Here is a 60948-nt window from a genome sequence, read left to right as displayed (position 1 = left end):
CGCCAACCAATGTGAAGGAGGGCCTCAAACCTTCCGCATCAACCAAAAAGAAAACTCTACCAAGACAGCCAAGATCAAGGTATCTTAATGGTATCAAGATGTGGGTGGAGAAGCAGCTACTTATAGCCCAAGGCTACTACGAAGGTGCCAATCAAATTTGGGTTCCTCGACAATCAAAGCCTCTTCCTCAATGTAGCACGTGCCAAAGAAAAAGAAAAGTACTCCACAACACCATCCACAAAAACCTATGCGAGTTCCTCAAAGAACTCCATCAAGTCAACAAGTAAGGGTACCAAAAAGATTACTACAAGCACAAGGATACTACCAAGATAATACCAAAGCTTGGATTCCCAAGCGCATCACAAAGTCCCCTAAGCTTGCACAAAGAAGGAAACCTCAGCACCAAGCCCATCAGCCCCACCAATTTATAATGTTCATCAAAGATGGGCTCTTGTGCATGTGCTTCAACAACAAGGATACTATGATGATAATCCCATCATATGGTTGCCAAAATCAAACAACGTGAAGAAAACCTCACCACCGACTTCAACCCCAACAGCTTCACCTAAAGTTCAACAGCAGCCCAAGCAACACCAAGCAAGTCACTCAACCACTCTCGTGCATTCAGCACCTACACAAGAGCTTGTGTGTTCAAGCAACCCTAATGGTAACCAACCAGCAGTCTTATCTAGTGCCTCGACATCATCATTTGGGCCAAAAATTCAAGAATCAACTCTTATGTCTATAACAAAGACTTATGAGGGCATCAAGGACAAAATAACAATGCTCTTGTCACCCCTCTGGTGTGAAGCATAAGTGCACAAGAACATGTTGCGCGCATGTCATGCCCTAGCTGACCTATAGAATCATTTCAAATCAAAAAACCATCGGGGGGATAAAAACCTATAACTTCACGGGTTAAAACCTAAAACTTCACCGGGTTAAAACCTGCACTTTCACGAAGACACCATTTAATGGGATTACCTTTCACAGGTTTAGGCCATTTCACGGAATAACCCTTCATGGGCCTAAAAACCTACACTTTCACGGAGATACCATTTTATGGGATTGCCTTTCACGGGTTAGGCCATCTCATGGAATAACCCTTCATGGGTTGAAAACCTGCACTTTCACAGGTTTAGGCCATTTCACGGAATAACCCTTCACACGGCCTAAAAACCTGCACTTTCACAAAGACACCATTTCACGGGCTTAGGCCATTTCGCGGAATAACCCTTCACGGGGCCAAAAAAAACCCTGCAATCTCACGAGTTCAGGTCTTTCACAAATTAATAGCCTCACAGCCTCTATGAACGTAATTCTTTCAACCTCACCAACAAGTGGCTACTTCAACACAGAGCAGTTTAATAAGAGTCTATATGACTCAATTCTTATACTTCGTGTATATCTGCTTCATAAGAGCACTTAAATATATATAAAAACATAAAAAGCACATGGGCAGAAGAAAGCAGGAACAAGTCCTACTCAACAACATTTGACAAGATTCCTGCCACACAAAGGGACATCATCGAAGGCCACTTTCTTCAAATGATGAATGTCGCTTCAATGAATCAAATGAGGAACTGAGAATCACCATCTCGTTCTAATGATTATGTCTACGTTCCTCCGGATCTTTCCCTCTCTTCTCTCCAATTATTAGCATCTCTTAGCATCCCCACTAACACAAATCACATGTACCATTGCTTATGATTGCCAAAAACAAAGTGAGCAAAAAACCCAAAAGAAAACATGCTCACACAAACATAAAAATGCAATCATTCGCAAAAAACCCCACCCCATTAGAAATTCCCAATAAACCACTAACCTTTTCATTCACTAACTAGCTTTTTTTATTCCTTTCGAAGGAACAAAGACCATTGAACATCACTCAACATCAAAGCCATCGACAAAGCTTGTCCATTCTCCCCACACAAAGGTCTTCAATGCGATCACGAGGATGCGATCGCCATCAAGAAGGGGGGGGATGTTAACCCATTCCTAGGGTTAATAAGATCTACCACCATTATCTTGCATCAAGAAGTCAAGGTAGATACACCAAAGGGTCATACATTCAAGATATGAAGTAATGGTGTCCAAAGCTACAACTTGGACGGGCGCCCGTAATGGTGTGACGGAGTATTTATGGTAGTTCCCGCTTTAAGAGCATATGATAGCAAGTTAGGATGAAGTCCTAAGTGATGTACTTCATGGATATATTATGAGAGTAGTCATTGTTAATAGCATTAGGCCTCTTATAAGCTTAAAGTTTTCGGAAGTTTAAGTAAGTGTGAACACTTATGGCCATTTATATAAGTGAATATCTCTCATAATACAAGAGATTCTCCCATTGTACAATTGAGTCTTGCTCTTGCTAATCTCTCTCCCTAATGCATGCTAGAGTGAGTGTGTGTGAGTGAAGTTAGGTGAGAGGAGGGACGAGTACCCGTAGTGCAATGCGGCGGTGTGACAACACTCGTGGAGACGCAATGGAATTGCTTCTCAAGGAGTTGTAGAGCTTGGAGACCTCAAGGGTTACGAGCTCGGCCATTGGAAAGACCCTCACTCATGACACAGTTGCGATTCACCAGGTAATCTCTTTTTGGATGTGTTTCAAGAAGGGTTAGGGTGAGTCTTAACACCTAGCGATGAACTCAGCAAATGCATGGCATGCATCCATAGTAGGTGCTAGCTCGAAAGGATGTGACAAGTGATGGTTCTAAAGCTAGGAAGAGGACTCACTAAGTAGGTGAGTGAAATGAGAGATTATAAGTGACCTTGGTATTTTTATACTTTTAAATTTTTATTTTGAGAAAAAAAAATACTCTTTATATATTTAAAAAACCAAAAATACCAATAATTCCATATATTATTAAACATGATTATAGAACGTCATTATTTGGTAAAATATATTACAAATTAAGATGTAAATATCAAAGCTTTAGGGGGAAGACATTTCATACAATTGAAGGTGCTTTCAAACCTTCTTCCTACAATAATATTCCATCAACTATAAATCTAGAGTTATTTGGCATGCCATCCAAAAATATGGACTCATGGACATCCTTCAACATCCATTTAGGATTGACCAAGAGAACGCTAGAGTTTTTGGAACCCCATTGAATACTAAGTTCAGATTGAATCAAACTCTCCAATGAATCTAATGGTAGCCAACATCCTCTAGCCTTCTTCGATCGCCTATACTCTGGACCCATATATAGGGTTTGTCGAGAGATGTGGTATGACACTACCATTGAGTCAATGCAAGTGTTAACTTCAAGATATCACCTTTATGCATGCCTTCTTTCATTTCCTTCCATTCTACTCCAAGAGCACTATCCAAATCATTCCCAAACATATTCCTACATAACCACAATGTCTTCATTCTGTGCATATTAGCACCTCTAAAACATTCTACAAAGACATGAAGTGGTATAAACCTTAATAGCTTGAGCCTCCTAGAAATCCTTCTAGATTTCATGGATTTCTAAGAGCTTAGAGAGAGAGAGAGAGAGAGAGAGAGAGAGAGAGAGAGGTATAAAGGAGCAACTTACCACATCCATAAAAGCTTAAGAAATGGTGAGGAAGATAATGGAGCAACTTACCATATCCAGAGGCTAGAAGAGCTTAAGAAATGGTGAGGAAGATAATGGAGAGAGAGAGAGAGAGAGAGAGAGAGAGAGAGAGAGAGAGAGGGATAAAGGAGCAACTTACCCTATCCACAGGCTAGAAAAGCTTAAGAAATGGTGAGGAAGATAATGGAGAGAGAGAGGGATAAAGGAGAAACTTACCATATCCACATGCTAGAAGAGCTTAAGAAATGGTGAGGAAGATAATGGGGTGGAGAGAGAGAGAGAGAGAGAGAGAGAGAGAGAGAGAGAGAGAGGTTAAGTGTAGTAGTAGATGATAGAGAGGGGGATAGAGAGAGAGAGAGGTCCAGCAAATGAGAGAGGGGAAGAGATAGAGAGAGAGAAAGAGAGGTCCAGCAGTAAATCAAAGAGAGGAAGAGAGAGCAGAGAGATCTAGCAGTAAATGTGTGTGTGTGTGCGTGTGTGTGTGTGTGTGTGTGTGTGTGTGTGTGTGTGTGTGTGAGAGAGAGAGAGAGAGAGAGAGAGAGAGAGAGCTCAAAATAGTCAAAATGAAAATTTTGGACGTATACATAAAAAGGTGCCTTTTTGCATGAAAACCTACTTTTTGGGAGAAATTTAAAAATTTTGGGTCCCTCATTATGAAAAGATGCAAGGGAGAAGAGAGCTTGAGCTCTTGCAAGCAGACACACACACACACACACACACACACACACACTCTCTCTCTCATAAACCCTAGAAGAGAACACAAGGTGAGAGGCTAAAAATTGTTCTACTTCTTCTTTAACAAAAGAGGTCTCCAAAGGAGATAAAAAGACTAACACACATATTAGAGTATATGCAAGCAATCCATAATGTGAACACACTAAAGTGGGGTGGATAGGTGTGGACTAGTCAGTGTACTCCAGCTACTATAGAAGCTCTGGCAAAGATATGTCGGTGCCAGCTACCAAACCCGCCAGTGATGTAAATGTCGAACGATCACACAAGGACCTCGTGAGAGTGTCAGCTCATGTTGAGCTTGATATCTTAACACTCCCCCTCAAGCTCAACTCCATCTCGTCAACTCCATCTCGTGAACTCCAAGCATATCTCAAAATCTATGGATCTTCTCAGCTCCCAAGGCCTTCGTGAAGATGTCAAGGACTCGATCCTGTGTGTGCTAACGTAGCCCAAGTTGATGTCGCTTGCCAAGACTCTCTCCCTAATGAAGTGGTAGTGTACCTCAATGTGTTTCGTCCGCACATGGAAAAATGGGTTTTTGGCCAACTGTATACTGCTAAGATTGTCACAACATATGACAACCTTTCTCTCCACATGCAACCCCAAATCAGCAAGTAGCTTGCGTAACCAAGCTACCTCACACGTTACCACTACAGCTCCTCCTCTGCCTCTATACTCAGCAAGGCAACTATGGGCTGATTCTTGCTGCTCCATGTCACAACAGCACTCCCCAATGAAAATAGAAATCCACTCTGGTAGATCTCCTATCTGAGATGCTACCTGCCTAATCTGCATATGTGTACCCATATAGCTCCAATGATATAATTGTTGCATAAAACAATGCATAATCAATAGTGGCCCTCAAATACCGAAGTGTGCGTCACACACTATCAAGATGTGGTTTTCCCAAAACCTGCATAAACTAGCTCTCTAAGCCAATAGTGTAACTCAAATCTGGCTTGCTGATCGTAACATAGATAAAACTCCCCACAATCTTCCTGTACATAGTGGGGTCCTCCAACACAACTTGAATCCGCATTGAACTTGCCATTTTGATCTAATAGCACTGAGATTGACTTACAACCAGCCATCTCATACTTGCAAGGACAACATGTCCAATACATACTGTCTCTGTGATAGCCAAATACCATCAGGTGTGCGAATGACCTCAATGCCCAAAAAGTAGCACAAATCTCCCAAATCCTTCATGTCAAACTTCCTTTTGAGAAGACTTTTCAAATACTCAATCTCCTCCAAGTTGTCACTCCCAACAATAAGATCATCTACATAGATGGTGATGATCAGAATACCCTTATCACTCTTGCACACATACAAAGAGTGATCTACATCTGCCATACGAAAACCAATAGTGACAAGATACTCAGCAATCTTGTCATGCCATGCTCGTGGAGCTTGCTTCAACCCATACAAGGCCTTATAAAGCTTACATACATACTTTGGGTGACCTGTATCCTCAAAACCAGGTGGCTAATCCATATACACTTCTTCTTGTAGGTCACCATGCAAGAACGTATTTTTTACATCCATTTGATGTAAAAACCAGTCTTTAGCTACAGCCACCGCAATCACAGCTCTCACAGTTGCCATCTTTGCAACCAAAGCAAACGTCTCCTCATATAATCAATCCCATGTGTGTGTGCATATCCTTTGGCCACCAATCTAACCTTGTACCTACTTATGCTACCATCACTGTTATGTTTCACCTTATACACCTACTTACATCCAATAATAGCTTTCTTGCCTTCAGGCAATGGCACCAAATCCCAAGTCTCATTTCCATACAATGCATCCATCTCCTCATCCATAGCTTTCTCCCAATACACATTTCCAATATCCTCATCAAAACATGTGGGCTCTACAACCTGCACAACTTTTTCCATGTAAACATAGTGATGTACCACATAACCATCGTAAGTCAATCTCTGCACAGGGTTTTTGACTCTTCCCCAGATCTTCGTAACTTTGCATTTATGGCTTCCGGAGTTGGGAATGTTTTCCCGAGTCTGAATAGATGTCTTGAATGCCTTGTATTGTGACCCGAGACTATGTAGACATACTTCCACCTTATCATCATCATCAACAAAAACACCAATAGATGCAAGGGATTCCACAATGCCCTTGATCTTCAAGGCATAATCATTCACAAACATGTTTTTCTTCTCCACACAGTATGAATCTCATTCTTCAATTGAATGTTTCGTGCCTTGGTGTTTGTTTCATTCAGCTTCACCAAGGTGTCCTATGTCTCCTTGGGTGACTTGGCATCCTGTAGTGTCTTTTATATACCCAATCATAGTGTCTTTTATGCTAATAGAAAGCCAATACATGACTTTCCTTGCTCCTTGATTCCAATCCTTGTATTCTTTTACATCTACAATAGTTGGATTAATCTCCGGTATCTCTGGTGACTCCTCATGTTCACCTTCAATGTAGTCCCAATAGCCTTTTTCCATTAGAAAAATTGTCAATCTAGACCTCCAAGCATGGAAGTTGTTCTTGTCAAGATTCTATGCAAAAATCTGGTTAATTCCATCATTTGACATCTTGTCTGCGCAACACAAACTCACCTAAAACAGCACTCTTGTTTGACCTGCACAAACTGTTGTACTCTTTGTAGCGGTACTATGCTACACCTAGATTGTCACAACTAGTGAACTCAACTTGCATACATACACCCAATAGCACCTATAAGACCTCTTTGTAGTACACACAGTGTTTGCACAACCAATCACCCTTCTTGCAGTACCAAAAATAGAATTCTATGGAGAATCGAAACTTACCCGCAGTGCCCGTGAACACCTACCTGCATACTGAAAAACGAAGGTCCAGACGCGCCCGAAACGCATTTTCAACCTGAAAACTTCGTCCGAAGGACATTATAATTACCCTTTCGCTCCACTCCCACGAAGAAAGCCCCAATCGGAGTTCATTTGCCGGTGCCTCCCGAAGAGCTCCTACAAGGGTGTAGTAGCCAACACAAAGGGGGAAGAGTAGATGAAACTCTTACCCTCGTACCGCTTCATGTGCTTCTTTTGCTTGCCACTCAGTTCTTAGCATGAACCAAGCTCTGATACCATGAAAAGATGTAGGGGAGAAGAGAGCTTGAGCTCTTGCAAGCACACACACACTCTCATAAACCCTAGAAGAGAACACACAAGGTGAGAGGCTGAAAATTGTTCTTCTTCTTCTTCAACAAAAGAGGTTTACAAAAAGGAGATAAAGTGACTAACACACATACTAGAGTATATACAAGCGGTCCATAATGTGAACATGCTAAAGTGGAGTGGATAGGTGTGAACTAGTCAATGCAATCCAGCTGTAGAATCTGTGGCGAGAAGATAAGTCGATGCCAGCTACCAAACCCGCCAGTGATTTAAATGTCACGCAAGCGCCTGATGAGTGTGAGCTCATGTTGAGCTGGACATCTCAACACATTACGAATTTTGCAAGTGGGAGGGGGGTAGTAGTCTAGCACACCTTTTTAGGCAAGTACCATATAGGCTGGACCACCTTTTATATAATAGGACCACCAATGGCACGCCTTTTTAGGTAGGTACCCACCTTTCTTAATAGGGACCCCCACCAATGGCACACCTTTTTAGGCAAGTACCATATGGGCGAAACCACCTTTTTTAATAGGGACCCCTAATGGCACACTTTTTTAGGCAGATACCATATAGGCTGGATGACCTTTTTTGATAGGGACCACACTAAGAGTGGGATAACTTTTTAAGGGAAACATAGGGTAACTCCAAAAATAGAAGGGACCATGAATGTCATATCTATGTAAATGGCTTCTTCCTATTATCCCTTACTTAATCCTCCCTAACCAAAGAGATTTAAACCTTGGCCTATATTGAGCCAGTTTTGGCCCTAATGTCTAGGATACGCTCAGGTGGGGTGAGTGGTATGTATTTGACCATTTTCTCAAGAATAAGCTCTTATTTATCCTACACCTTCCTCACAAGCTCTTAGTCTTGTTTCATTTTCTCCTCCTCTAATATGCGGTTAGGGTACTCTAACATGGGGTTAGGGTACTCTTTGAGTTTCTTGGGAAGGTTTGTGTAGTCAATGTAGTCAATCGACTCCTTTTCTTTGGAAAGAGGTGGTTTGAGCGAGAGATCACTCATTGTTTCCACAAGGAATGTAGCTTTGGAGCTCTCATCCGAACCACTTTCAATAGTCACAATATTTTGTCCTTATAACAAGACAATTGATGGTGTGTTACATTTCCACATGTTTTTTTCTTTGGAACTTGGTTTTTGTCCTTTAGTATTTTCAAGGGCAATTGTAGCCCTTGGGTCTTGTGCCTCATGCTCTTTATCTACTTACCTCAAGGTTGAAGCTTGAGCTTTCTGCTTATTAGTAGCCTTGGATTTTCCCTTGGCTACTACCCTTCTCTTGGCTTGGAGCCTTGGGAATGGCATTAAGGGGGACTATATGAATAAGTCCTCCTTGTACACACACTCAACAAGTTAATGTTTATCAAAGTGGTTAATGCTACCACTAGAGTAATTGTCACTCTATTGGGATAATTCTTCAAAGCATGTTTGAATTCACACTTGTACATGTGCCTCCATAAGGAGAATGACATTGGGGTTTGCCACTATATTTGGGGATAGAGTTGGGGTGCATAATCCAAAAGTGAAAGGACTTTATTCTCCCATATGAAAGGGCCTTTTGTAACCTTTTTATCTTCATTGTTCTGTGCAAGCCTCCATGTAGAGACCGTGGCTAGAACTAAGAAAATAACAAAACCCACATAAAAAAATGGGCCTCATATACACCACCATGGGAAGGAGCCCAAATTGTAGTTTTCCTAACAACTCACCCTACTTTAGAGCAAATTGGTGGGAAAAGTCTTCCCAAGAGTTTAGGTCCATTATTATTCATTATGGATCTTGTTGCATGTACATTCAAATCTAGTGCCCTATATTTGGAATCAAGGCCGGCCAGGAAAGTATAGAAGATGATGAGGTGATGATGAGAAAAGGTCATCAAACCATTTATGGGTACTATTGTGGGTACCTACACAAGTGCGTCAAGAAAGAAACTATCATTGAGGCCCTTTAAATCAAACAAAAGATCAAGCTTCTCAAGGTCAAGTTCCACGAAGGATTACATAAAGAGTCCCTCTTAGAGGCATGCACCAAGGAGGAAGGACTACTATTTACAAAGCACTTTCAACTAATCTCTTGATCTATAGAGCCATGTTCCCTTGCACAATCAAGGAGATCCTATGGCCCTACAACATGGGGTTTTGCAAAGCACTTTCAAACTGATCTCTTGATCTACAAAGCCATGTTCGCTTGCACAATCAAGGAGATCCTATGGTCCTACAACATGGGGTTTTACAATCGCCTTAGAATCTATTCTAAGAGTCTATTGAGGCCTACCTTGTGAATATTTTTGAAGATGACAACTTGTATGTTATCCACACCAAATTCATGGATAATACTGACCAAGGATATATAGCTAGCACGTAGGGCTAGATGGATTTGTAAGTAATGACTTATCTTTTTCTCTTAGTGTTGTGTAATGCTCAATCTTGTCTTGTGTTGAATTGTATTCTACTTCCATTTATGTTGTTTTTATGAGTATCGTTAATATTCAAATGTTGCCCTATTTAGTAATTTTTGTACAAAATATTCAAGATTTGAGGAAATCAGCCCAATGAGAATAACATCGGGCATTTTCTCTAACATGGAGCTATGATTTAAGGACCTTCTTGGCACCAAATTCTAAGCTGACATGCAATCTAGTTTTCAAAAAACTAGGCCAAGGCTATGAAGCCCATACATATTTTTTATATGGGCTTCCCACATGCCATAGTTTTTTTCACCGTGGTACTGCATGTGTGATTAGATTTGCATGTGATGCTCAGAATGCCTCAAAATATGTTTGACCTTGGACACTCACAGTACGTACCCTGTTTCAAATTAAGATGTTGTATTAATGGTTATGCTTGATTTTTAAGGAGGGCCTGACACCATGCATAATTGTGGATGAAAGAAATGTAATGCTTCTTATGACAATAATTAAGACTATATTTAATGCACAAAAGTATGCAAATATCATTTTATATATGGTGGTACACACATGAGCATTTAAAAACACAGTACATCGATAGAGCAGGGAGGGGGGTGATCCTAATTCTTAGTGGCCTCTTGATTATGTCACTAGATTTCTTGCATTTGCTCTTTGCCAAAATAAACAACAAACTATGTGCTATAGCTTGGGGGACTACTTATCTCTAGCTTCTCCTATGGCTACAGTAGAGCTAAATTTCATATCTATTCAACTCATTTTTGTTGGTTGCCTTATGCACGTCACGTGTCACTGTGATGGTTTTATAATTTAGGTTTCAATATTTACAATTTTAAAAGTCACCATGTTGGTTTTCTCTTGATGACACATATCACCTTGGTGTAGTTCTATGATTGGTTGTTTTCTTTTTGCATGTTTCTCACTTCCCACTTGTTCTCTTTGCACATTGCAAATTGGGCTAATTTGACAAGAAAAAATTATGAAGTCACCTTGCTAGTCCTCTCTGCATGTGTTCTTGCTAGTCCTCTCTGCATGTGTTGCCTTGATATTGTTATACATAGTATTTAAGAAGTATTCATGCCTAGTTATATTGCCGTTATATATCAGTGTGTCATCTTATGCATGTCCTTGCTAGATTACTATATAGTAAATCATATTGGCAATAGAGTAGTCATGTTTGATATCCTTATTTTATAGTAGTCAAATCAATCCTTTTGCCTACTTTCTACCTCCTTTTTGTTAAATAGTAATCAAGTTGGGTATATCAATCAAAAAGCAATCTTATGACTGCTATTATGTGGCTACTATATGTGACTGCTATATATCAGTCATAATAGCAATCTTATGATAGCTATTATATATGTGATTGCAATATAGCAGCCATGCCTACTTTTATACAGTAGTCATGATTGATTTATGGCTGATAGTAATAAAAAATAGCAATATTATATGCATGGTTTTTGACTTCTCTATAGAGTCAAATATGTTGTTTACTATATTAACAATATTATGTCTACTATATAGTGGTCGTGCTTGCTTTATTGCATTGTACTACTATGTAGTAATCATGTGCATAAAGTATTCATTAATACTGTTGTCACTGTTGTGTGTGATGTATAAGACTAGAAAAATATCTTACTTGTTAAAATTAGAGCAATGTGATGAGCTATGGTGGATCAAATGCTAGAATCAACATCATTAACAAAGAGATTAGATGATAAATAAGACGTGATTAGTGAGCAATTAACTAATAGCTTAATATAGGCATGGATAATCAAAAACCAGCAAATTCTCATTAGGCCAATGCCTCAATTTATAGAGTTTACATCCAAGTATCTAATCCCACTGATTTCTCCTTGATTCACTCCACCTCTTTTGCTTGATTCTCTCCACCTCTCCCAGAATATCTCCACACTTCCTAAATCTTCTCATGCTACCCTTTATTCTCTCCCAGTAGATTCTTCTCACCTTTTCACAGGTTCTCTCACATTTACAGATTCTCTTTTACAGCCTCTAGCCAAGGGCTTGTTCCCGCACACACCCTATTCACTTGTATATTTCAACACCTCCCCTCAAGTGAATACTCCTAGCACACCTGGACCCTATACCAAGTTTCCCTCTTACTTGATAGTCCGCGACCACACCACCAGTGCCTCAAGTCCCTAAACTCATAGTCCTTGACACTCTCTCTCTCTATATGTCTAAGGCTACTACAAGTGCCCACGACCTTAACTAAAGTGCTCACACATACATCTATCTACCACATGGCCTACATCATCGGTGGCTCAGAGGTGGTTTTACTTTGTTGGGGCAGGTTACATTGGGTTGTGGGGTCTCTCTCTCTCTCTCTCTCTCAGAGATTTTCACATGGCTCCTCACTCTTTGGAGCTTCACATCTTCTCTTGTCTTCAATCTTCTTGTCGTGGCAGCTTCTCTTCACGCGTCCATGTCTTCCTCTTCTTTCAGTCTTCTTGTTGTGGCAGCTTCTCTTCTCGTGTCCATGTCTTCCTTCAGCTTTTCTTCTTGGTGTGGATCCTCCTCTTGGAAAGAGATGTTCTTCTTCTTTCATGGCTGGGGCCATGAGCTTGTCCGTCAGTTCTTGCTCCATGTGAGCAACATGTTTAAATGTTTTGTTGACAGTTCCTTTGGGCTTTTGATGTTCATCTTGTGTCATTATGCAATGCAAACCCAAATCTATGTGGGAGGTCTTACCTCTTGCCTTATTCTAGACAAGGGCAGTGTCTGATCCCATTTTTACACTGATGTAATGTGCCCAATACATAATGCATATAGCATTCATTCTCATGCACATTCCAAATGCAACTCTGGCTGTGAATAATCTTGAATTTGAGTGTGATTTACAAGCATTAACCAAGGGTTAAATGTAAAATGATGATTACCATAAATTTATCAGTATAATTTTACCAAAAATTACATTAAATCAAGGGTAACCAATTTGTACGGAATGGTTGGAGTATCAAATCAACTCCGAATTTCAATCTCAAGTTATAGGGATCTGTATCAGATACCTAATGGTTAATTTGAACCCTCAATTACACCAAAATATAGTGATTAGTATTGATTAATCACTGATTAGCAAATTAATCCTCTGTTTTGTGTGCAAAAAACAGAGTATGTGGGGAGCCCAGATCTGAGGCCTTAGAGTTCAAATGAACTCAAATCCTTTCAAGGCCATCAATAGCAATTAGTCTAGTAGAGGATTAAGCCAAGAAACACAAGATTTGACCAAACATTGAATGCTTAATCTCTGTTTTACCAAAGTCACCTGCAGATTTGATGAAGAGCTCTGATACCATGTTAAAATTAGAGCAATGTGATGAGCTATGGTGGATCAAATGCTAGAATCAATATCATTAACAAAGAGATTAGATAATAATTAAGACGTGATTAGTGAGCAATCAACTAATAGCTTAATGTAGGCATGGATAATCAAAAACCAGCAAATTCTCATTAGGCCAATGCCTCAATTTATAGAGTTTACATCCAAGCATCTAATCCCACTGATTTCTCCTTGATTCACTCCACCTCTTTTGCTTGATTCTCTCCACCTCTCCCAGAATATCTCCACACTTCCTAAATCTTCTCATGCTACCCTTTATTCTCTCCCAATAGATTCTTCTCACCTTTTCACAGGTTCTCTCACATTTACAGATTCTCTTTTACAGCCTCTAGCCAAGGGCTTGTTCGCGCACACACCCTATTCACTTGTATATTTCAACATTACTGCTATATATATATTGGTCTTATTATTGTGTACAGTAATCATATTACTGTTAATTTGACTACTCAAAGTTTTCATCATCTAATCACTCAATTTAATAACTAAAATCTAAAATTTACACGACTAAAAATGTCACCGTGGTACTGCATGTGTGATTAGATTTGCATGTGATGCTCAGAATGCCTCAAAATATGTTTGACCTTGGACACTCGCAGTACGTACCCTGTTTCAAATTAAGATGTATTAAATTAAGATTTTTAATAACTAAAATCTAAAATTTATCATATCACTGTTGTGTGTGATGTATAAGACTAGAAAAATATCTTACTGCTATATATATATTGGTCTTATTGTTGTGTACAATAATCATATTACTGTTAATTTGACTAAGTTTTCATCGTCTAATCACTCAATTTAATAACTAAAATTTAAAATTTACACGACTAAAAAAATCATTATTTTATCATAGCAAAAATAGCTCTAAAAATTTTATAGATTCGTTTTAAAATTACTACTTATACAAATGTCGAGTAAAATCTCATTGTAAGCTCACTGTAAGTAGCAATGGTTCATTTTAAGATCTACAAAAATTACACCCAAAAAAAAAAGCATAAGAGCACTCAAGGGTGAAGGCACCCATCGTAACAAAAACATTTTATACAAGGCTAGGAGGGTGAAGGCAGCTAGAAAGATCTCATGTCATCCTCATAAATGTGTATAACACATGCTCTCTATGGTATCGAGCTGTCTAAAAGAATAGCTATCCAAAAGTAAAGCATTATATGTGCCTTGTTGAATGAACCATAGTGACGAAGTAGCTTGAAGGTGGTAAATGGGATGGATGGAAGAGAAGGTTGGAGCTTAGAGACACTTTTATACATATTTTGGATTCATTTGTAATGTTTTTCATGGCATCCAATCTTAAAGATTATGAGGATAATTTTAGTTTTAGAGTTTAGAAAGTATATTCATATTAAACTATTCTGTTGGCAACAAAAGATAAAACCAACGTAGTGTCTAAGTCATCCCAAGTTTTAAGGCCATCCATATACATCATGCTAGCTCTAGGACTAGTTAGCTAACCACTTTGTGCAACCATCCATATCTAGCATGCTAGCTCTAGGACTAGCTAGTTAGCCACATTATGCAACCATATTTAGAACTAACTACCATCACCAATGCCAATGGCCATCACAAAAATGATGGAAATAAATTGGGAATCCCTTTCGTATCTATATGGTTTATTTATATAGATTATTCTTATTAGTACATATGCAAACACAAGGCCATGGGGCTAGTTTGAATTACCACAAGGTTGATTGAAAATACCACGGGGTTGGTTTGGAGCTAGTATGAATTGCCACACTACCAAAAAGAGATCCTTTATTTTTCTAATTTGTGATGTCCATTTTGCAACCATTTCCAATTCTACATATGGTAGATCACTCAGCATAAAAGACCACATGGTTGGGAAATGTATGCTTAGCTTTCTTTTCAAATTTTCAAGCTTCACATACATGAAGCACACCATCAACCTTAAACTCAGGAAAGCCATCAACAATCCTCTTGGTTTACATCGTTTTTAGCCTTCTTTTATTCTCATGCCCTATTCTCTTGTGCCACATGTCCACATCGGCAATCACACCTAAACCATTAGAGAACATGTCTACATTCACCTCAGGCATACTCATATCAAGAGTGAACAATATGTCATTCCTCTTTCCTTTGGTGATCAATCCATATTTATCTTTGAACTCTTTAACAAAAGCCCCATCTTGATTGAATCGAACCTCCTTGATCCACCATTCAGCCAATTGATACTAAGTCCTTTGTTATGGTGGGAACATGCAATACATCACTAAGCATCTTGAAGGTCATCACTTATAGACATAGGACTCAAATCTTGAAACCACTCACCATGACATGCATATGATTTGATGCATTTGAATCGATATACCATACATCATCATAACATGCATGTATCATGGCTAATCTTCATAGCTAATAAGTGTTTCTATTGGTCCTTTTTCCCACTAGTAGATGCATAATTGCCTTGTAATTTGCCATTCTTCTTATCTTTCATCTTCCTTCTTCTTCCAACAACCGTTTGCATAATACCCTTGCTTCCCATAATAGAAGCATCCAATTCCCTAGTCTTTTTGTCGACCATGCCATGATCTCTACCTCTAGGGTTCTCCCTACCTCTAGAGCCATATGCACCTATGCTTTCACTAAAACATGTTTGTTGTTAATGTTATTGTTGGTAACTTTTCCATTGGCCATTAACTCTATCTGTGCCTCTTCCTCTCGTGCGTCAAGCTTTCTCTACCTGCTCATTGCCACTACCACTTGATGATGTACCACCACCACCAAGTCTAATCTCCTCGCTAATGAGTAGCGATAGCAACTCTGAAATATCACGGAGGTTTTTTCCCAAGTGAGATTTTTGTCGCAAATGTCTTGTACTCTTTTGGTCATCATGTAGGTGACATGATCTTGACAAGGAATAATGCAAATATGTACATTCTAAGTATATTTATTTATTCATCTATATTTGCATTATTATTCCTTGTGACATGATCACAAAGAATATTGCAAAAATATCTATTTAATAAGCGTTACCATTGGTCCTCTTTCCCATTAGTAGATGTGTAATTTACCATTGTTCTTATCTTCCTTCTCCTTCCAACAATATATGCACCTATGCTTTCACCAAAACCTGTTTGTTGTTAATGTTATTGTTGGTGACTTTGCCATTGGCCACTAATTCTGTATGCTCCTCTTCCTCTCAGCATCGAGCTTCCTCTACCCCTTTGTGAGTAGAAGACAAGTGCTCATTGCCTACCACTCGATGATGTACCACCACCACCAAGTCTATCTCCTTGTCTCTAATGAGTAGTGATACCAACTCTAAAAAATCACAGAGGTTTTCCCTAACTAAGATTTTTGTTGCAAATGGCTTATACTCTTTTGGTCATCATGTTGCTTTATGTAGGGGAGGGTGTGTGCGTGCGCACGCATTATTCCTCATGACATGATTTTTTTTTTTACATATACATATATATATATTGCATACACACACACACATACATACATATGTATGTATGTATGTATGTATGTATGTGTGTGTGTGTGTGTGTGTACATACATACATGTGTGTATATATAAAGCAATATGATGACCAAAAGACCATAAGCTAAGGTTGAAGTGGAGACAGCTTTTGAGATGTAAGATATTGATATCTTGCATTATTATTTGGACATAGAGTTTGTGAAGAAAGAGCATGGCATCATAATGTCTTGAACAAGGTAAACGAATGAGATTCCCAAGCAATTTGATATAGCAAAGTGAAAACCAAATTGCAAATCCCTTTGAGACAAGCCTCAAGTTCAATAGCTTTCATGCCAAGATATTTATGGATGCTACTCTCTTAAGGTAAGCTGTTAATTCATGATTTATCCATGCAACACTAGACCAAACATATCTTATGGTGTTTCCTTGTTAAAAGCAAATTTCAATACAACCTGTACATACTTCACATTAGAAAGCTCTAAAGATGGTCTATAAGTACCTCCCAAGACACACACACTCGATTGTCTTGCTTCAAAAAGATGACATTCACTTGTATAGCTTCAATGATTCAAATTGAGTTGGTGATTATGATACATGACAATCCACAAGAGGAAATTGTTTTTTGTTGGAAAACTCATCGATTTCTTAACTTAGCAAGAAGCAACCAACAATGGCGACAATTCTCATGTGTTAACATCAATCTTCGACAACCATGGCAGAGTGCATATGGCATAGAAGATTGTTGGCAAACATTAAAATGCACACAGAGTGCTACAATTGCTAATCTCACAAATAGTTAAATGTATTGCCATTGTAAAAAAGATCTGATTTTTTATGCACAAACAAAGCACATTGAGGTTCATTATCATTATGTAATAAAAACTTCATGCAAGCAATATCTATTGTCTGACTCAAGATGTGGCAAACATCTTCACGAAAAGGCTTTCCAAAGATGCATTTGAAGCCTTGTGCGAAGGAGCTCCACATAGTTGTCTCTCCATACATCCACATTTCAATAGATATGCTACAACATCTTCACGAAAAGCCTTTCCAAAGATGCATTTGAAGCCTTTCGCGAAGGAGCTCCACATAGTTGTCTCTCCATACATCCACATTTCAATAGATATGCTACAGAGTATGTGTATGTGTGTTAGGCATTAGTATTAGTTTGGTGACAACTCCCCTTGCATCAAGTGTCACATATAGATTATAGTTAGCAGTTTATAAAGTGACTGGGATGTTTTTAAAATTCTGATGCTAGTTGGGCTACAACCTTATAGGCCCTTAGTGTTTATGTAATGAGAGGGCTTTTTATCGAATCAACAAGATAGTCGTGGATTTGTGGACATGTGCGTGTGCTTCTTTCATCACGTGCACATTCATTGATGCACATAAAACTTGACTCACTGCTTTAATTGTCTTCAGTATAATGTACACTTCCGATTTAAAAACCTGCAGCATATCAGATTAAGGCTCTTGATGTTGCCTTCGTTCTGACTTGACTAGAAGCTTAGCTCACATGAAATTTGCATGATCGGCTTGCATCAAACACAAGCTTTCTAACAATAATCACCACCTCCAGTACATGCGCAGATATATGTTGCACTATTTCTCACGTGTCAGCCATGGGAAACAAACCTTGCAAACTGAGCATTATACACTTCTCAGCCCATCAACAGTGCCGCTTTTTCATTCTAAAAGCTATGGTTCTACTCGCAATATGTTATTATGAAGATTGTTCCGCATCACCACCTCCCTTCTTTGATCAATTTGCCAATTTCCATCCACAATAAACTTGATCTGTCAAATTGAGAGTTCATTAAACCAAGTCTACACCCCGGAAAAAAAAAAGAAAAAAAAGCAAACAAACAAACAATTTTTTAAACAAAACCTTGATGGTCAGCTTGTTTATGGCACTGAGCAAAAAAAAAAATCATTCTTGGAAAATTTCTGCTCACCTCATAAAAGCCCGGATACAACCAAAGTTCAGTTTGCCACATCAGTGGCCCCCTGCCATAACAGACAATAAGGCACAAAAACCCTGCTTCAAACAGTGGAAATGCTAATTTATAACAAAGACTAAAAACCTCACATATCCAAATCTCCTTTAGAGGATCATCCTTAAATTCTTGTACATCATCCTCAATTCTATCACAATACTTCAGCTTGGAACCTTCTTGTACAGCAGGAAGAGAGAGAGCTGAATTGGATCTAATAACGGCCCAACTGTGGTGCACTTGGGTCATTTCCATATTTCCTCTCAAAGTTTCCCTTGCAAATTTTTCCATGTAAGTTTTGATATTTTCTAGCCATATCCTCTAAAGTATGATCCACCCTCACTTCTCGTTTATTTTTCTCAACATTTTTCCTCATTTGTATTTGATTTTACAATATTACCTTTCATGTATATATATACCTAAATGAATCCAAGAACATGCCCAAATTCACCTTTTAGGAACGTGCATGTTATATACTCATGGTAGTCAACTCACAAGACTATATAACTATCAACTCCATTATGCATAGTATGGACTAGATACTATGACATCCCCACTAACATCATCAGTGCCCAATAGTGGGTGTAGAACTCTGTATCAAGATGTGATCTCACACACACACACACACACACACACACACATAAGAGCATATATTCACGCAAAGCCCTTCGTACTGAGTTTCTATCAAACCTCCGAAGATGCAGGGCAGACTCAGCCATAATGAAGCCTAGCACTAAGGGAAGTAGCAAATAGAAAGAATTAGTACAACAAATAAGTAGTTGATAGGGCAAATGCACCACTAAAGATAGAAAGAATTAGCACAATATCAACTGGCCGCAACTCGAACGAAAACTTCACAATGTGAAATCTGCATATCCGCTAATATGGCTGAATTATATACCTAAATGAATCCAGGAACATGCCCAAATTCACCTTTTAGGAACGTGCATGTTATATACTCATGGTAGTCAACCCACAAGACTATATAACTATCAACTCCATTATGCATAGTATGGACTAGATTCTATGACATCCCACTAACGTTATCAGTGCCCAATAGTGGGTGTAGAACTCTATATCATGTATACTTTATATTGTTAAAGACCTACCGTTTCCCTAGCCGTTCCCATTTCCTAGTTACAGGCCACTTCTCACCCAATCACTGACCATTTATGACACTGACTCGTGTAACCCAAAATGGAAAGTGAGTCTTTCTCACAATGTACACCCTCTTATCTGGGGGGCTAATACTGAAATGCCTGTCAAGAAAACCTTGACCAATACACTAAAAGCTAGACCTTTCCATGCAAATCCGTCCCTGGAAAAGGGTGAAACTCACCAGCATGCAGTCTCTCATGAAACCTGCTCCCACCCAATCACAGTACGCTGCTCATGTATAACACTGACGAACCTGCCCTATTATTCTTGTAACCTAAACCTTCTCTGCCCTAAACATAATGTTGAGCTTTTATGGCATAAAACTGAGAAATATGTTTATCTTCTCCACACACATGCCTTAATTCAACCGCCTGGAAATTACCAGTTTACATATAAATTAGGGTTATAGTCCAACTCAGGCATGCCCCTAACCAAAAAAACTCCTGCAACTGTGACCTTAGGTGATGGTTTTGACAAAAGGACTACATTTCAACAGCCTTTGCTATGAATAGTTGGCTCGTTTGTTGAGTTACATGCCTAAAGGACATACGCAGGCTTGTTAGGCTTAAAATTATTGGGCTCAATGTAAATGTCACGTGGGAGGATTCCCAGGAGATCAGGACCCAGATCAGTTAATGATTGCACTCAAGCCAAACACTTGAATAGTGGTCTGTGTATCGCTCCTGATGAGCCATGCCATGGTTGGGTGGTGAGCTTGCCATAAACCCCGTCGATTGGCCTTTATGTGTTTGTTTGTGCAAGATGGTGTTGGGCTTTCAGTGGACTCAGGCAAGCCCTACTGATGTAGCTACCTGTTTCATTCAGCTTATTCTTTGGTGGTCCATGTAGTTTTGTAAGCCTGAGCTGCTGTTACATCCCTCCACCCCTTCTAAATCCCCTCACTTTTGTCTAGCCAGGAAAAAAGCTGTTAGTTATCAAAATTTTACCTTGATCCATCAGGTCTGCTGATTTCTGAGGTTGGGTCTGCCTCCATAGATATGAAGTGTTTCCATCCGTTGAAGCTGCCTGCAAGCTCTACCCTTCCACCCTCACCCCAGTACTCAACTTGGACCTGAAGAGACCAAAGTATTCAAGAAAAAAAAACTGGAGGATGCAAGTTTCTTGGATAACTGAACAAATAATATTCCTCCCATTCTCAAATATCTTCTATATCTTCGACTAACCGTACATAACTACATCTAGTCTCAAATGGGAGGAGGTAGAAGGTCAAACTTGTTTCAAATTTGCCAAAGCTTGGTCTGCAGATTTCAGGCAAATATCTTTCTCTAAAGCAATTTGTTTTGCCTGTGCCACTTCTGCTGTAGCCTTCGCTCGGATCAGAGCTAACTGAGCCTGCAAAGCATGAGTCCAATGAGACAAACCACAGCAGTTGATGATATACCCATGCATAGCATTCAAACTATAGTTTAAAAAGAAAAAGGGAAGTGATTGGATCCTAACTTCAGCATCTTATAAGAAAATGATGGTCCATGACAAGCTTACGCCTTCGGACCTTTTTGTTGGTAAAAGTTACAGAACACCAAGGCATGGTTTAAAATGGAGAGACTACATCAAAAGAAGGAATAAAACACCTTGAACTATTAGATGTATGCCATAGGGGTTTTGTGCAGATCCAATATTTACTATGCTCAGCTCCAACCTTTCATCTCTTGCACAAGTTCTGACAGGTAAGGAACGTACATTACTGGTGCATTTGCAAAACTGCACTACTTTACCATATTGTGTTATTGAAAAGGCCGACAAGCAGCAGGAGAGGGTGGGCAAGACACAGATGCAGCCAGGTGCGAAGGGACCAGGGCTATGGCAGTTGCACGGACGAAGGGGGAGAGGGCAATAGCGAGGCCTGAGGGCAGTGTCGGAGACGGATGGGGTCTTGGGGGGTCCTACGGGCATGCAGGGGCAATGGGGGTAGCTACGGTTTATATATATATATATAAATCACGTGCTTGAAGGTGAGTGTGTGCACGTGCGGATGGAAATGCGTGTGCATATGGTGCTGCAGGTAGGTGCGTGGTAGTGCGCGTGCGGATGGAAATGTGTATGTATGGTGGTCCAGGTAGGTGTGTGGTAGTGCACGTGTAGATGGGAATGTGCAGTGCATGTGTGTGCATAAATGTTGGTGCACATGCGCATGTGTGCTTGTATGCACGTGAGCCGGCGGGTGCAAATGCAGGTGAATGCGTGTCTGTGGAAATGGGAAAAGTGCACTTGCACAAGTGTGTGCACATGTAAATGTGCGCATGTGCGCAATGTGCAATGTGCACATGTAAATGTGCACGTACACGATATGTAAATGTGCATGTGCACGATGTGCAAGAGTGTGCGCATGTGTGAATGCAATGTGTGTAAACAGGTGTGCGCGCACAGTGCAAATGTGTGCACGTGGTGTAAATGTGCGTGCTTTTAGGTGTTTTTTGACTTTATCTGTTTGCCTCTTCTGGATCTAGTCCTGGAAATGTCCATGGCATCGGTGATGCACATGACATCCCCCTCTGCTAAACTTGATGACGGGAATCCAACCTTCTCTTGGATGACTGTCATCATCCCAATCCTGTCCCGAAGTCCCTCTGTCATCATCCATCCCTGGCAAACCTTTTTCTCTGAAATCCCGGCGTGTTCTCCAAACCACTCTGTCTCTGATGAAGATCTATGCATCTGGTTTCCTCTAGTCCACCATCCATTCCTGCCCTGACTCTGAACACCGTCTTGGTCTTCATTCCTGGAACTGAGTCTGGCACTCTCACATCACCCTTGGAGGATAAACCTCCCTTGGGACCGTTACCTGAGAACCTATCTGGCTCACGGAACTGCCATCCCCATCTGGCACTGTGGAACACCACCAACAAACCTCCTGGGAGTTCTTTCCGATCTGTGTTCCCGCCTTGGGCTTCGAATCCGTGTACTTTCTTGTACCTTGGACCTGTACACCATCATCTAGGACTGATTCGGTGTTTAGCTTTGCTGAGCCTGAGGCTCTGATACCAATGTAACGCGCGGAAGCTCTGGGTAGTCTTCTTTCAGCCCTAAACACTCTTGGAAACCTTCTGATGCAAAAACGCACCATCTGATGCAAAAACGCAGGTAGAGAGAGAGTGAGAAGTGCTGGAAATTCAGTATATACTATGGTACAAAAAGGTACATATCTTGCAGCCCTTGGCTGCCTTCTTGAAAAGGTGGTAAAACACCAAAACCTGTCCCCTATGGGACCTCTAGTGATCCCAACCCCTAGTGGGTTTGAATGAATAAAACAAGGAGCAAGGAGCCCTATTTATAGCCCTTGGAGTATGTGGGAAATTGGCCGACTGCTGGTCGGCCAGTTACTAATTCATTAAAATCCATTTAATGCAGCCGACTGGATCTCATCCATGTCTTTGATGCGCTTGCTGCTGCCCACTCTGCTGACGTCAGCCGACAGCTATTCAGGCAACCAGCATCCTCTTTTCTTGCAGCCGACAGCCCTCTGATCCATGTTTTGCTCCACGTCCTGCTCCATGTCCATCTTCTACTGGTTCATGGTCTTTATCTGTTTGCCTCTTCTGGATCTAGCCCTGAGAATTTCCATGGCATCTGTGATGCACATCCTCTTCTGGATCTAGCCCTGGAAATGTCCATGGCATCTGATGTCATGTGCATCACAGATGCCATGGACATTCTCAGGGCTAGATCCAGAAGAGGCAAACAGATAAAGACCATGAACCAGTAGAAGATGGACTTGGAGCAAAGCATGGATCAGAGGGCTGTCGGCTGCAAGAAAGAGGATGTTGGTTGCCGGTAGTCTTCTTTCAGCCCTAAACACTCTTGGAAACCTTCTGATGCAAAAACGCACCATCTGATGCAAAAACGCAGGTAGAGAGAGAGTAGAGAGAGAGAGAGAGAGAGAGAAGTGCTGGAAATTCAGTATATTCTATAGTACAAAAAGGTACCTAAATCTGCAGCCATGGGCTGCCTTACATAAAAGGTGGTAACACACCAAAATCTGTCCCCTATGGGACTCCTACTGACTCAAACCCCTAGAGGGAGAGAATGAATAAATCATAGAGCAAGGGGGGCTATTTATAGCCCCTTGGACTACATGGGGAACTGGCCGACTGCTGGTCGGCCAGTTAATAGTTCATTAAAATCCATTTAATGCAGCCGACTGGATCTCATCCATGTCCTTGATGCGCCTGCTGCTGCCCACTCTGCTGACGTCAGCCGACAGCTATTCAGGCAACCAGCATCCTCTTTTCTTGCAGCCGACAGCCCTCTGATCCATGTTTTGCTCCAAGTCCTGCTCCATGTCCATCTTCTACTGGTTCATGGTCTTTATCTGTTTGCCTCTTCTGGATCTAGTCCTGGAAATGTCCATGGCATCTGTGATGCACATGACAACAAAAAGAGTAGTGCAACAAAGAAGTAAGAGAAGACCATTCAAAGCAGAGGAAACAAAGCTCTTGCCTTCCGTCCAATGAGAAAATGGATTGTAATTTTCAAGAAAAAAAAGTGCTTCGAATGCAGACAAACTTCCCTCAGCTTCAAGAGAGCAAGCAGAAAGGCCAAACTTCCCAAGCTCTTGTCAATACTAGAAGAGTTGTTTGAACACGAGCACAAGAACTCTAAGAAGACCAAGCGGTTCATAGTTTGAGCCTGGCAGCACAGAAGACCTTGACTCACTACCAGTGGTAAAGTGAATGAGATTGCACATGACTTCCAAGGTGACACCTCAGGGCCCTTCTGTAAGGTTCCCCCCTTCTAAAATAAGGAAAACACTTAAGATAGTCCACTAAGTCTTAACTTGGAGAAAATTTCCTATTCATCGACACCTTGACCATGTAGAGATTCAAGGATACGATTCATAGGTAAGACCTAGTCCTATCCCGCAGGGGGAGCGAGATCTTCTTGATCATAAATCGGACAACTACTAGACTTGATTTCTAAAGGCAAACGCTTTTTTCCTCATCCATACAAGGCATAGCCGCTGGCCTAGTCTTCTAGAATAGAGTTGCCCATAGAGTTGCCCGATTTATGATCAATTACCCTATGGGTGATTTGGTTTTTAGAAGATCACGCTCCCCCTGCGGGATAGGACTAGGTCTTACCTATGAATCGTATCCTTGAATCTCTACATGGTCAAGGTGTCGATGAATAGAAAATTTTCTCCAAGTTAAGACTTAGTGAACTATCTTAAGTGTTTTCCCTATTTTAGAAGGGGAGAACCTTACAATTGGTATCAGAGCCAATCTTAGCTCCTAGGAATTGCCATTTAAGGACTGTTTTGCAATGAATGTTTTACCTAACATAATGCTAATTAATAAAAACATCCTACTAAAAAAACAAGTTGAATTGATGTTTGAATGATTGTAGGAAGAGGAAGATGCCTACTCGAAGTTTCTCGTTTTCCAATGCATCTTCGAGACTGCTAGTCACTCCTTCAAGTTCCGTGACACCATGGTGCAAATACTAGAGAAGATGTCCCTCCCTCATTTCTCTCGTATTGAAAGAGGATGGGGTAGAGATTTCTGGAGTCGTGGGCCGAGATATTTCTTCATCCGCACAGATCGAATTGGGAACCTTACCACTGACCTAAAGCGGATTCGTTGGGTTGAAAAGTTGAAGATGATCCGTTTATTTTGGTTCGTCGGTACCCCCAGGGCCGACACCTCTGTGACTATAGATGGGATTCGCATACCTCAGGATCGGTGGGTGTATGACCAAGTGATGCAGATCTTACCTGCTGATAGAGTAGCTGTGTTGAGACCTACCCCAATCCAGAGTCTACCACCCTTACCATCAGTTTTTAGAGTCTTAGAAACTATAGCGGAACCCCCATATTTCAATTTTCACCTATGTGGACCGCTCTACCCTTATGTCATAGTCAAGCTTAGAAATTTCCCTTGATGGCAAATAAGACTAATTATATTAGTCTCAGATCTTTGTAATAAAACTCATCCTTGTAAATATTTGAAAATAAAATGATTTCAGTGTTTTACCCTCCAAAATAAGCGTTGTGCAAGTACGAATCTTGTAATCTTAAAATTGTTTTCACAATGATGGCCAGGACGATCACCCTCCACTTCCCAATGTGCTTTACACTGATATCCAGGAGAAGAAGCTTCTTCTCAAGCAAATGCAACCTCCCTCCTTTAAAGGAGAAGGTTCAAAGATTGAGAAGGATGTTGAAGTCTGGATTGAAGCGATGGACGATTATTTCTCTACCGCCGGTACTGGAGTAGCAAATCAGTCTATGCTTGCACGGTTTTGCCTCATCGGAGATGCTAAACTCTGGTGGAAATAGTGGTGCCGTGATAAGGAAGTCACCGAGCATTCTCAAACGTGGGAAGACATCAAAGCAGGCCGTGAAGGAAAGATATCTTCCCCCATCCCATGAATCCATAAAGATGAATGAGTTTTTTAGTCTTAGGCAGTGCAGCTTAACTCTTGAGGACTACTATTCCAAATTTATCACTCTTCGGAAGTATGCCCCAGCTATGACTACTTCCCAGCAAGTGGCTCGTTTCTGCCAAGGGTTAAATGAACTCTTAGATTCCCGCCTTGAAGCAATGAGGCCAAGCACATTACAGGATGCTCTCATACGAGCAAAGCCCCTTGTGAAAGAAATGAGGACTGACAAACCTAAGCCTCAAAAGAGATCTTACCCTGAGGCAAATCCTAAAGATCAACCCTACAAGAAACCCCAACAGAATTTTCCCTACTACAACACAGGGCGACAAAGCAACTCTTTTGTCCCCGCTCGTATGCTGCTTCCTCCAAAGAAGGCCCTCTGTGTTTTGAGTGCAATGAGCCAGGACACTTTAGGGCCAACTGTCCCAAGATGGCAACATCATTTCCCCAAAGTGGCAGAGGAAATCAAGGCCATGGAACCCCTATCCACCAAGGTGCAAGAGGCGGTGGGCGTGGCAAAGGCCGCGGAGGAGTAGTTGCTAGGACCGCCTGTATTATAAGTGAAAAACCGACCTTGGAAATGGCAAAAGAAGAGCGCGCCACCGTCCATGCCGCAGTAGAACACCAAGGTCCGAAGAAACAATTTGGTGTAATCCAAACCCCAGCCACTCATCACGGTAAGCCATTCCAGCTTTTGATTGATTGTGGCAGTACCCATTCATTTCTCTCTCCTAGGTGTTTGCAAAAATTAAACTTGGGTCAAAAAACAGCTAGAAGAATGACTGTAGAGTTAGCTAGTGGGAAAGAAGTAGTATCTCGCCACTCTATAGGAAACCTTGATTTTGAGCTGGGTAATGAGCAAACTCATGGCCACTTTAGAGTCTTGCCATTAGGAATTTATGATGGAATCCTTGGGATGGATTGGTTAATTGCAAACAAAGCTAGCATTCATTGTAACCAGGGGAGTATCACTCTTGAAAATGAGCATGGCCAAGTAATATCTGTTCAGAGGATAACAAGAAAACCTAAATCTAGGATAGTCAAGGCAAAACATTTTCTCAAGGGAACACGTAAGGGTCAGCAAGTTTTCTTAGTCAAGCTCAACAAAGCCATTGAACCTAGTAAGAAGACAGAACCCTCTTGGCTCCAAGAATTCTCTGACATCTTCCCTGACGAGCTTACAGGGCTACCGCCTCCTCGAGAAGTCGATCATGAAATCGAGGTGATCCCTGGAGCTCAACCCGTCTCAAAAACGCCCTATAAAATGTCCCTTCCTGAAGCCATTGAACTTAAAGAGCAACTTTCCCAACTCATTGAGCAAGGATTCGTACACCCCAGTAGCTCTCCTTGGGGGGGCACCTGTTCTTTTCCAAAAAAAGAAGGACGGAACTCTCCGCCTCTGCATAGATTATCGAGGACTAAATCAAGTCAATGTCAAGAATAAGTATCCTATCCCTCGCATCGACGAACTTCTTGACAGGCTTCATGGGACCAAAGTCTTCTCAAAAAGAGATTTGAGGTCTGGTTACTATCAGATCAAAGTCAAGGAAGCAGATATACCCAAGACAGCCTTCAATACCCGTTATGGCCACTATGAGTTTACTGTAATGTCATTCGGGTTAACCAATGCTCCTGCAACCTTCAACCGCCTAATGCAAGATATATTCTGTCCTTACTTGGATGAATTTGTGCTTGTTTTTTTTTATGACATCTTAATCTACTCCAAATTAATGGAAGAGCATGAGGAGCATGTACGTAGAGTTCTGCAATTGTTGCGCAGACACAAACTCTATGCTAAGAAGAGCAAATGTACCTTCTTTACTCATCAAATTGAGTATCTTGGGTTCATCGTTTCCAAAGATGGCATTTCAGTAGACCCCGCCAAGGTCAAAGATATTCTGGAGTGGCCACCCCCTAAATCAGTTCGTGTCACGTGAAGTTCGTGGGTTTTTAGGAATCACGGGATGGTATAGGATTTTTATCAAAGATTATGCCTTGGTAGCTGCACCTTTGACGGATCTTCTTAAGAAGGATTGCAAAATAGTGTGGCTGTCAATCCATCAAAGCAGTTTTGATCAGCTCAAGGTCATTATTACTTCTGCCCCAGTCCTGAAACTTCCTGATTTCACCAAGAAATTTGAAGTGGTTACTGATGCCAGTAGTCTAGCACTTGGTGGTGTCTTAGGCCAAGAAGGAAGACCAGTCGCTTATACTTCCCGCAAACTAAAGCAATATGAAGCAAATTATGCCACCCATGATTTGGAGCTCTTAGCAGTTGTTCATTGCCTCAAATTATGGAGACATTATCTCTTGCGGGGTAAATTCCAGCTTGTAACTGACCACAAAAGTCTGAAGTGGATCTTCACCCAACCTAACCTCAACATGCGACAAAAGGAGATGGATTAAAATTCTACAAGAATATGACTTCGACATCAAATTCCGCCCTGAGAAAGATAATGTGGTAGCAGATGCACTTAGCCACAAATCTTTCTTGAGTGCAATTTCAATGCCAAATAATCCCATACTGGTCAAGGTGGAAGAAGTCTCATCTCATGATCCAGATTATCAGAGGATGATGAAGTTAGTAGAAGAAGGGAAAAATTCAGAGAAAGAGAAGAATCTAATCAAGGGATACTCCACTCATGAAGGAAGCATCTACTTCAATCACAGGCTATGTATCCCTAAGGATTCTGCTTTAAAGAAACTAATCCTCCATGAAGCTCATGATAGTCTTGCTCTGCAGGACACCCAGGCTATGCAAAAACATTAAATGCCGTAAGAAGAAGCTTTCATTGGGCAGGCTTGAAAAATGATGTCCTTCGGTACTTGAAGCAATGTCTCTCATGCCAAAGGATCAAAGCTAAAAGGGTCAAGATGCCTGGGAAACTTCAACCCTTGGATATTCCCCAAATGAAGTGGGAAAGCATTAGTATGGATTTTGTCACAAGTCTCCCCACTGTTCAAGGAGGATATGACTCCATTCTGGTAGTAGTGGACTTACTTACCAAAGTAGCTCACCTTATACCACCAAAGAAGACCTTCAAAGCTTCTGATGTTCCTCGAATATTCATCAAGGAAGTCCTCAAACTTCATGGTCTCCCAAAAAGGATAGTAAGTGACCGGGATTCTGACTTCACTTCAAAGTTCTGGCAGTCCTTATTTCAAGCCCTGGGAACTCAACTTTGCTTTAGCACAGCTTATCATCCAGAGACCGATGGCCAGACTGAGAGAGTCAATCGAGTAATTGAAGACATTCTCAAAGCATATTGTGGACGGGAACCAAGAAGGTGGATTCAATACCTTCCTCTTGTAGAATTTGCCTACAATGCATCTTATCATCAGAGCATAGAAATGTCACCATTCAAAGCACTCTATGGGCAAGAATGCTTGTCTCCTCTAAATTTCTTTGATCTGACCATAAGAGTTGAGGCATCCAGGAAAATGCTCGAAGAGATGGAGGAACAAACAAAGGCAATCCAAAAGGATATTAAAGCTGCCCAAGATCGACAAAAGCATTATACTGACACCAAGAGGTCTGAAAGGATCTTCAAGCAAGGAGACAAAGTTCTTCTACGAGTGTGACCCAAACGAAGTTCTCTATCACTTGGGAAATATAAGAAGCTCAGCCCTAGGTATTGTGGTCCCTATACAGTTATCGAGTGTCTAGGTAAAAGTGCCTATAAACTCCAACTCCCAGCCCATATCAAAGTCCACAATGTATTTCATGTAAGTTTGTTAAAACCTTATGTACCCAGTCTCAATCATATTCTTGATGATGAACAAGTTGTAATCCCTACTCAAGGAGTCCTTGAATTACAGCCCAATAGCATCATAGATTCTAGGGAAAGGCAACTCCGAAATAGAACTCTTGTAGAACATCTAGTACAGTGGAAAGATTACCTTGAAGAGGATGCAACTTGGGAAGACGAAGCTACACTCTTAAAGGATTATCCCCAATTCATGACGAGATGAGGACATCTCGATTTCTTTAAGGGGGGAAGGATGTAACATACCCATCTTCACTAATAAAGAAATGTCCATGTAATAGATAAATTTATGAGTTTTTATGGTATAAAAATCAATGATTTTATTAAATGAGTCATTTCTACTTAGAATCTTCAAATTCTGAGCCCAAATTTGGAATCTGTGCACGATTTTACCCTAATATAGGATTTTACAACATCCGCCGGATCAAGCTTATACGCAAATTTCAGTCATTTTTAGTTAAAAAGCGACGACCTTTAAACCTTAATAAATGCACGATCGGACGTCCGATTGACAAACGGTCTGCACCCCAACGACCAGGAGAACATCTCGGACCCCCAAAAAAAAAAATTTTACCCCCGGGGACAGTTTGGCACGCAAATCAAGGCCGACGTCCCAAATTTAGGAACCCCGTCCCAAAATTTGGACCGTACACACTTACCAGGGTGCCCGTACGATGGCCGCATAAGAACCAAAGGATGGCCGCCCACTGTGTGGTCCACACGTACCGCTACGTGGACACCCATGCTACCCCTGACGAGATAAGGTACATACGTACCACTCCTTTCCCTGTTAACCAACACCGTACCTTTCTCCCAGAGCCATGCAAGCCACTGATCTACAACCTTTGCTGGTACACCGTCCTTTCGTCCTTGCTTTGCACAGCGTCCATACCCGTACCCCACAGTTATATAAACCCCCGAGGTGCTCCATGGACAACACGCATTTCTGCGTAGCCTATGCTCTGCTGTGCCGTCGTCCGTACCGCCGTCTGTCCCTGTGCAGTGTGCTTGCTGTAGTACAGCCGCCCCTTACAGCCACCCCTCTCCACACCCCCTCATTTGCCACTTTTCAGATAAGGCAATTTTCCTCTATCCCCCTCTTGCTAGGAGGCAGTGTCCTTAACGCTTCTCCCTCCCCCTCCCTCTCCCGTGTGAAGAGACTTACAGCAGCCTTCTCCCCTTCAGCAAAACGTTTTTGTCTTAAGGACATTTCACAATTCCCCCCCCCATTTTGCGTGGACTTCAGTAAGAGGTTTTAGCCTTAAGAGAGGGTTCATGCGCTGTGGTCTTTTGCTCATACGGTGAGCAAACGATCTCAGAATTGAGATCTGACTGGAGCGTTTCGATCGCGACAACGAGCCCTACAAGACGATGTCCAAGATGGCCCCTTCCCGAAAACGTAAGAATATTGCCTCCAAAGGAGCACGCAACAACGAGATTAGAGAAGATGCTCCCGATGCAGCTCCAACCCTCCCTTTACAAGCTCCTCAAGGAAATGGTGGCCAGGTTAGCTTGGTTATCTTTTAAAGAAGAGTTTTTTTTTTAAATATTAGTGTTAATAAATGTGTATCTTTTTCTTTTAAAATAATGACATAAATTTGTATGAAGTTACGAATTAAGTGATGATGTATTCAATGAATTGCATTGAAATTGTTATCTTAAAGAGTGCAAGTTTTTCCTGGCTAGTACAGTGAATAAGCCCACCCTAGTATGCAGACATCCCTCTGAGGGGCGAGAGGATCGAGCGATGGAGCCTGAGAGGGCGACAGGCCGCCTTGAGTCCTCGCCAGCGGTCGACGATGAGATGTATGGTCCCGTAGGGTTTTGCCCAGCATGTAGAGGCTAGAAGGCCGAATTCTAGATCATTGGCAGTATAAAGGAAAAGAATAAGAGAGCCGGTTTGGCTTGTGTGGAATTGATTCATGTTTACTTTCTATATATATCTTGTCTTTGGCATTATTGTATTGTGGAAAAAGACTGTTTTAACAAACCTTGTGAAAAGGGCCTTAATTAAAGAACATGTTTATTTATGTCAAACAGTATGGCAGGATTAATTAAAAAACAAATTGACGCGTAAGTAGGGTGAAAAGTGGGAGGATGGAATGCCCTGATGGCACCATCCTACGGACGGATGGACCCGATTAGTCGGGTAGCTTTCCAACAGATTAAGAGAAAGCCCTACGCTAGATAAATAGATTCTTGGGCAACTCTATTCTAGAAGACTAGGCCAGCAGCTGTGCCTTGCATGGATAAGGAAAAAAGCATTTGCCTCTAGAAATCAAGTCTAGTAGTTGCCCGATTTATAATCAATTACCCTATGGGTGATTTGATTTTTAGAAGATCACGCTCCCCCTGCGGGATAGCACTAGGTCTTACCTATGAATCGTATCCTTGAATCTCTACATGGTCAAGGTGTCGATGAATAGAAAATTTTCTCCAAGTTAAGACTTAGTGGACTATCTTAAGTGTTTTTCCTATTTTAGAAGGGAGAAACCTTACACCTTCACAAAAAATTATAACATGGAATTGGAGTTGCAAGGTTAAAGGGTGTTGGACTTTCACCATTGCATAACCAGGGAAAGGTGTCATCATGTTCCGACCTTGTGGAGAGAAGGTACAGAGCGATCGGTCAGTCATGGTAATCATGGGTTTCCCAGTGCTTCAATAATGTCGTCCTCACTGGCACACCAAGATTATCCACACTCCTGATAAGAAATATTAGAAAAGCAGTTCAGATTCCAAAACGGAGCCCTTGCTTGCCGATTTTGTAGACATTTTCTTGAACCACAGTGCCTCCACCTAACCCCCAATGAAGCCAGATAATACCACCATAGAGTTGGTACCAAATGCTCAACTTCCATGTAAGATTCCAAAACACAATTGAGCAAGATGATGGAGGGGGATTCACTTAGCACAGTCACTTCTTGCCTTGATTCTGTTTTTCAGGAACAAAGATGGATCTGCCAGGTTATTTCTTTGCGCCAGCTTCAAGCCCAGAATCAGTCCCCATCGCAGTCCAAAAGTGCACAGTCAGGTTTACTATGCAATATACTTCAGCCTTTCCTGTCTTTTTCTCTCCTGCCAGTAGCACAGATACTCCACACCAGAGGAGTATTATAACATCCCATAAAGAAAGTGATACGACCTTATAAAATCTTCCCATACTGAAAATATTATATCCAGAACAACATTATCTCAAATCTTTCAATGCATATCTCCATCACACAATGCTGAAAATTACAATGGTAGGACACCTCATACACAACCATAAGTCCCTGATTTTAAAAAACTGCAAAAGCTAAATTTTAAGAACAGCTCTAGCACTTTGCCTATGAGGTGATAGCTCAAGTGGTAAAGGTGTTTATCTAGGACCAGGAGGTCAACACCTCATACACAACCATAAGTCCCTGATTTTAAAAAACTGCAAAAGCTAAATTTTAAGAACAGCTCTAGCACTTTGCCTATGAGGTGATAGCTCAAGTGGTAAAGGTGTTTATCTAGGACCAGGAGGTCATGGGTTCAAAACCCCACGAGGCATAGTTGAGAGAAACTTGGAAACAGTAACAGATACGGAAACGGAAATTTCCAGGAGGGCTGAAACGAAAACAGAAACGCCACATCAGCAAGGAGGGCTGAGGAAGGGAAGGGGCTGAAAGTTCATGGTTATTTGCACACACGTGTCATCACATTATGACATGAATTTTCAGGTTTAAGAGAATAGAGGGGGAATAAAAGGGATATCAGTTTATGTAATGGAATTTTTCTTATACACTCATGTTGATTTGGGTGAAAAGAACTCTGAAACGCCTGGTGTAGTGGGAAACAGCAGCCTAAAACGTTTCCCTTGATGGCTGCAACGTTTCAGCCAGCCGTTTCAGATTTACCAAAACAATTCTGCGACAAAAACGCGTCCCCCCACCTATCCCGAAATGCGTTTCAGCCCTCTAGATTAGCATGTTTATGCCTGTCTCCCATAACAATGTCACAAGGTGCTTCCTCAGTGGCATCGCCTATGGGTGGATAAAAACAATATCTACGGGAGGATCTTGAACGTAAGGCTCGTTGGGGGGAAAAAAGGTATGCACATTTGCCATGGGCTTTAAATGCATAATACTAAAGAAATGTCTCTGGAATCTCACCTTTGTTTCCTCCAGCTCCCGTGACATTTCAACCAATTCTCTCTCTTTGCTGCTCTGTAGCACAGTACAACAAATATTCATGTTAAAGAAACCAAGTACTCATAGTTTTAAAAGAGCAGCGTATAGAAATTGATGCAAACCAGGTTAGATTTGATGATGTGAAGCTCCAACTCAGTCTCTAATGTAGAAGCCAACCCCGTTTGAGTGTTTTCCTTACAAAACAGCAATGTCTAAGTCAGAAGAGGTTATCTGATTTTACAATCATCCTAAATGTACTCTAAGACTAACGCAAAACAACACAATGGTCATTTGATTCAATCGATAAACGACTCCACACAGTAGCTCAATAGTCATGCCCCTCCAACATATGCTATGAGGTGTCATGTTTAAATAGGTTCATTACTTGATAAAACTCATCCATTCCTTTTTGCTTTTGTAGAATGTTGAAAATAGACTCATCAGGCTGGTTGTTGAGTTTACCAGTGGCATTGCTCCTGAAAAAATGATGCAAAAAAATCTTACAGCCGCTACATGAAAACTATGAGGTGTTGAAAGGCAATCTCACGACCAAAAAATGCAACTTCTTTTTGCAACTCAAAAACCTTTTTCCCACAGAACAAGCACCCTCACTTCATAGACAGAGTGACAAATACTTGAAAAACGGCAGTAGCTTTGCTCGTAATTTCGCAGCTTTCTCAACAGCTATAGCTTCTGCACTTTTATGCCCATCCCACATTTCTCCACTTTCCTCTTCATCACTTGAATCTTCGTAAAAGTTGTCCTCGTCCTCATCAGAATCTAAGTCACAAAACTGATCTTGTAACTGTCTACATCTTCCAAGCATACACAACATAATAGGTGTCACAATATTGGGGACAGCAACCAGAACCAGGAAAAGCATGTTCGCCAGCCATTTACCTTGCACATGATCAAGTTGCCCTGTCTTAACAAATTTTGCAGCTTTCTTGTACAACTGCTCATCTGCCTGCTTTGCAATCAAGCTCCCATTCATAAAGTATAAAGTCTTCGGTGCAGTTTCAAAGCGGCCATCTTCTTTATGATTTGTTGGTTTTAGGATGAAGGCATTGGACTCTATAACACGGCTAGTGTCATTAGAGCTGCCAGATTTCACCGGCCTTGCTAAACCATTGACTGCCTGCTCAGCTTTTTGAGAATGGGAGGTTGAGTGAGATGTGACCTTGGAGGCATCAGTAACACTATCTTTCACATCAGCAGCTGCATTGCTTTCCTGTGTGGTGCTAGGTCCAAGTCCAGTATCAGAATCGGTCAAAAGTATGTGGACTGCTTTGTAACCACGTCTCCTCACAATTTTGGCAAGATCCTCTCTGCATCAAAAACCTCAGCTTCATACGTGAGGCCATGAGCCTGTTGGTAAACAAAATTTCACAGAAGGTAGCATCTAGGATAGTTTCAGTTCACTATGCATAACTAGGAAAGGCAGGGACATACATAAACTATACTCCATAGCTTTGCACACTCAATGGGCTAAAAATGATTATGGGACAAAGTTGAACTCTCAAAACATAAGACTTACAAAGTAGAGATGCAGGCGTAGGTCTTTGCGCACACCTGCCACGGTTAGAAAGCTCTTTCGTTGAAGGCACCTTATCGTGAGGGAGCCCTTGGGATGACAGGAAGAGTAGAAGGTCCCTACGGAGCTCTGCATCGCTCTTGGAAGCTCTGGCAGGCCTCCTGGGGTTACTACTACTGCTGCTGCTAGAACTCCTGCAATGAAATGGATCAAATGATAGGTATTACAATGTGCAAAGCCCCTAATTCAATATAAGCCTCACCTGGGTAACACAAGCGCGGAGAAAACCTGGCCTGTGGTTCCGACTGAGTATTCGAATTTAAACAGAAGACGCGGAGATTGAATGAGCTTGGCTGCTGCTGCAGCGCTCCCCTTGAGGAGAAGCTGTGGTGGATGGCCTTCTGATGACGAGCGAGGGGAGCAGCGACCTTAATGCCCACTGTGTTGCAGCATGTGTGCTTCTTCTGTAACCAGCTCGAGCACATCGACTCCAGATAGAGATCCACCATCAATGCGTTCTTCTGGTCTAACCTCCCTTTCCAAGCTAAATATAATGGCAATCACAGGGGCTAGCGTAGTGGCATAGTGCTAACCAACGACTAAAAGGTTGTATAGGTACCTAACTATACAACTTTTCAATATCTATCTATCTTTACACGATAAAGCTACCCTTTTTTTTTTAAGTGGAGAAATGAGAGGGAGAATTTTTTAAAAAGAGAAAGGAGAAGAGAAGACACTCTTTGGGGATTTTTTTTTCACATACCTAGATGCATTGGGACTCACAATTAATTGTCACCATCAAATCATTTGTTCATTGAATAAGTTTCTTATCTATTCCATCTATTAAGTGAAGGTTCCAAGTGGCTGAGAAGCTAACCCATGGTAGGAGGAGCCATAATTTTGAACTTTTAATAAAACTAGTGGAGAGACCCATCTCCGACGGGTTGAGCTAAGCACACCATCAAAAAAGACAACTTTGTGAAGAAGACAACCTGTCCTTAGAACATGAGAGGTTTAGATACCATAGAGTAACGGCAATAGCAGTAATGAAAATAAGACGTGGGTTAACTTTGTCTTAACACTTAAGCAAGAAGGTTTGTTTCGTAAAAAAGAATATACTTTGACGGGACATTTCACCGTACACTACCACTTTCAATTTTGTGTGAACATATGATTTTTTTTGTAGTATCACAACTTGTTTGTGAAGATATAAAATCATTTGAATCGTATAATTTAATGTCCAGACTACATCGTAAGGCTATCGATAAGCCACAGCCGCCACCTTGCTTGCAAAACAAAAAGTTCTTTGACTTTGCATGACGACACCTGTCGGCTACTAGTGAAGGCGACGGCAGTTATCACTCATCACAGCGGGGGCACTTCTTCCCTCTCCGATGACATTGCCGCCCTCCTCGCAAACATTACCTTTCCGACCCCTACGTCCACCACCCTCGACATCCAACGGCTCAAATCTCTCTTTGACATGGTCTAGTCACTACATCCAAGAGTCATCACTCTAGCAGAGTGAGAGGCTAGCTTTAATCAAACGTCGAATTTCATAGACTCTTCCCATTACTCCACGCTCTTCAACTCTCTCGAAGCTACCCTCCCCCCCAGCACAGAGCACATCATTGTAGAAAGCACCTTGTTTAAGCAAGAGACTATGAGTATCTTAACACCTGATCAATGCCAATTAAACCGCTCTAAGCCCAAATGGAGAGACCTCTTTGCCTCACAAGGTTTGATCCACGTCCCCCTCAGCACCTTTGCCATAGCCCAAGCCAAGCTTCTACTGAGGCTGCAGTATCCTTTCGAGGGTTATCAACTTCACCAAGACAATAATTGACTTCTTTTGGGATGGCAAGAAACTTCTCTTTTAGCGGTTTCTGTATGGAACTTGCCATCTTTGCCAATCTCTGCCTCTTAGATTATACCTGTTAATTCAGTTAATCCTAGCTATTTTAGCACTAATGCTGAACTCGTTCAATGGATGTTTTGTAATCTAAGAGAGCATTTCACCAAACTCTTCATCTCCTCTCTTCACTAGCCCTCACCACTTTCTCACTAAGATCCAAACCAACAAACTCTTCATCTCCTCTAACAACACTCTCCTCGCCCATGGCCACTCCGGGCTCATCAAATCCCACTCGAGGGTTGGCAGAAATCTGCTGCCAGCAAATGCATCCTCAAGATTACAAGAACACCACCAGCTTGATGGCATGCATGCTAGACCGTGGCTCCATCTTTGCGGCCACCAAGGTCGGGATATGCTCTGGCACAAGGTCTTCGTGAGGTGGCAAGCTCTGGTGCAAGGTGATTACATGGACTGTTTGTGCAAAGAGCTCGCCCCCCAGGCCTGAGCAAGAAAGGTGTGCATCCCATTTCTCTTAGAACGGTGCACATCCCACTTCTCCATCTTGCATTTCTTGCCCTGAGCAAATGGCTCTCTCTCTCTCTCTCTCTCTCTCTCTCTCTCTCTCTCTCTCTCTCTCTCTCTCTCTCTCTCTCTCTCTCAAAATGGTTTTTTCTGAAATTGAAATTTGAAAGTTGAAATGAATGACCCTCAATTGGCATCGCACGCAAGGATAGGTGGGGACACCTCTGCACATGCTCAGGAGAGACTCGACCAGTAGATTTTTTAAAAAAACACGCCACGTGGACCGGGGGTGTTCGCCCAATAAGATATATATAGATTATATATAAAAGATCCCCTAAGCAAATATCACACACATCATCCTTTGTTTACATCATCCAATGCAAAAATTTATAGGCCTATTATCTTGTAGAAAGCCTTACTGGTGGTTTAAATATCAATAAAAAACTATCCCTCTCTCTCTTTCTCTCTTTTAAATTTGTCGTTCATTATTTAGGTAATTCGAGTTCGAGTTGGCACATTTCGAACCAGTAACTTCGATATCGCCGTGGGCCACCGACCTAAACTCGAGCTTGAAACGAAAACCTCTAAGTAGTTATATCAAGAAAAGCCACAAATTCTCTTTGATGAACCCCTTGATTTCTGTGAGACCCTTGCTCCCTCCGCGCACTGGAATCTGGGAAGCTAGCAATGGAAGTAGCAACCTCACGCACGGGGCAGGGTTTCCCACTCGGGGCCTTGCCCACGAATGTCCGGACAAGAGACTAATCCCTCAGTTCTTTGAAAACCGAGCCCGGAAAAAACTTTCCTCGCCCAGAAAGCATAGACGATTCCTCCAGGGAGAATTATTCTAACGTAGTCAAAGGCCTTAACTTCCCCTTTTCATTCCGAATCAAGGGAGGAACTTGCACTTGGATCATAGAGATCAAAGCTTTTTTCCTCATCAAAGAGGCACAACCGTTGATTCTTTTCCATAGAACAAGGATTATCCGTGATTTACTTCAACTATCGTAACGTGAATAGAATTAAATTTTAATTAGAGGGATTCATCAGTCCAGCCTAACCCCATCCAATCCCATAGGTTGGTCAACTGCCCAACCACTATATTGATAGGATTCATTTAGAAATTTGGTTATTTTTTATCCCAGGTACCAGGGAAAAGAGTTCCGAGGCCCCCTAGCCGACACTCATGCAAAATACAATTTAGACACACCACTTACGCACCCAATATGAAATTGCCTTTTACAGATTCAGCTGTAAAAGGCACCCAATATGAAATTGCCTTTTACAGATTCAACTGTAAAAGGCACCCAATATGAAATTACCTTTTACAGATTCAGCTGTAAAAGGCACCCAATATGAAATTGCCTTTTACAGATTCGGTTATAAAAGGCACCCAATATGAAATTGCCTTTTACAGATTCAGCTGTCTTTAAAGCAAACTTGAAATGAAACCATAGTATTACAGATCATAATCCTCCAAAATATCCAGATCCAATTTCCAACTTTTCCACTTTCTAACCATAAAATCCAATTTCAGTCATTCCCTCCTCAGCGTACCTATGGCATCATTGGCAACCAGAACGCTCACCACCTGCTCTCTCAGGGGCCTTTTCAATAGTTCCTAGCCCATAGTACTTAAGAGTTTAATCATATAAAAACCATATAGACTCTTAGTTGGGGATTAGCAAGATCAACCAACAAGGTCCATGTAAAAGATCCATGAACTCATTCGGTTGAAGACCAGCAAGGTCAATCAACCAGATCCATGCCCGTGTTCAGAAAACAGCTCCAACTCCTTTTCTTCCCCAATGCACGCATGGGTATCTTCAGCGACCCAAAGCCCGTGCACTGTATGGTCAACACCCTCTAGGCTCCTTAGCAGGTGACCTAGCACTTCACTCAATAGGCCGCTTCTTTGGTCCCTCATCCACCGTACCGGAAGCTCACCATTTTAATCGAACCGAGGCTGGTCAAGACCTCAGCCGTGACCTTGCCACGCGAGACGTCCTTCATTGACTCTCCGTCATCTGTTGTGCAACTTTTTCACTTAGGTCCAGCATGACCTCATTTACAAGATGGTCAAAATGCTTCCCAAGCGTTTTGACCATCTTTATGTCAATAATGCTTCCCAAGCATTATTGACATAAAACAATCTTCAAAAAACAGGTTTCATCTACTACAAATACAATTCCAAACAGAATTCCCATCTTTTCTCTCATCATCCACATCCTTTCACATTATTCCTCATCATCTCTCGTCATTCCACATCATTTCTCATCATCTTTTCCACATCAACTCACTTCCAATCACATTATCCCACATCAACTCACATCCAATCATATCATTTTCACATCAACTCACATCCAATCACATCATTCCTACATCTATTCACATCCATTCCTACATCCATTCACATCATTCCTACATCCATTCACATCCATTTACATCCATTCACATCATTCTTACATCCATTCATATTCATTCACATCCATTCACATCATATCACATCCATTCACTTTATTCTTACATCCATTCACATCATTTCTATATCCATTCATATCCATTCACATCCATTCACATCATTCCTACACCCATTCATATCCATTTACATCCATTCAGATCAAATGACATCCATTTACATCTATTCAGATCCATTCACATCATTCTTACATCCATTTACATCTATTCACATCTATTCTTACATCCATTCACATCATTCTTACATCCATTCACATCTATTCACATTCATTCACATCCATTCATATCTATTCACATTCATTCACATCTATTCACATTCATTCACATCTATTCAGATCATATTACATCCATTCAGATCCATTCACATCATTCTTACATCTATTCACATCATTCTTACATCCATTCACATCTATTCACATTCATTCACATCATTCTTACATCCATTCACATCTATTCACATCCATTCACATCTATTCACATTCATTCACATTTATTCACATGATATCACATCCATTTATATCCAATTCATATTTTTCACATTCTTTCTCAAATTTCTCAAAATAAACTACGCTCAATATCCTTCTTTTTGAATAAAAGATTCATGGGATTTACAAAATCAATTATACCCATATTTCCTCTTTTAGTATAAACACTAATCCATTTATCTAAATGAATCATTTTCATAATTCTCATAAATTGAATGATTCTATAAAATTTGTGCATAACCTTCTTTATTTTTCTGACTATTGAATAATGCTCAAAACTCCACTTTTAGCATAAAAATATGTATGCCTAGAAAGAATATGATAGGAATTCCTCTTTTTACATGATTTAAAATTATGCATAAAAATAAGAATTATCTCTTTTTTGGAAAATTTTGCCAAAGCTTTGGTGCAATTACTGGAAATGTTCAATTTTCTAAATTGAATTGAAAACTTGTAATGAAAATATGATAGAAACTCCTCTTTTAAACTAAAATTGAATTATGCATACATAGCATAATTATAACCATAATTAATTATTAATTCTCTAGATTAAACTAAAATAACCATTCCTCATTTCTAAGAAAAATAGCATAACCTCCTTTCAATTTAGGATGAATTTATATGATTTTTCCATACCATAAACAACATTAAAAGAATTAATCTTTCTTTTTCCTAAATTAAAAATCATGAAAATAACTAATCTCTTTCTCTATCAAGCATAGAGTTTGGCTTAAGATAAAGAGATTATGAATAAGAATCATCCTTCTACCAAGGATTTAGCCATAGGAATGACTAATCTTTTCAGGAGAGATTTTCTTAAAGAAAAACATTAAGATTAAGCATAAAAATTAACATTAATCTAAATAGAGATTATGAATCTTTGGGAAAGCTTTGATTTGAACAAAAACTATTGCTTAGAAAGCTTCTCAAGCTTTAGAGGGATTGAGAAGAAGAAAATCATTGAGAGAATTGAAAAAAAAACCATTAAAATAGGCTTACCTTTGATTTGGGCTTGTTTCTTTGGCTAGAAGTGAAGCCCCCAAGCAAGTCCTTGGCCTCCAAGCAAGTCCTTGGCCACCAAGAGAGAGAGAGAGAGAGAGAGAGAGAGAGAGAGTAATCTCCAAGAGAGGTTGGAGGAGAGAGAAGCTCCAAAGCTCTCAAGAGAAGAGGGAAATTAGAGAGATAATAGAAATAATCTAATTTGGAGAAAATACTAGCATGGTAATGCCCCAATATGAAAATACAAAGAAATGAGGGTCTATTCATAGGTGAGTGTCACGTAGGCTGTAATGCCTGTGGTGACCGACGGCAGACCGGATGGCCATGTCCGGGGTTCAGTGGGAGAGGACGCCCATGCAGTCATGGGCGGCCAGGCTAGTGTGGACGGCAGGCCACACACTATATAGCCTGGGGGATGAGGGGCAATCCTCATTCTTCCTCTATGGCTGGGTGGTGAGCCAGACGCCGTCCCCTCTTGTGGTAACGCTCGTAGCGGCGTTACGGATATCTAACACTGGTATCAGAGCGTGGTTCGATGGGATCGTCAGAGTCCGCGCGTGAATGGGGAACCGGAGCCCACTCGATGGTTTTCAACCATTCATCTTCTCATCCTTATCTCCACAATGGAGTGTGTGGAGGGAGGCGGCCAAGAAGAATGGGAGGGAAGAACTCTCTCTCTCTCTCTCTCTCTCTCTCTCCCCCCGTCACACACAGCAAGCAAAAACGCAGGTAAGCATCTCGTTTTCTTTTCTTTTTGAATTTGTTAAAAGAAAGAAGTCGCCTTTCTCTCGACTGTGTGTGGGGGTGGGGGGCGAAAACCAGTAGTAGCTGAAATGCTAAACATCGTAGCTAAAAGCTAAACGAATTCTACGTGGAGGGGCGAAGACAGCCCCATGAAAGAAAGCTGAAACGCATGATGTGGGGCGAGAGAATCATTTGCGCCATTTTTATGCGCCGTTTGTGTGGGCGAAAGTCTACGTGAACTTGCGTGAGCGCCGTCAGAGGGCGGCCAGGCCAGCCAGCGGCGTCACGAGGAGCATTGGCCTCTTGGGCTCTTGGGAATAGGTGGCCGCGCTGTGGAGACGTCGTGTCTTGTCGCTGATGGAGGGCATCGGTGTTGTCCATGTTGGACATGATGATGTCATGCCTGAGCAAGCCGACCTTGGAAGGGCGTGCAGTGCCGTCAAACCGGGGGGGCGAATACCAGCCCCACGGCGGCGCCCAGGCAGGCCAGGCCAGCCAGCGGGCGGCCAGGGCGGCGGTAGCCAACCAGCCCCACGACGGCGCCCAGGCAGGCCAGGCCAGCCCAGCGGGCGCCAGCCCAGCGGGCGGCCAGGGCCACGGCCAACCTTGGGCGACCATGCCAAAGGGCGGCCCAGCGGGCGGCCAGCCCTTAGGCGCCATCACATATGGGCCTGCCCAGCGCACAGCTGGCAATGGCGACCAGCCAGGCGGCGGCGGCCAAACTGAGCGGCATTGTGGACACTCCCCATGGGCGGGCGGAAGCGGCGAGGGCCGGCCCGGCCCGTTATTTTTAAAAAAAACACAAAACAACGGTACACCCCACGAAACAAACCCAACACGGCCATCGCGCCGTGTGGCCGTAGTGCCCGTTTTCCACGAAAAAGACCCACCGCACACGGCCGTAGCGCCGCGTGCTAAGAGAGAGAGCCGTTCTATGGCCATTGTGCCTAGTGAACACTTCTATGGCCGTAACGCCTTGAGGGTAGCACATGTGGTGATCACACATTTGGTTCAGAGAGACTAAATTTAAGCTGAGCATAGACTTAGTATTGACCATCAAAGTCACGTAGTTTGGCTATAGTGTAAATCTAAAACTGCGGTGTGTTTTACTTGGGCTAAGAGGACTGGCAATGGCATCAGTTGTGCCCAAATTAGACGAAGTGCTTATCACGAGAAATCAAGGTAAGCCTAATTGAGCCGTAGTGCTCATAACCCTTCACAATCTTTTAACAGTTGCTAGAAAATTGTGATAAACTTTGGCAAATGAGAACCATGTACAAGCGTAGTCTTGATGTGGTTATACCTTGTGTCCAAACAAGTTGCTTACTGTTTGTAGCAACAAGAGAGCCTTGGCCCGTAGAGGCAAGCTGGCCCTTGTTGGTAGTAACAAAATAGTGTCACTACTTGGGCCTAGAGAGTGGTGACTAGTTTGATTTAGTCACGTAGATTGCCTTGTCAAAGTAATCCCTAAGGTGTGTATTACTTGGGATAAAGGGGCTAGCAGTGCTGCTAGCAGTACTCAATTGAATGGTTTATCTAGGAGTACTAATCTGAGGGATTAGCATACGCCTAGATAATAATAGCATATTTAGGATTGATTTGTATAAATCAAAGGTAAATCTGAAGGGGTATAGTCTTGAGATGTAATGCCCAATGCCCTTTTAGAAGTTGATCGACGAAGAGAACTGTTCTTAAACTTACTAGCATGGTTTTCTCTTCTTTTTATTGCCATGCGTCGACATCCCACTGCTCGAGAGTTTGTGGTGATCTTTCGAGGGGGGAAAGAGCCTTTTCATATGTCACATCAATTGGTTTGGTGGTAATTTGATGGTATGGGACATCAAATTCTCACGGAATCGATTGTAGTCTTGGTGGAATGGGACGCCAAGGCTTGTGCATGTAACTTGACTCTTTGGCAGGTCTGCATGTACACTTGTCTGTAGTGATAAAGTGTGCAAGATAAAATTTGAACTTTGAAAATTACCAAATATAGCCATAAGTTGGGATAAAACCCAGTTACAGAGTTCGGAGAATCTCTAGGTAGCAAGACCATGATGGTGTGCTAGTGCTAACAGAGTGATTTAGTTCCGGAGTGATCTAAATCTAGAGGTTAGCAGTAAGACTAGTTTGGTTGGACAGTTTCATGCATGGGGGACGCCCTATAACATTTTGCAAGCGTAGTCGCCTATGTTCAACAATTCCATACCATCGAACAAATCGGTCCCTCGATTTGAGCAACGTCAACATATTTATGAGTATCTCGATACTCATGGATTGTGGTTTGGTAATTTAAAATGTTGATCTAGAGTATCTTTCACTCGAGGATCTTAATTTTATTAGCAGCTATGTATTAGTAGTGAGTAACTACGTACCCACTATCATCACACTAGTAGCTCCATACTAGTCTATGAGTAACTCCGTACCCAATGGCGTACCTCCCCCGAGTGGGAGTACCATATACAACCATCTATAACAAGATGCTTAAGTCACTTGCTGCTAAGAAGTGACTACACAAATTGACATACTAGTCTGTGAGTAACTCCGTACCCAATGGCGTACCTCCCCCGAGTGGGAGTACCATATATAACCATCTATAACAAGATGCTTAAGTCACTTGCTGCTGCTAAGAAGTGACTACACAAATTGACCCCTCCATTGCACATTGCAGTATAATTTCTGGTATTACAACATGAATTTTTGGACGTCCTTAATAGAGGTCAACTGAAAAACTAGTGCATAGGTCTTGTGGAGTCTCGGCTAACCTAATTTCACCACTGGTGACTTCCTACAAAAAATGTGGTGCCGAAGTCACCACCTATGTACTTTAACTCCGTAAAGTACATGGTCTTCATCTATCATCTATGGAAAGTTGTAAAACATTCCTGCGATGGATTTTTATCACCCTAAAATTATTGTGCACTATTTTAGTGTGAAGAGCTTTTTTCCTGGGTACCATGGTTCACCCCAAGCTCATCTATTGCTAAATTCTCCGATTTAACAAAAGATATGTCTGCCTCCGAACACTCCAGTTCAGCCCCAGACTTTGAGTTTACTTCTTAACACTCCGGTTAAGTCAAAACTCACCAGATACAGTAGGCTTTACCACTAAGCTCTCCGGCTTAGCCTCCTATCCTAACTCAGCCCGAGTTTATGTACACTACATATGTCGGATCCGATACTAACAACAACCGGGCTCGTCTGGAGTGAGATACTACTCACTATTGCCATGTAAAACCTTATTAAATCCTAGAAATGCTCCACTCATTCCCCATGGGTCATACTACTTATAGGGTTTACACGCACATGAACTTTGTAAGCAAAATAGCCTGTCATGCAATATTACAATTGCTTATGTAGGAAAGTAATATATTTCCCAAATTCATATGGTAGCAACTAAAATGTGCTCACAATCGCACACTTAGTCCTAGTGAGTTGTCGAGGTCATCCGTAGTTTGATGATCCCCTCTACCTATCAGATAACATTCAATTTTGCAAGCCCTGGCATTTAATCCGTAGTGATTATGAGTTTGGTGTGAGATATGGTTATGAAGTTCTTACAAGAGTACTCGTTTATTTGCTTGTCATTGGTTATAGCTTGGTAGAGATTGCCACCTGTGATGGGTAGGTAGCTTTGCCGCTATAATGAGGAGGCAGCAAATAATGTTCTCATAGTTATACTTCATACCAACACCAAACAGGGATAGGATGAAATTCCTAAGTTCATCATCACGAAGTACTGTGATGTTTGCATTTATATTGAATGTATGATGTAATGAGACATTGGGCTTGTGTAATTACCATCAATTATCTAGCAACCTATGGCTTCGCAGCAAGTCAGTCATTGTCTGTGGATTGATAATGTGGTTATTAGTAGTTTGGAATTTTTCTTGGTAGATGGTACAACCTACCCAAATGATTCATAAGTGTGTAACCGCTTATGAAGGGTAATAATATGCAACAATGAGCACTTTGTTACAAGTGTGAAACCACTGATCTGTTGCAAAGCAGTTTATCAATAGTACCACCATATGTGCGTAGACACTATACCACATCTTCGTTGCAAGATGTTTAAAAGTTTCTTGGAAGGACTCAAGAATATAACATATGATATTAAACACGGTCTAGATTTGTTCTTGGATCTATGACACTAGCGCGTAGTCCGCTTGAGAGTAGAGTTTGTGAGGACAAAAACCTTTCTTGAGGGAAAGGAGGGATATCCTCAAATATCACATAAACTCGAATAGTTGTGTGAGTCCAGACAATACTTGAAGGGATGTGTCTGGTAATAGCAACAAAAAGTTGTAAGTGATTGGATGTAACTCCAGACACCCGTAGTGGTGCAAGAATCTTTATCAAACATCTCCACATACTATATGATCTGCCCGCAGATATAGTATGGCATAAGAGATAGGAAGTTTGATTGTTATATTTGAAGGGAAATTTTCAAAACTTACATTTACTCTGAGTTAGAGTGGAGTTTAACCATCCGTAGATTGATGGTAGTTAGAAACTCAACAAGATTCTAGAGCATATGCTTGTGTAAAGATGTTACTCTAAGAGAGAAAGTATCTCTCAGCTTTGGAACTAATCCTTGTAATGCATGATTAGATTGGCTCTAGTTTATTTCTCCTATGGCCGTAGAGCTTTCCAAGGAGAAGTTTTAACAAGTTGGTGATGCAACATGGTAGCGTAGTCTACAAATATCTAGTAGCATAGTCTAAGAACTTGCGCTACTAGAGTGCTCTCCAGTACATTAGCTTCTGTGCTAATGACATGATGCAAAATCAAGGCATGATATTTGTCTTGAATTTTGGTTGAAATACCAAATCACCGCTTGTGTGAGTACTACTAGACATTTGCTTACCAATGACTTCCCCCGTTAATGGCACGTCGGATTACTCGTAGCGGCGGTCGAGCTCGACCGGACACGTGGGAGAAATATGCTAATTACTCCATTGACGAACGGGTACTTACTTTACAAGGGTAGAGTATGTGTACCAACTATTGGTGACTTTCGGGCCCAAATTCTTAAAGAAAGTCATGATAGTCCAAGTGCGGGTCATCCTGGGATTCAGAAGACCTATGCACTAGTAAAAAGACAGTTTTATTGGCCTAGTAAAAAGACAGTTTTATTGGCCTATGCACTAGTAAAAAGACAGTTTTATTGGCCTAGTTTGTTTAAGGACGTCCAGACTTATGTGCTGAAATGCAGTAAGTGCCAGGTCAATAAACATGCACGTCTTAAGGTTGGAGGACTACTCCATCCGCCGCTGGAGATTCCTCAAGGGAAATGGGAAAGCATTTCCATGGATTTCATTACCGGTTTACCCAAGACGAGTTGAGGAAATGACTCGGTGTGGGTGGTAGTGGACAGGTTAACTAAAATGGTAAAGTTTATTGCCACGAAGAAAACTGTTAAAACGCCAGAGTTGGCAAAACTCTTTATTGAACATCTCTACAAGCTATATGGCCTGCCCGCAGATATAGTGTCGGATAGAGATAGAAAGTTCAACAGTCATTTTTTTGGAGGGAAGTCTTCAAAAAGTTGGATACTACTCTGAGTATGAGTACGGCAGATCATCCGGAGTCTGATGGTCAAACTGAAAGAGTTAACCAAATTCTAGAGGATATGTTGCGTTCTTATGTTAGTAAGAAGCAATCTAATTGGGCAGAGTACTTACCCTTATTGGAGTTTGCCTATAACAGCTCCAAACACTCAGCGAGCGACTGGATTTACACCATTCATGTTAATGTATGGATTCCAGCCGAGATCTCCGATGGCTATAGGCCTAGAAAAGGAGAAGATTCAATCTGTCAAGGATTTCCTTGAAGATATGAATGATATGCTCAGAGCCGCACGTGAGAGCATTCGTAGCGCTCAGGATCGCGCTAAAACTTATGCGGATACAGGACGAAGAAAGGTGACCTTTGCAGAAGGTGACTTTGTATTCCTCAAGGTTCCTGCACAGTCAGAAACCATGAAAACGGGAAAGTGTGATAAACTTTCTCCGAGATATTGTGGTCCTTTTAAAATCCTTAAGAAGATTGGGGACGTAGCATATAAACTTGAGTTACCGGAGAGTTCTCAAGTCCATCCTGTCTTCCATGTCAGTAAACTGAAGAAATCAGTTCATGGGTTAGAGAACGCAGTTTCTCCAGAGATTTTGGTGGACTTGATAGAGTCACCAAAGATACCACATGAACCTGAAACTTTCTAAGTATCATGACAGACAAACCCAACATAAAGTGTACCAGGAGGTACTTGTTAAATGGACAGATAGGGATGAGGAGGTGGCAACCTGGGAACGCCATAGTGCAATTTCCAAAAGGTTTTCCCAGTTTGTTTTCGAGGACGAAAACTCTTCTTAAGGGGGGGGTAATGTCACGTAGGCTGTAATGCATGTGGTGACCGACGGCAGACCGGATGGCCATGTCCGGGGTTCAGTGGGAGAGGACGCCCATGCGGAGTCATGGGCGGCCAGGCTAGTGTGGACGGTAGGCCACACACTATATAGCCTGGGGGATGAGGGGCAATCCTCATTCTTCCTCTATGGCTGGCTGGTGAGCCAGAGGCCGTCCCCTCTTGTGGTAACGCCTGTAGCGGCGTTACGGATATCTAACAGTGAGGGAGGCCACTAGAGAGAGAGTAATCTCCAAGAGAGGTTGGAGGAGAGAGAAGCTCCAAAGCTCTCAAGAGAGAGAAGCTCCAAAGCTCTCAAGAGGAGGAAAATTAGAGAGATAATAGAAATAATCTAATTTAGAGAAAATACTAGCATGGTAATGCCCCAATATAAAAATACAAAGGAATGAGGATATATTTATAGGTGAGGGAGGCCACTAACCAAGCCCAACTAGGTTCTAGACCTTCCAGCTTTAGTTTGACCCAATTTTGGACAAGATTTGTATCAGTTTTTGGCTCCCTTTTTTTATCTAATTTGCTCGAGGAGAGAGGAGAGATAAAAATATCACATTTTTTTTGAATTAAAAAACCCAAACAATGATGAAGAAGAAGGCACCTAGCTCAAGTGGGTTTCCCACCTTACTAAGGTGTCAAAAATGTATCATTTCACCTAAATATCTCATTTTTTTTACTAATATACCTTAGTTTTTAACTAATAAACCTTGTACTCAGTCAACTCTTCATCTTATGTGAGCATTTACTCATTTTTGGGCTATTTTCTTTTATTCATTGTATGTATCTCATCCCAACACTTGGATTAATCCTATCAGCCCTTTGGAACCTTATTTAGACCTTAATCCAAAAATTTCTGAAAATGTGGACCCTTAGGCTAACGTCTCTTATACACATATTCAATTAATTCCTAATGCACATTGGAAAGTTTATTTTGAACTTCTGTTTCAAGGGAATTCATCTTAGACATTAGGAGAATTTTTGTATCAAAAAATATCTCAATTTTGAATTACCTCTCTCTAGACATTTTCTCTCTCAAGGCCAAAACAGGGTAAAACAAGATCTTTTTCTATTTCTGAGGGGGGGATGATTACAAGAGACTAAAGGGGCGGTTCTTACACCTGTACATCTCAAAAGCTGGGGAGGGAGGAATCTTACAATTTCGAGCTTAAATAAAGAGAAATTTAACGGACTTATACTGAAATTGTGACGTCTAATCTCAACCTATTAATCTCACAGTCTAATTCCTCTACAAACATACACAAAATTACATATATCCTTAGATCTCGCGCACAAAAATTTTCCATGTCTCCTTAATGGAGAAAGGTACTCTACACTGTCTTTTGCATAATTATGACTATAAAACGAAGAATATATGAAACTGTGTGAAATCACTTATTAATGGACGTTTTTGTGATGGATTTTTCCCTTCCTTTGCTAAAGAATGTGCATAATCTAAAAGAAGCAAGGGCAACAAAGCTTACTGTGTGTATTCTGAAGAGGCTGCATAGCTTTCACCATAAGGGAAAATAAGTAGTCTTTGCCTAAAGGATTTGCTGAGCCCCTGATCATAAGGCTACAAGAAAATAAATTACACCTGTTAGCACCTCTCTTTTTCCTTAAGTGTCTCTCTCATTCTCTCTCACACAGGCATGTGACACGAAACTCTCTCTCTCTCTCTCTCTCTCTCTCTCTCTCTCTCTCTCTCTCTCTCTCTCTCTCTCTCTCTCTCTCTCTCTCTCTACATGTGCATTCTCTCCTTCGTCGCCCCCAACTTATCAGCCATGCTCTCTGTCTTCTGCTACATCGAGATGAAGCGCATGGTGAACTGGCTAGCCATCAGTGAACTGACCATCGATGTTGGCTCTGCCATCGTCCTCTCCTTTATCGCCACCAGCTTCTCGGCCAGGCTCGACCAACCCCCGCCCTTTGTGCATTGTGGGTAGCGCTCCCAAAGCCATGACTGCCTCCTTTTTTTATGTGGTGGCCAACTCCCACACCTGACTTGCCAACAGCCGGCCTCTGTACACCGTCGTGGCTCTCCAACCTCAACCTTAATGGCACCTCCTTCTGCTCCTGGCGTGGTGAGGAGTAGGGTACTTGCAAGTTACTCTTTTAAAAAAAATGTTGTTCCTCCCTCCACAGCTGACGCTCTACCGGCTTCGACCTCTTGCGCACTCGTGCCAGACCCCCACGCACGCTTGCCTTCCATGCCCCTAGGCGGCTCCCTCTTAAATGACTCCAAGCTCCTCTGCCTGCTCTCATAGAAGCCCGCCGATGGCCTCCTTTTTGCAGGCATCTCTGCCCGCCTACTCTGCAAGTTACTCTTATAAAAAAAAACCTTGTTCCTCCCTCCACAGCTGACCCTCTGTCGGCTCCGGCCTCCTTTGGTGCACCTATGCTAGACCCCATGCACGCCTACCTTCCACGCCCCTAGGTGTCTCCCTCTTAAATGACTTCAAGCTCCTCTTCCTGCTCTCATAGCTGCCACACGGAAGCCCGTCAATGGCCTCCTTTTTGAAGGCATCTCTGTCTTCCACGCCCAAGAGGATTTAAAAATAGAGAGAGGACGTCTCATTAAAGAGGCTGGTAGTGAATTTGAAAAGAGAGGACTCATAGAGGCTACTCTAGAAAAGTAAGGAGATGGCTAAAAAACTTGCCACCTGGTAAAGAGGAAAAGTTAACATTCATCCCCTATTATATTATATATAGATAAATTTAAATTAAAAATATATATGTATATGTGTGTATTTTTATTTTTATTTATACATTTATGCATCTATATATACATACATATAATATATGTATGTATGTGTGTATATGTATACACACACATATATATTTATACATATATGTGTGTGTGTGTGTGTGTGTATAATATATCTATCTATATATTTAAAAGTGAGCACACCTTACCACCCATCTCCACACATTAAAATTTAATCAAATTTATTTAAAATTATGTATATGTGTGTGTATATTTATATTTTTAAATACACATATATATATGTATGTATAAGTATATGTATCTATGTATAGGTATATGTATCTAAAACATAATATTATATATACTAATATTTACATGTGTGTGTGTGTGTGCGTGTGTGTGTGTGTGTGAGAGAGAGAGAGAGAGAGAGAGAGAGAGAGAGACAAAGAGAGAGTGTGTGCATGTGTGTGTACAATGTGTGTGTATGTGTGTGTGTGCGTGAGAGAGAGAGAGAGAGAGAGAGAGAGAGAGTTTTAACGTTTGAGATAGTGTGTGTGTGCACGAGAGAGAGAGGGTTTTAACGTTTGAGATAGTGTGTGTGTGCATGAGAGAGAGAGGGACAGGGTCATGTGCATGTGTGTGTGTGTGTGTGTGAGAGAGAGAGAGAGAGAGAGAGAGAGAGACGGGGACAAGCCTAGGAGTGTGTGTCTATGTGTGGGGGTGTGTGTGTGTGTGTGTGAGAGAGAGAGAGAGAGAGAGAGAGAGAGAGAGAGAGAGAGATGGAATCGGTTCTTTTCTGGAACCTTGGTCGCCACAGCAAAATGCGTGGGTCCAATACTAATACAAGATAAAGTAAGGGTGTCTACCCCTTTACATGGAGAAAGGAGAGGAAGAATTTTGGAAAAGAGAAAGGAGAAGAGAAGATAGTCTTTGGGAGTTTCTTTCTCACACGCCTAGGTGCATTGGGACTCACAATTAACTGTCACCATCAAGTCATTTGCTCATTAAATGAGTTTCTTATATATATATATATACATACATATATATACATATGTACATATGTATATATAAATATATATACATACATATGTATATATATATATATGTGTACATATATATGTATATGTATATATATATATATATATATATATATATATATATATATATATTATATCTATGTACATACATATGTATATTATGTAGATATATATACATATATATGTATATATATATATGTGTGTGTACATATATATGTATATGTATATATATATATATTTATATCTATGTACATACATATGTATATGTATATATAGATATATATACATACATATGTATATATATATATATATATATATGTACACACACACACACATATATATATATATATATGTATATGTATATATGTACGTATATATATATACATATATACATGTACGTATATATATATATATATATATATACGTACATATATGTACGTATATATATATATATATATATATATATATGTACATATATATATATATATATATATATAATACATTAGAAAGCAAATTGCCCACCCCTTGGCGGAGGAGATGAAGATGAACTTAGGGTTAACTGCCTTGCACCCCCGCCCGCCCCTTCCCCCCCTTTCAAACCTCCTTGCCTTTGGAGTCACCCTAGCCAATCATTCACCACTCTCCACTAGCTGGGGGTGGCCGCACTGTCGACAATGGACTCCTCGAAAAGAACCGACACTCCACAGGGGGTCACAACGAAGCAGGACACGAGAGGGACGCTCCATTCCAGGGGCATCTAGTACACAGGTCGGCCACATGAGTTTTCCAAAGGAGAGACAAGGCATGCAATCGTCCCCTTTGGGCACGCCAGCCCCAATATGGTCCTCGGCACCTGACACCTATATCCCATCCCTCAACCAGGCCTCCCTCGAACATGAAGTAGCTTTTCTAGCAGAGACCTAGTCAAACCTGCAGTTCCCGACGGGCAACCGCCCAACTGCACACGGCGTCGATGCAAAGAACCTGGCAAACCTACCCGCATGCAAAGCCCAGCCCCCAGGGGCCCTTCAGCTAGAACCTCCATAACCAACTTTACGCCCAATCGGAAGGTGGAGACTTCCCGGCAGGTCTCAGGTTCGACGTCGACACCCAGCCTATCCCATCAAATAGAAAGAAGGCGAAGGACCCGATGGAGCAAGAGGGGATGGAAGAGAAACAAATAGGAAACCTGCTCACGATCCTACACAAGGACCCGATGCTCTCTCGAGGTCGCCAAACTTTGATATGTACGAGGAGGCCACATAACTTTTGAGTAGGAGAATCATCGAGACTCAATAGGCAAGATCTTGGTTTCCCTACATTTCCATTTGGTAAAGGAAAGCCTATATTCTTACTAGGCCAAGGTTCTTATTGGCCTATGTCACGTGGGACTAGACCGCCCGTGTGTGGTAGATATCCTGCGTGGGTGGATCAGAAACAACTGGCTCTTTAAAGGGGTGATTATCAATCAGACACAGTACCTACCCAACAATTATTTTAGTTTCATGTTCAGAGATGAGGGCATGGCCCTTCATATCCTCGAGGCGGACAGTGGATGATAAAGAACACTCCTCTCTCCTTGTTCAGATGGACCCCCTAGTTTTCCCCAAATGGCCCAAATCGACAAGAAGCCTGTTGTGGGTAAAGCTACAGGACCTCCCCCTTCACCTATACCCCCTACTGAGAATGATCGTGGAGCCACTAGGTAAACTACTAGGTCAAAGACCCCACCTATACCTTAATCCTCCCTGATGGCATCCACAAGCACTAATTGAGATGGATCTGAGCTCTAACCTCCCGGAAACCCTCGTCATCCACCTAGGGAGCGAGAACCTGGTCATAGAACAACCCATTGTCTACAAGAATCTCCTGGACATTTCATTAGGAACTACCTGGAGAGAACTCCCCCACTGACTTTGGTTAAGACAATCCCCCCCCCCCAGAAGGAAGCTAATGGGGACACGGAAGGGTTCCAACAAGCTAACATACGTGGTAGAAGTAATCGTTCTCTGCCCTCGAAGCCCATGCTGAGGACCGAAAATGCCAATAGGTTTGCATCCTTGATGGTGGACCTAACTGACCCCACCCAACTAGAAGACAGCTAGGAGAGGGAATAGAGTGAAGAAGAGTCCGTCCCAAGCACCCAACACGTGGAAGGCATCCCTAAAAACCTAGAGAAGGAAATAGACAACATGGATTTTCAAGAGGAGTAGCCCCTTCTAAGCCCCACTCCCAAAGAAGAGAGAGTGCCTAGCACTTCCCCCCCCCCCCTCCCCCCCGGTGCGATAAGAAGCCCTTGGAGAGAGGTCAAGCACATATGCCAATGAGCTGTCTGGACACCCCCTCCTCAGCCCTACCCCTCACCCCCCTCAAGAGATTGCCTCCTTAAAGAGGAGAATCTCAAAGGTGGGCACTAGTGCCGAATCTTTGACACCGGTCGAAAAGAATCCAATGGTTAGGAGTAAGCCTATCCCCAAATCCCAAAGGAAATAATGTTCAGACAAGTACTCTCCCTCAACACGCAAGGTCTCATTGACCCCAGAAGGCAAACCAATTTAACTGGTTGTTCAAAGAGAAACTCCACCTGAATTGCCTTTGCTTGTAGGAGGTGAAAGATACGGGAGCTCATCTAAGCTCCAACCTCAACAGAATTTCCAAGGAATACTTGCTGAACACACCCACCATCAAAGTGGGGGGGGTGTATTGGGAGTCTAGGGGGGAGGGGCTGTATTGGGAGTCCAAACAAAATAAAGGGTTGCATCAGAGACCCTAACAATCATTGGGGTAGCAGTGAAAATGGAAACTAACCACCCCTGGTATGTGGTTTCCTTATATGCTTTGGGGCTAGCAGACCGACCTATGGAATTCCCTCATGGTACTAGACCTCCCAATGATCATGATAGGTGACTTCAACATGGTCTAATCCCCGCTCGACCGATTTCAAGGAGTTAAGCGAGTTATTAAAGGCCGGGAACTTGAAGCATGGATGAAGATGAAGGAAGACCTTCCATGATTTAGCAGAGATGACACCCCCTCAAGAGTTCACATGGTCTAAGAGCAAGATTGGCCCCCAACTTCACAACGCCAGACCAGATAGATGCTTTGTACATGGATCACTTGTTGTAAGGGAGATGAGCAATTCTAGAGTAACTATCCTGCACATAGATCTCGGACCTCAAGCCCATAATGGTCCACATTCAGAAAACAGCTTGCAACATGAAGTTGGATGGTTCCATGATGCCGACCCTAGCTTTTTCAGCTGGATGACAAAGTCCAGCTGAAAGTCTATCTTCCACTCAGCCTTCTCTCAAGAAACCTCCTTGTCCAGAGCCTAGTCAATGGCTGTGAAACAGACCCAAGATCTATTGAGTCCCATAAAAAAGAGGGCAAATCAACATAGATACAATAGGAAACTGGAAGAAATCCAACTGCTGAGGGAGTTAGAAGAAAAGGTCAACAAGGCGGGATACTTCCCAACAATACCATTACTGCATACAAACTAAAGCAGAGCTCAAAAGGGAAGAAGAATCGAGGCCAAGTAGGTCCAACTATTCTTGAGGGAATGGTGGGTGAGAAAAGGAGATAGGCCCAACAAAGAAACCTTTACCATCCTTAAAAAGAAGAAGGCAAAAGATACCATTCCTATGCTTAAAGAGAAAAAGGGCCACTTAACATCCTCCATGGCGGAAAATATGGCTATAGTCAACGCACATTTCGAAAAAAGAGGGTTGTACCACCCACTGTAGTGACCATGCTAGAGAGAGACCTTATGAAGGAAGAGCTCAAGAGGGCTATTTTGACACTCTAAAGAAGGGCAAAAGCCTAGGGCTAGATGGACTGTCGACAATATTATTCAAAAGCTTCAAGGATATTCTCTTCACCCCCCTCCGTATAGTCTGGAGAGAATCCCTCCAATTCGGGGCATTACCCCTCTCTATAAATGACGGGGTCATAAATCTCATTCACAATAGGGGAGAGAAGGACACTTTAAGCAATTGGAGGCCTATAACTATGCTGTTGTCAACCTACAAAGTGTTTGCCAAGGCCGTGGCCCTCCAGTTGTCATCCCAACTAGATGCCTAGATAACAAAGGAGCAAAAAGGGTTTATCAAAGGCAGGTACATACTAGACGCTATCATAGCCCTATGGGAAGGATTTGAACACGCCGAATCCATGAACCAAGATTTATCTTCTTCAAAATAGACTTTGAGAAAGCCTATATGTGATAGGTTAGAGTGGGACTTTATCCTACTACATGATATGGGACTGGGTCCAAGGTTCATCAAAATTTGGTTCATACACTTTAGAAATGCTAGGGCAAGGGTAGCCCTTAATGATCAATTTTCTAAACCATTTGTTCTCAAGAGATCCATTAGACAAGACTATCCCCTTGCTCCCCTATTGTTTGCCATTTATGTAGATGCTCTAGGCTAGTTGATTGAAGACAACATCCAAATGAACATACTCTTAGGGGTTATCCTTCTCAACAGGTACAACCAAATGTGTCTCTAGCAATTTGCTGATGACACTAACAATATGGTTCACAATGATGACCACTCCCTAAAAGCCTTCTAGAGTTTTCTTCAAGCATTTTGTCGTGCCTCTCGTTCTCGGATTAACCACTCCAAAATAGCCATTAGAACGATGTTGCATGAACCCTAACTGCTAGTTGAAGGATGCAAAGTCATCCCAGAAGGAAGGATATTCATGCTTCTGGGTATTCCAATGGGGTTTAGAGTTAATTAACACAAAATATGGGAATGGCCAAGGTGAAGCAGAAGTTCGACAACTGGAAGGAACTGCAACAAAACTTAGTAGTGTTGAAACACATCTTAATCCCCTCGACTATTTATTATCTCTCCTATTGGTGACCTTCCAACACTGAACTCAAAGTCCTGGAGGCCCTATGCAGGAACTTTCTGTGGGGTGGTGATGCCCAAGTCTTCAAAACCCCCAAAGTAGCATTCCATGACAAAAAGAAGGTGGACTTGGCATCCCATATATGGTAGAGCTTGTAGACAAGATGGTTGCCAAGTGGATCATCACAAGCCTCTGCAAAAAAGGAGGAGGATTGGGCCCCAACTCCTACATAGGAATACCTCCCCCTTCTTGCCAGAGCTGAGCTCCCTAAGTGGAATAGACTACTGGCCATGACCCATTCTTCAGCAAATAAAGCCCAAGGGGAGCCCTCTCATCAAGGGTTTCAGACAGCTCTTTCATCTGGACTCAATTTGTTTCTCGATGATACTTCAGAATAATATTCCAAATGAATAGTTTCCATAAGCCCTGAAACTCTCAAAAAAGGGGATAGAAACTTGGGTGGACCTGTGGAGCTTCCAGGAAAAATGTTGGTCATCCCAAGAATCTATGAAGGAAAAGTTGAGACTGAATGATGAAGATGTGAACCTTGTGCTAACTAGAATTGCTTTGTGGGACAGCAACTTTGCATCCTTCATTCAATAGAAGGGGTATTTCGGATAAGGGTTGTAGTATGGAGAGGAAAAGATTCACTTTTGCCCGTGCCCCATTTTGAAAAACTTGTCCCCCCCTCCATATTAAGCTAAGCACAAGATGGCACCTAAGGTGGGATAAAAGACAGTGGGAATTCAGATTCTGCAATGGAGCAGAGCCATCCCCCCCCCAAAAGATGTCTAGTTTGTTATGGTTGATTCTCCACCAAGCACTTTGGACTAATGTGAAAGCCCATAGGATAGGAATTGGGGATGGGCTGTGCCCAAGATGCAAGGGAGGACCTGAAACCATCCCTCACCTCTTTATCTCTTGTCTAACTAGCTCTGTGGTGCTAAAACTCCTGTGTACCTAAATTGCCCCCTCCCACCTGCCTGCAAGCCCTCAACTAGAAAGAGTTGATTCTATGTGAAAGCAGTGGCATGTCCTTGAATCTATAGAATGTTGTTAGGGCCTCATATCTTTGGACAGACTGGGTCAACAGAAACTTATGGGTCTTCCAATGTGCACAAGGTGATATGAGCCATGGTGTGAAACAATGCTTGTTTGTGTGCAAATGAGGATGGCTTTGCAAGACTCCAAAACAAAGTTGTTGAACGAGATCGTAGAACTCAAAGTCATTCAAATGGAAAGGTTGGATTTGGACCTGATCAACATGAACAACGTGGCAGTTGAAGTAGCCAAAGAGATCGAGTTTCATGGCGCTAAACATCAAAGACAATAGGTTGATCTAGTTCATCTTGGAACTAGTAGAATTACAAGCTATACTTGTTATGGCTCACCATATCCCTCCTTGAAACACATCCAAAAAGAGATTACCTGGTGAACCACAAGTCGTGAGGATCTTTCCAATGGCTGAGCTCATAATCCTTGAGGTCTCTAAGCTCTATAATTCCTTGAGAAGCAATTCCACCATGCCTCTCGTAAGCGTTGTCACACCGCCGCATTGCACTACGGGTACCCTCCTCTCACCTCACTTCACTCACACACACACTCACTAGCATGCACTAGGGAGAGAGATTAGCAAGAGGATTAGCAAGAGCAAGACTCAATTGCACAATGGGAGAGTATGTTGTATTATGAGAGAAATTCACTTATATACATGGCCATAAGTGTTCACACTCACTTAAACTATGGCCGACCGGGCACTTTAGGTTCATAAGAGACCTAATGCTATTAAAATGACTACTCTCATAATATATCCATGAAGTACATCACTTAGGACTTCATCCTATCTTGCTACCACACGCTCTTGAAGCGGGACTCGCCACCATAAATACTATGTCACACCATTACGGGCGCCCATCCAAGTTGTAGCTTTGGACACCATTGGTTCATATCTTGAATGTATGACCTTTTGGTGTATTTAATCATGCCTCCTTGATGTAAGATAATGGTGGTAGATCTTGTTAATCCTATAATTGGGTTAACATCTCCCCCTTTCTGAATGACGATCGCGTCCTCGTGATCGCGTTAAAGACCTTTGTGTGGGGAGAATGGATAAGCTTTGTCGATGGCTGTGATGTTGATTGACGCTCAATGGTCTTTGTCCCTTCTCGGAAGGATTAGGAAAAGCTAGTTAGTGAATGAAAAGGTTAGTGGTTTATTAGGAATTCCTAATGGGGTGGGGGGTGGGTTTTTTTTTTGCGAATGATTGCATACTTGTGTGAGCATGTTTTTTTTTTGGGCTTTTGCTCACTTTGTTTTTGGCAATCATAAGCAATGTTACATGTGATTTGTGTTGGTGGGGATGCTAAGAGATGTTAATAATGGGAGAGAAGAGAGGGAAGGATCCACAGGAATGTAGACTTAATCATCAAAAAGAGATGGTGATTCTTAGTTCCTCATTTGATTCATTGAAGCGACATTCATCATTTGAAGAAATTAGCCTTCGATGATGTCCCTTTGTGTGGTAGGATTCTTATCAAATGTTGTTGACTAGGACCTGTTCCTACTTTCTTCTGTCCATGTGCTTTTTATGGTTTTATGTATATTTAAGTGCTCTTATAAAGCAGATATACATGAAGTATAAGAATTGAATCATATAGACTCTTATTGAACTGCTTTGTGTTGAAGTAGCCACTTGTTGGTGAGGATTGAAATAATTGCATCGACTTGCGAGGCTAATATAAATATCTTTCACTAAGAATTGAAGATAATTGATTTGTGAAGATGGTTTTGTTGTTTGAAGAGGGTTGGAATTTGAAGGAAAATTCCAGCGATGGGCTGTACCATTGACCAAGCTTTCGCCCACCATGGCCCCCCCATCTAGAGATGTACCTGGAGGTTGTCGATGGTGAGGCTTTGGTGCAATTGTTCTCCAGTGCATGAGTATGGGTATGTACTCATGGAGAAGCTATATTAATTTAGCCAAAAGAATAGTAAAGCAATAAGCTTAACAATATATAATGGCGACTGAAGATCGTCTAGAAGGTGTTAATGCGTGAGATGGCTTAATTCGTGAAGGTGCAGGTTCTTAAGGTGTGAGATTGTAATTCGTGAGAAACCTGAGCTCGTGAGATTGCAGGTTTTTTGA

At 41.7% G+C, this 60948-nt stretch overlaps 1 protein-coding gene across 1 annotated transcript; it reads right to left on the bottom strand.

Moving 5' to 3' along the window:
- Positions 1 to 18071: 18071 nt before the first annotated feature.
- Positions 18072 to 36304, bottom strand: LOC147623714 (uncharacterized). The gene is made up of 11 exons (XM_086820323.1): positions 35993 to 36304; positions 35743 to 35898; positions 35071 to 35498; positions 34806 to 34950; positions 34556 to 34646; positions 34293 to 34364; positions 34153 to 34206; positions 21078 to 21197; positions 20792 to 20916; positions 18648 to 18699; positions 18072 to 18489 (listed from the first exon to the last, which is right to left on the bottom strand). Exons 1-11 carry the CDS (start codon positions 36211 to 36213, stop codon positions 18391 to 18393), a joined length of 1563 nt encoding a protein of 520 aa, XP_086676449.1. The 5' UTR covers positions 36214 to 36304; the 3' UTR covers positions 18072 to 18390.
- Positions 36305 to 60948: the final 24644 nt, after the last annotated feature.

Source organism: Cibotium barometz, chromosome 26, assembly GCF_041138505.1.
Source record: "Cibotium barometz isolate CiBa-2024 chromosome 26, ASM4113850v1, whole genome shotgun sequence".
NCBI lineage: Eukaryota > Viridiplantae > Streptophyta > Polypodiopsida > Cyatheales > Cibotiaceae > Cibotium > Cibotium barometz.
This window is presented reverse-complemented; position numbering and strand designations above follow the sequence as displayed.

What these genes read in the sequence shown, in the direction of transcription:
- LOC147623714 (XM_086820323.1), bottom strand. Translation starts at nt 36,213, where the DNA reads ATGGTGGATCTCTATCTGGAGTCGATGTGCTCGAGCTGGTTACAGAAG. An exon ending in GAATGGATGAGTTTTATCAA is followed by an intron (nt 34,365 to 34,555) that starts GTAATGAACCTA and finishes CTGTTTTGTAAG; the next exon opens with GAAAACACTCAAACGGGGTT. An exon ending in TGTATCCGGGCTTTTATGAG is followed by an intron (nt 18,490 to 18,647) that starts GTGAGCAGAAAT and finishes TCAATTTGACAG; the next exon opens with ATCAAGTTTATTGTGGATGG.